At 42.5% G+C, this 72089-nt stretch overlaps 2 protein-coding genes and 1 long non-coding RNA gene across 10 annotated transcripts in view; 1 reads left to right on the top strand and 2 right to left on the bottom strand.

The window, feature by feature from the left end:
* Positions 1–27158: 27158 nt before the first annotated feature.
* On the top strand, positions 27159–42479 carry Stard4 (StAR related lipid transfer domain containing 4). 2 transcript variants are annotated; one of them, XM_040758049.1, is made up of 6 exons: positions 27159–27257; positions 31147–31261; positions 32085–32134; positions 35755–35881; positions 36678–36792; positions 38122–42479. In XM_040758049.1, exons 2-6 carry the CDS (start codon positions 31157–31159, stop codon positions 38349–38351), a joined length of 627 nt encoding a protein of 208 aa, XP_040613983.1. In that variant the 5' UTR covers positions 27159–27257; positions 31147–31156; the 3' UTR covers positions 38352–42479. The 2 variants fall into 2 exon arrangements, with proteins under 2 accessions (XP_040613983.1, XP_040613982.1); XM_040758048.1 differs by lacking the exon at positions 27159–27257 and adding an exon at positions 27979–28002.
* A 2529-nt stretch (positions 42480–45008) lies between these two features.
* On the bottom strand, positions 45009–50294 carry LOC106022504. Its single transcript, XR_005881739.1, has 2 exons — positions 49566–50294; positions 45009–49535 (listed from the first exon to the last, which is right to left on the bottom strand). It is a non-coding gene; the product is annotated as an uncharacterized LOC106022504 (long non-coding RNA).
* A 3952-nt stretch (positions 50295–54246) lies between these two features.
* Camk4 (calcium/calmodulin dependent protein kinase IV) overlaps positions 54247–72089 on the bottom strand; it is a 215649-nt gene continuing 197806 nt past the window's right edge. For all 7 annotated transcript variants that reach the window (XM_040758044.1, XM_040758045.1, XM_040758046.1 and 4 more), the window contains 4 exons: positions 64205–64280; positions 59282–59408; positions 57225–57377; positions 54247–55971 (listed from right to left, as the gene is read on the bottom strand). In XM_040758044.1, coding sequence (XP_040613978.1) covers positions 55549–55971; positions 57225–57377; positions 59282–59408; positions 64205–64280 — 779 coding nt within the window. In that variant the 3' untranslated portion in view covers positions 54247–55548. The remainder of the gene's footprint in view (positions 55972–57224; positions 57378–59281; positions 59409–64204; positions 64281–72089) is intronic.

Here is a 72089-nt window from a genome sequence, read left to right as displayed (position 1 = left end):
CTGTGGACCGCACGTAGACGATTACGGCAAAGCTTTCCGAGTAACAAAGCCCAGTAATGTATACACTGACCACTGCAGAAGAAAAAGGAGTGTTGAGCTTGTCAGTATGTCGTCTTCTTCCTTTTCTCTATGCAAAGGGTATTTAGGAGGCAGTGTATAAAAAAAAGCCACTACAAACAGTAAGGCCTCTCTTGAGCAAGACTCTAGTCAGAGACTTAGACTTACATGTACTGAGAGAAAATTATATATTTCTCCCTTGAAAGTCCATCTTCTAGTGTGTTTCTCTCATGCAAAAGATTTAAATCTGTAATACATCATATATTAATGTAAACAAATGAGGTAATCATATTTAGAAAGCACTGTAATTCAGAGAAATGAGACAGCAGAGTAATAGAGGGATGTATAAGAGAGGGTTTTTCCAAAACAGTGGTTCATGTTTCGGGGAATATAATCTGCTTCAGAAATGATTCTTATGTTCTAGACAGAGTCTAATGGATTTGGGTGCATCTTACCACAGATGCATGCTGGTGTTATTTCCTTGCATCTGGTGATCTGGACATAAATGACTCTCTGAGAATTGCCTACCTATACTTTTTGGAAGCAGATTAACTCTTTAAAGTGCTGATAAAAAAACACAACTCTCGCATCAAAGGGGACAAGGTATGTTTATTCTGCAGCCAATTGTAAGTGAGTACGGCCAGAAACACAGATAAAGTTATATTAAATTTCAAGTTCTGTATTTTAACAGTTCTATGAGATTTTTAGGGTAATAGAACAAAGTAATAAACGAAAACATTAAGTAGTCTGATTTTTAAAAGTGGGGGTAGGGAACCTCATCTATACATCTGAGATACTACCGGATAGCATTCTCCTCACTATTTTGGTTGGTAGAAACCAAGGGTTTGGGTCTTTTGTTTATAAGTTAGTAGAATCCGAAGGATTTTTATCTATCAGTCATAGAATGTTGAGTCTGACATAGAGATGGGCAAAGAATGGTTATTTATGGGGCTAAAGGTAAGTTAGAGTTACATATGAGACTTGCAACTTCCAACCTATGTAATCATTGACATTTTAACCAGTTAGTTAGCTTTGCAGGTTAAGCTGATGGAAGCAATTCTTAGCTAATGGTCCCTCTTCCAAAATATGTCAAATTGACATCAAGATGAGCCACCACATTAAGGGTAGTGCTTGCCGACACAAACTCATCCGAGGTTTTGTGTCTGTAATCCCAGAGTCTCTGCTTTAGGATAGTCCTTGGGTAAGTCCCATGTTCCAGAACAAGTACATAATTCTCTCCAGTCTACCTCTTCTTTAGATCTGTGTATAGAACGCTCCCGTGACCAGTCAGCCAGTCTTAGTGACTTTTCTGCTTCTGTTATAAGATACCATGATGACTAAAGCAATCTAGGAAGGAAGGATTTATTTGTTTCACAGTTTGAAGTTATAACCCATCGCTGTGGAAAGTTTTAGCAGTAGGAGCTTCAGGTCCCTTGTAACTGCACCCACAGCCAGGAAGCTGGTGGCAACCAATGTGTGCAGTCAGCTCACTTTTTCCTTTCTACACAGTCCAGGATCCCAGTCTAGAGAATGATGCCACCAGCACTGGACAGGTCTACCCACCTTACCTAATCTAATCAGGATAATCCCCCACAGTATGCTCAGAGGCCCGTCTTCTGCAACCCATCCCTCTGCTGTGTGCACACGCACACTCATTCCTTTAAGAAAATATTCAGTTAAAAAGCCTGGAAGAGAGGGAGTTGGGATTGACATGTGAAGCAGGCTTGAAATAAAAAAAAACTGGAAGAATCTTTACAAATGGTTGTGGATACTGCAGTTTTCTCTTAGAACATTATGATGTTTTGTACATCGTGCATTTTGTGGTGAACCTAAAGGCTGTGTCATATATAAAACATCTTATTCATTTCATGGTTTTGAATTGATTCTTCATTGTTTTTGAAAAAAAACAGTCGTATATTTAGGGGTCTGTTGTTGCCTGTCCCATTCCATGCAGAGGCATCAGCAAAGATGATGGAGACAAAATTCCCTTTTGTACAAATTGGAGCTATGTCTGCGGTGGGGGTGAGGGAGAGGTTGACTACAACCACCTCAGTGAGAGAGTATCAATTTCAGTGTGCCTGAGCTACAGCCACCTCAGTGAGAGAGAGTCAGTTACAGTGAGCCTGAGCTATAACCACCTCAGTGAGAGAGAGTCAGTTACAGTGAGCCTGAGCTATAGCCACCTCAGTGAGAGAGCATCAATTTCAGTGAGCCTGAGCTACAGCCACCTCAGTGAGAGAGCATTAATTACAGTAAGCCTGAGCTACAGCCACCTCAGTGAGAGAGAGTCAGTTACAGTGAGCCTGAGCTACAGCCACCTCAGTGAGAGAGAGTCAGTTACAGTGAGCCTGAGCTACAGCCACCTCAGTGAGAGAGCATCAATTTCAGTGAGCCTGAGCTACAGCCACCTCAGTGAGAGAGCATTAATTACAGTAAGCCTGAGCTACAGCCACCTCAGTGAGAGAGCATCAATTTCAGTGAGCCTGAGCTACAGCCACCTCAGTGAGAGAGCATTAATTACAGTAAGCCTGAGCTACAGCCACCTCAGTGAGAGAGCATCAATTTCAGTGAGCCTGAGCTACAGCCACCTCAGTGAGAGAGCATTAATTACAGTAAGCCTGAGCTACAGCCACCTCAGTGAGAGAGAGTCAGTTACAGTGAGCCTGAGCTACAGCCACCTCAGTGAGAGAGCGTCAATTACAGTGAGCCTGAGCTACAGACCCAAATGCTTTGGAGCTGTAGATACAAAGAATGTGCTGTATTTGCAAATTAGAGCCCTGAATCACCTGGCAGTTGGATTATCCCTAAAATGCATGCAGGCTACTTGAGTTACTGCAAACACACCCCTCTGAATCCAACCTCTCTGCCTCCCTCTTAGGGCTGCTCTAGCCCACAGAGAATCAATGGACAGCGTTGCCCATCAGTCCCAGAACAGTGAGCGAGAGGCTGGCATTACAAAAGCCTTCCTCTTTTTCAAGGAAGCAGGGTGGTGGAGAGATCGGTTCAGTCACATTTAGAATGTATGAACCGGCCAGGCAGGCCTCTTAGAGGGCACAGCCTTGACCGGCTTCTTGCTTGGGTGAGCAGTCAGGCTCCGGAGGCCTCCCCCCCCACACACACACCACACCCTCCACCTCCTCCGGCAAGCTCATTTTCCTCCTGCTTCCCTATCTGATGAGGGGAAGAAAAGAAATCATGACATAATGGTGCAATGTCAAACATTTAATTAATCAAAGTTTTTTGTAGCGGATTTTTAAAAAAAACCATAGACAGTGTTTTATTCCCATCTAGTGGTCAAAATTGGACTTTGCAACTGAAATTTTAATATTTTTTTCTCAAATGTTAAATTTTCTGTGTGCTAGATATTGAAAAATCCAGACTGACTAAAAAGATAACTACGAGGAAGCTAAATTTAGGGGCCATTTCAGAATGCTTCCTGAGATACATTAAATTGAGTTTTCCAAACAGACTGGAACATGTTTGTGAGCTTATGAGGGCAATCATTATAATAGTTATCATTTGTTATATACTGGGTATCAGACCATATTCTGAATGGTCTTATTACTGTACACTTCATCTCTATAGAGATTTTTTGAGGCAAGTTCTGTCATGCCTAATTTTTGAAGATAACGGATAATACTTTGCTCCAAGGTCAGTGAACTATTAACTAGCAGACCCAGCAGCATGGTTTCAGAACCAGAGCCTCCGGTATGTTCTTCATGGGGTAACCATGTCCATCATGTACACTCTTGAGTCTGAAAGCTAAAAGGCTCCACACTGATCCAGAGGTCACTAGTACTTTATTTGGTTGAGCTTCAAACATGTGGAAAAGATAGACTTCAGGAATGGGAGTTGATAGAGATGTGTCTTAGAGGGATTTCAGAGCCAGCAGGAATCTAAAAGCCAGTGAGGAGTGGGCAAGCCTGGGGAGAATCATAGCCCCCAGATGTAGGGTCACAAGACTGAAATGAAGACTAGAGAGTGTGGGTGGGGGTGTGGAGCCTGAGAGCGAAAGATAAAGAGGAGGGCTTGCATGGAATGGGGGGGGGGCGGTGAGACGGCCCTGCCCTGAGCATCTGATACTGCATTAGAGGGTTGGAACTCCAGTCAGTGGTTACAGAGACCTCCTAATGATTCACGATCTAACACTGATTGCTTTCACAGTTTATCAAAAGTAAGACGTGTCCAATGTGGAAACATTTAAACCAAGAAGAGAAGAGCATGAAGCTAAAAGGCCATCTGAAACTGTGTTCTTGTCATTATTTGGAATATAGCTTCCCACAAACAATTCCACCCCAAATAGATTTATACTTTCTAAAATAAATGTATTGTATCACAATGTCTTGTTCATATCTTTTATTACAGTACATGTCTATTGTAAGTAAAGCATAAACACCACAAAGCTATACTAAGGTATAAGCTCCTATAAGAAAGAATCATTTTATTTTTGCATGTATACATATATTTATAAATACATATGCACATGCATGCATATGATCATCCTTTTGAAACTTGTAGTGAGTTCATTAAAAATCTCACAAGAATAATTCATAAACTCTTTTGGATGCTGCAGTCTTCTTTTTAATATATTATGAACAAATACATTTTTGTACAAAAGATTACTGGCTACATCATATACAAAATCATTGTTCAATTAATCACATATTATTAAAATGTTTTCTCACTTCTACTGAAAATCAATTAGCCATTTACTTAGGGCTGTTTTGTTGAATGTTCCATTCTTTCTCGGCCTATTTGCCTATCTTAATTACAATGTGACAATTTTGAGCAATGTAGCTCTGTGAACAGATAATAGTCAAATGATAGTAAATAGTCAAATAGTAAAATTAGAGAACTGTTCTTTTTCAGAAATACCATGACTATAATGTCCTTTGAATCACCACACAAACTTTAGAATAGCTGCCAGTATCTAAATATCAAGTGGTTGCATTTTATCTATGGATAAAATTGAGGAAGAATCAATATCTTATCCGTTTCTATCCATAAATGTCATTATCTGTATTTGGGATTTTTCCTTCCCCCGTGTTTTACAGTTTATAATTTGAACATTTTTATAATACCGATCCTAAAGCAGCACATATTTTATACTGTCATAACTGAGATTGTTGCGCTAATTTCAATTGTGTTAATTTCTTTATCACTTTCTAGACCTAGCAGATATTTGTAGATACCACAGGTTTATTATTTTTTCTAACAAAGACAATCATTTCATCTGTGAAAGTGGCTTCATTAATTTGTCTTCAGTTTAGGTGCCCTCTCTTTTCTTGACTGATTGCATTGGCTGACACCCCAGCACACTGTTGAAGACAGTTTGCTGCCTGGTCTCCCTACTATGTGGACTCTCCCTCTGGAATTGTTACTCACAATAATCTCTGTCTTCTGTAACTTGCCTAGGCCACGGTATTTTATCCCTGTAACAGAAACGTCACTGATGCAGACTTTTTAAGGTGGTAACTAGAGGAATTTTTTTCTATTTATTTTGCTGAAAATACCATCATTTTTAAAAAAAGATATTCAGGCAATCACACTGTTTCACCTGAAGAAACAGGAAAAAAAGCCAAACTCCTTAGAAGATAGAAAGTACCAGGGTGGCATATTTAATCCCAGTGCTTAGGAGGCAGAGCAGGCAGATCTCTGTGAATCTGAGGCCAGCCTGGTCCACAGAGCGAGTTCCAGTTCAGTCAGGGATACACAGAAAAACCCTGTCTTGAAACAAACCAAAACACAAAGTACTGAGCTTACTTAAAAGAAATAACTTGAGGACTGCTGCGCTGTTTAAAAAGCTGACTTTGGGGTATGAACTCCATCATCACCAACTAAGCTTTCAGACGGCTTTGCTAGTGAGTTTTGTCAAGCATTTAAAAGAGAAATAAGGAAGCAAACTCTTCCAGGGAAATGCATGCTTTTCAACTCATTTTAGAGGCTAGTATTTTCATAATGCTAAAACCAGAAAAAATACAGTAAGAAAATTCCTAACAGATACTGCTCATGAGCATAGGCACTACTTTTATCAAATCAAATATTACAATATGTCCAAAGGATAATAAATTAGGACCAAGTGGGATTTGTTGCAGAACTCTCAAGGCTAGTTTAATGTCTAGAAGTCAACCAATATCATCACTGTGGCAACAGAATAAAAATAAAAACCAATATGATCATCTCAATAGATGAAGAATAAGCATAAGGTAATATCCAACCTCCAATACCAGTAGATAACACCCAGCAAAGGAAGGATAAAATGTGCCTGTCAATCAGATAATGAGCACCTATGGAAATTGTAACACTGTATCATGCTTAATGATGAAACATTAATGAAATCAGAAAGCATGCAGAGACAGTGTGTTTGTATATACACACACACACATACACACACACACACACACACGAGCGAATGTATATTCAATATGCCTAGTTTCCTTTGTGGTTTTGCTTTTGTGATTACACCCAGACATGTTTATTTGCTAAATGTTAGGGGGTTTGGGGGATTTCTGGATAATTTTTATTTTAACTAATTTCTAACTGTGGTCAGAGATTTTGTGTGTCTTCCTCTACTTTATATTGATTGTAAACATGAATTCAACCTCATATTTCTTACTAGGTTGCATCTAAATTCTGTGCTACCACACAAGCAGTTCTTGCATGGAGAGACCATACTTTTGGAGTCTTTGCTCTGTCTCTTTGCTATTTTAGTGAAATTCCTGAAGCAAGTTTTGAATGAAAGAGTATTTACTTGTAATTTGTACACTAACACCTGGGTTGCTTTTTATTTATGTTCAATCATGTATAAATCCTTTCGTACGTTCTACAAATGTCTATTTTACTGAGATACAAGACTATTTATAGCAATCTTATACTCCCAGCCATCTCAGCTTTCTCTGATTTGGAACACATTTCCATAGTGCTTGAATATATCCCATGTGGATGTTTAGTTTATGTAACAGAACTGACCTCATGAACACAGTGAATTAGGAAAATTAGTCAACCATCAGTGTATAAAATTTGTCTGAGAAATGCTGAGAGGCAGTGGGGAAAATCCATTAAAGACCATTATGATTATAATATAATAATGCATCCATTCAGAGGTGGTAGAATGTCAGACAAACAGAGATGCCAGGGAAGACATGAGAAACACCAAAACAAAAGACTAGCACTCACCTACTAATTTAGCTGGGGTTTAAAATCGATAGTTCTAACACAGCAGCATTTTGGATAAAATCATGGCTTCATTTTTATCTTTAAAATATCCTTTCTCAATATTTATACTTACTTATGGCCTCGAAAACAATACAGAGAAACCCTGTCTAGCAAAACCAAATATATATATATACATATATATATATATATATATGTATATATATATATTTACTTATCAAGCAAGTGGTGGCTCTGGTTACTGGGGAAGAGGAATTTTAGTAGATTGTAGATGGAAATTGGAGGGAATATTCCTAAGTTAATGGTATCTAAAGAAGAACAGGAAAACTAAGACCCGTTACCTTTTGAGAAATTCAAAATGTTTTGTGTTTTTTATTACAAGCCCGTCCTAAGAAGACGTGGAAAACCTGAGCGCTTTCCCGATCATTTTAGCTTCTCTCCACTGTTCTCTGCAGTGCTTGTTCTTGTTACAGTATTTAAAAGTAAATCTCTTTCAGTGGCTTCCTGCAGTGACAGCCAAAGAGAACTCACGGAGTCTTCCCCTCAGCACCTTGTCTCTGCCGTGTCTCCCCAGCGCCTGGGACCAGGCCAGAGTTTGCTGCTGAGTTCAGGAAACCGCTAGGCCCTCTCGTCACAACTCCCTTCACACATCTCCCCTGTGTACTTTTCTCTCATGTAACTCTCACCTGACGTTTTTCCAGGGCTCAGAACTACGAGTCCGGAGTTTTGGTTCACACCTGCAGCCGCAATGTCTACATGTCTGAGGCAAGAGCTAAAAGATTGACCTGAATTTGAGGTCAGTCTGGGCTACAGCAAAAACTTGCACACAACAACAACAACAAACAAAACCGCATGATATGCTCAATATTATGTGCATTTTTATCATTTACCTCCTGTTTCAGCAGCTTATTTTGCTTTTCTCAAAATTCTGAGAGCAAACTGTATCCTGTTAAGAGATTCTCTGCCAAGTGTTTGTATGAAAGTCTTCATCCTGGCCGTGAGGTAAGTAAAAGAGGTCAATGAAACAAGTGATTCCAACTTCTTATAGCAATCAAAAAATTTCCATATCATACCTGAGTAAATACAAAGTGCATTGTGTGTCTTCTTACAGACTTCAAGAACCTTCTAATAGGTCAGTTATGAAGTCAACTCATAAATCAGCTCCACAGGAAGCGTCTTAGTCCGCTATCAGTGTTGCTATAGGAGAATACTCGAGGCTGGGTAAGTTATAAACAATTTAAAACGATTTGGAAATTGGTAAGCCCAAGATCAATGCTCGGGGAGTTTAGCTCCCTAATGGTCCTTTGTGGCTGCCTTTTGTGCAGAAACGCTGTGTCTTCTTCACGCAGCAGAGTGGGCAGACTGTGAAAGATCAGTTCCCTTTACTGAGCCCCTTCTCCTTTCATCGGGCATCCAAGTCCACACGTGAAAGGAGGAGCCATGATGGCCGCCTTCCTCTTACGGCTTCACCTCCACCGCCATCACAGTGGTAAAACCCAGAGATTGACGGGAACACATCCAAACCAGAGCCCCAGAGCCGGGGCGATGAAGCAGTGACTTAAATGCATGTGCTTACCGCTTGCCTTACTGACTGACTGCCACCCAATCTTCACGATCTACAGCTGTTTAAAACACTCTTGTGTCACACATGTGTAGTATTGGCAACACGCTCCGTCCAAATCCTGCCTGGGTAGTGTTATGTAGATTGAGCAACTTGTATTTAGAAATATATGTGAATGTACCAATATTAATGAAAAGAGATGTTGTAATTTGAAAGCGCGACAAGGCCATGTGGGAGGGTTTGAAGGGAGAAAGGGAGGGGAAATGACACAATTACAGTATAATCTCTAAAACAAAATTTAAACCACAAAGCCTCTCAATCTGTTCTTCTAAAAGACAAAAACATAATAAAAATTGCTGTCTGGACATTGGAGTACTGGAGTTCTCTCTGTTGCCACATTCCAAAGCCCGTGAATTCCTGCCACCACTGGATTCACTGTCCTGGAAGTTATGGCTTTGCAATACAACTTCAAATGTAGGCTGGTGACACCTCCAACAGTTCTTTTATTATTCAAACTTGTTTTAGCTACTGTGTGTGTGTGTGTGTGTGTGTGTGTGTGTGTGTGTGTGTGATTCCACAAGATGTTTAAAGCTTTTCATTTTTCAATTTCTATGAAGAATTGTGTTGGAGTTTTGGTCAGGATTGCATTGAATCTAGATTGTTTTTTGTAGGATGGCTATTTTCACAATATTAATCTTACTGATCCATCCATGATTATGGGAAATCTTTCCATGTTCTGATATCTGCTTGGATTTCTTCCTTCAATGTCTTAAAGTTTTTATTATACAAGTCTTTCACTTGCTTGCTTAGAGTTATCCCAAGATAGATTTTGGAGACTGTTGTGAAAGTTACTGCTTTCCTGATTTCTTTCTCACTATGTTTAGCATTTGCATACAAGGAGACTACTGATTTTTGTGTGTTAGCTTTGTATCCTGATAACTCTAAGAGTTTCCTGCTGGAATCTATATGGACTTTTATGTAGAAATCATGCACAAATAGAGATATTTTGATTCTTCTTTGTCTGTTTGTATTCCCTTGATCTCCTCCAGATGTCATATTGCTGTAGCTAAGACTTCATGTACTATACTGAAGAGGTGTGGCATCTTAGGGTTTCTATTGTTTTGAGGAGACACCATGACATGGTAACTCTTATTAAGGAAAACATTTGATTGGGTAGCTTACAATTCAGAGGTTCAGCCTATTATCATCATGGTGGGACATGGCCGCATGCAGGCAGACATGGTGATGAAGTAGCTAAGAATTCTACATCTTGCACAAGCAACAGGAAGTGAACTAAGGCATTGGGTATGGCTTGAGCATATGAGACCTAAAAGCTTGTATCCACAGTGTCACATTTCCTCTAACAAGGCCACACCTCCTAATATTGCCACTCCCTTATGGGGCCATTTTCTTTCAAATTGCCACAGAGAGAGTGGACGTCTTTGTCTTGTTCCTGATTTCAGTGGAAATGATTTGAGTTTCTCTCCTTTTAGGTTGATATTGGCTATGCGCTTGCTGTAAATTGCCTTTACGACATTAACATAGGTCCTTCCTCTCTCTAGGACCTTTATTATGAAGGAATGTTGGATTTTTGTCAATGGTCTCATACGTCTAATGAAAATATGTAGTTTTTGCTTTTTATTCTGCTTATGTGACAGATTACATTTATTAACTTACATATGTTGAATCATCCCTGCATCTCTAGGATGAAGCCAACTTGAGCGTGTGAATAATCTTTTTTTTTTTTTTTTTTTTTTTACGAGACAGGGTTTCTCTGTATTGTTTTGGAGGCTGTCGGTCCAGCCCAGCCTCGAACTCACAGAGATCCGCCTGCCTCTGCCTCCCGAGTGCTGGGATTAAAGGCGTGCGCTACCACCGCCTGGCTGTGAATAATCTTTTTAATGTGTCCTTGAATTTGGTTTGCAAGCATTTTATTGAGAATTTTTGTATCTGTGTTTCATAAGGGATATTAGTCTATAATTTTTTATTTGTTGAGTCTTTATGTGGCTTGGGTAACAGAATAATTGTGACATTATAAAATAATTAGGAAATTTTGTTTCAGTTTCTATTTTGAAAAAAAAATTAAAGAGTAATTGTGTTAATTTTTATTTGAAGGGCTGGGAGAAATCTGTGCTGAATCCATGTGGTCCTGAGCTTTTTGTTGTTGTTGGGAGGTTTTTAACTTCTGCTTCTGTATTAACAGGGGTTCCCTAGAGGAACAGAACTTACAGAATGAATCTGTATATATAGAAAGGAGATTTATTATAGCGCTTTAAAGGCTGTGGTTCAGCTAGTTCAACAATGTCTGTCTACCAATGGAAAGTTCAAGAATCCAGTTGTTGTTGAGTCCACCAGGGTTGATGTCTCAGCTGTCATCAGTATATGTCTGAGTCCCGGAGAAGCAGGCTCCAATGCCAGTGAGGGAATGGACTCGCCAGGGAGAGCGAGGGCAAGCAGGCAAAGAGAAAAAGCTTCCCTCTTCCATGTCTTTTATATAGGCTGCTACCAGAAAGTCAGAAAGTGACCTACAATAAAGGTGAATGTTCCCACCTCAAATGACTTAATTAGGAAAAAAACCCTCACATGTGTATGCAGCCCCTTAGGTTTTAATAAATTCCAGACGTAGTCAGGTTGACAACCAAGGATAGCCATACAGTTTCTATTTCACTGGAAGTAATAAGTCCATTTCAATTGTTTATTTCAACTCGATTTAATTTTGCTATGTCATACATATCAAGAAATTCACTCACTCTTTCAGGTTTCCAGTTTGGTGGAGCACATATTTTTAAAGTACATCCTTATGAGTCTTTGGATTTCTTCAACATGACTGTGATCTGCTCTGTTTCATTTCTTATTTTAGTAATTCAGATGTTTCTTTGGTTAATTTTGCTAAATGTTTGTCAATCTTCTTTTCACTGATTCTATTTTGGTTTTGGTTGGCCGGGTCTATTTCATGGCTTTCAGCTGTTTGTTTTTTCCCATTTACTCTTTTAAGGTATTATTTCTTCTTGTTTTTCTAACGATTTCGAGTGTATCATTAATACGTGATATCCCCAAGGTTCTTTGCTTGTGTGCATATGGTAAATGAAAAAAAAAAAAAAAAACACACAGATCACAGGTCCCTTTCTGCTCTTTTTTTTTTTTTTTTTTGGTTTTACGAGACAGGGTTTCTTTGTATTGTTTTGGAGGCTGTCGGTCCAGCCCGGCCTCGAACTCACAGAGATCCGCTTGCCTCTGCCTCCCAAGTGCTGGGATTAAAGGCGTGCGCCACCACCGCCCGGCCCTTTCTGCTCTCTTAAGAAAAGAACTTTCGCTTGGCCCCTTCCCTTCTTTGCTCATAAAGTGTCCTCCTTTCCTTGCACTCTGGTTTTTGAGTTCACTCTTTCTTATGTGGGGTTCACTTTAATATCTGTTTTATTCTGACCAATCCCAAACAAACCACACCGTGAAATGCATTTAACTTCAAACCTGCATTCATAATGATGGCGAGTTACTGCCTTCTCCACTCAGTTGGGTAAGAAGTGATCTTTGTGCTTTTATTTCAGCAGCAATTGTTGGCAGGTTTCGCCGCCAGGGCTCTGATGCACTGGAGATCTCTTGAACGCCTTTGAGCATATATGGCCTCCTATGCTCAGTTGGAAATTCCAGTTAACCTTTGCCTAGGTTTTGCTGTTGATGGCCTGACCTGACATGGCATCGGCTTATACTGAGAGAGAAAATAGTTCAGCAAATAATGGGTATAGAGTTTGTACAACACACGCCAGCCGTTATTAACCCATTATGTTCCACATCCTACTAGCAAGAGGGAGACTATGTCACTACATATTTCGAGCACGCCAAACATGCCTTAGATGTTAGCTACACTGGAGACACTGACATATAAAGTATGATGGTTGCAACCTGATTTATATAACTTATAATAGTTGTAATGTCATTTATTTTCGTCAAAACATGTGAACAGGTGAACAGATACATTTTGAATTTTTCTACTTATTTACTTTCTTTTGCTGTTGTTTTTACTATGATTTCCTAACGTCAATAATTTCTGCATAGCATAGGATATTTTACTGTCTAATGAATGTACATTTTCTCAAAGCATATTTACTCTGTAAATCAACTGGGAAACCCATATGAAACAATAGCTACACAGCATAAATAATAAACAACAAAAGTGTAACGGAAGAATAGGCCACAGGCATCTCAGTAATGAGCTGCAGATTCTTAGCAGCTGTCTCTTCCTCTGGCCTTCAAACTTCTCACACAAACCTTACTTCTTCTATTCTGGTCGTTGTCAAACAGAAATCAGACTTGTCTCTAATTAGCCATGTGGTGTCACCCTGTGGGGTGTGAGGAATGGCTGGCTTCATGGGAGTCACATGTCTTGACTCTCACCCCACTGATGGTGACTTTTAAAGGGTTGATTTCTAGAGCGTCTCCTGCTGAGACACATGGGAAACTTGGAGAACTTGCCCTGACCCTAGTCATGTTTCTCCCCACTTTTCTCCTTTTCTCCCTTATTCCACACCTCTCTTCCCCCCTCTCTTCCCCCCCTCCCCCTCCATCCCTCCCTCCCCTCTCCACAGGATCTCATTATGTAGCCCCAGCGGGCCTGGCCTGGAACTCACAGAGACCCGCCTGCCTCTGCCTCCCCTAAAGGCGAGCGCCGCCACATCCGCCTCTACCGTTTCCAATGTGCTTAGTCTCGGCCGCAAACGGTGGCAGCTCATCTGCAGCCACTGCCTCCGATACTTACAAACACCCTGCAAAGATGTGTTCTTACTCAGACGTCACAGGGTGTGCTAATGTTCAGTTACGATTCGTAAACTGTCCAGAGCCTCGGCCTGAGAGAATGAATTAAAATCTGGCACAGTACATGTCATGCAGGAAGGACTCAGAATATTTTTCTATATGAAGGTTTTTCAACTATTTTCTTCAGTGCCAATCTCTGACATTTTTATTTATAAAAGCAAGTAACCATACCACATGCTATCATTTCATATACTTCACCATAGAAAAGGCTGTTTCATGGGATGAGTGAAAACTTACCTTTCTATAGAATTCAGGGCTTCACTCTAAGGAATTCAGATAACAGAAAGAAGCTTGTTAAAAGTATCTAGGAGGAAGTAGCTATCCCTCCGGCAGCATCAGGTAAACAGACCGGTTTCCCGGCCTGAGTTCCAGTGCCTGCAGATCGCCTGGGAACTGCACAGAGCTCCCAATCCCGGCGGGAGCCAAGCACCCCAGACTCCAGATCTTCTCTCCCACCAACGAGACCAGGTAACCAGAGGAGCCAGGGAGACCAGGGGAGTAGCTGTTCCGGATCAGGTACAACAGGACCCAGCATAGGAACCAGGGGACCAGGTAGGATGCTAAGCACCCCAGATTCCTGTTCTTCTTCTCCACACATGGACCAGCATTTGGACAAGGAATAGAAGAACCAGCAGATTATTGGACTTGCTAGCACCCACCAAAAGGGAACTCTAGTCCCCAGACCAGTAAGGGGCTCTTTCTGCACCCACTAGAAGAAGAGATGGGAAAGAGACAATACAAAAACACAGTCAGCAACAGAAAAACAAATATGACACCGCCAGATTCTAGAGACTCCACACCAGCAAGACCCCAACATTCCAATGCGAACGAAGCAGAAGAGAACGACCTTAAAAGCACTTTCATGAAAATGATAGAGGCCCTAAAAGAGGATATTGGAAAATCCCTCAAAGAAATGGAAGAAAAAACAAACCAAAAAATGCAAGAAATGGAAGAAAAAACAAACCAAAAAATGCAAGAACTGGATGAAAAAACAAACCAAAAAAGGCAGGAAATGGAAGAAGAAATGAAGCAAAAAATGCAAGAAATAGAAGAAAAAACAAAGCAAAAAATGCAAGAATTGGAAGAAGAAACATACCAAAAAAGGCAGGAAATGGAAGAAGAAACAAAGCACAAAATGTGAGACATGGAACAAAAAGCAAACCAAAAAATGCAAGAAATGGAAGAAAGAACAAACCAAAAAATTCATAAAAGGCAACAAACGGACGAACAGATAAACAGAAAATTGCAAGAAGCAATGTAAACACTGCAAGGGTTGAAAACTGAAATAGAGACATTTAAAAAAACACAATCTGAAGAAAGGCAGAAAATAGAAAAGCTGGACAAACAGTCAGGCACTACCAATACAAGCATTACCAACAGAATAGAACAGATGGAAGAGAGAATCTCAAGTGTTGAAGATACACTAGGAGAAATGGATTTATCAACCAAAGAAAACCTTAAATCCAACAATTCCTTAACACAAAACATCCAGGAAATATGGGACACCATGAAAAGACCAAACCTAAGAATAATAGGTATAGAAGAAGGAGAAGAAATCCACCTCAAAGGGTCAGAAGGCATATTCAACAAAATCATAGAAGAAAACTTTCCCAACCTTAAGAAAGACATGCCAATGAAGGTACAAGAAGCCTACAGAACACCAAATAGAGTGGACCACAAAAAAAATCCCCTCGCCACATAATAATCAAGACCCCAAACATACAGAATAAAGAAAGAATATTCAGAGCAGCTAAGGAAAAAGGTCAAGTAACATATAAAGGCAGACCTATCAGAATCACACCTGATTTCTCCATGGAAACTCTGAAAGCCAGAAGGTCCTGGATAGATATTCTACCTACACTAAGAGACCATGGATGCCAGCCCAGACTACTATACCCGGCAAAGCTCTCAATCACTATAGACGGAGAAAACAAGATATTCCATGACAAAACTAGATTCAAGTAATATGTGTCCACTAACCCAGCCCTACAGAAAATTTTGGAAGGAAAACTCCAACCCAAGGAAGCTAAATACAACCAGAAAAACATAAGCATTAGAGAATCCCTCTCTACCAACAGCCAAAAGAACAAAGGGGTGAAATTCCACACATAATTCCACCACCAACAACCATCGCAAATCGAAGAAAGATGAGCAATCAATGGTCATTAATATCCCTCAATATTGACGGCCTTAACTCACCCATAAAAAGACACAGACTAGCAGAATGGATTCGAAGACAAAACCCTTCCTTCTGCTGCATACAAGAAACACACCTCACCCTCAAAGACAGACATTACCTGAGAGTTAAAGGTTGGGAAAAAATTTTTCAATCAAATGGACCCAAGAAACAAGCAGAGGTAGCAATCCTAATATCTAACAAACTAGACTTTAAAATAAAATCAATCAAAAGAGATGAAGGAGGTCATTATATACTCATCACAGGTGAAACCCACAAAGATGAAGTGTCTATCCTGAACATCTATGTCCCCAATACAAAAGCATCCACATTCATTAAAGAAACATTATTAGAACTTAAATCTCATCTAAAGCCCCACACAGTTATAGTGGGAGATTTCAACACACCACTCTCACCACTAGACAGAAATACCAGACAGAAACTCAACAAAGAAGCAAAGGGTCTAATAGAAGTAATGACCCCACTGGGATTAACAGATATCTACAGAACATTTCATCCACATAAAAAAGAATATACCTTCTTCTCACCACCACATGGAACCTTCTCAAAAATCGACCACATACTTGGCAACATATCAAACCTCAGCAGCTACAAAAAAACTGGAATAACTCCATGCATCTTATCAGACCACCATGCCTTAAAATTAGAATTCAACAACAACACAAATTGCAGAAAACCTACAAACTCATGGAAATTGAATAATGCTCAACTGCACCATCCCTGGGTCAAAGAGGAAATAAAAAAAGAAATTAAAGACTTCCTCGAATTCAATGAAAATGAAGACACAACATACCCAAACCTATGGGACACTTTGAAAGCAGTGCTACGGGGGAAGTTCATAGCACTAAGTGCTCACATGAAGAAACTGGAGAACAGTTATACCAGAGAATTAACATCACAGCTAAAAGCTCTAGAACACAAAGAAGCAAACTCTCCCAGGAGGAGTAGACGCCAGGAAGTAATCAAATTGAGGGCTGAAATCAATAAAGTAGAAACCAGGAAAACAATACAAAGAATCAATGCAACGAAGAGTTGGTTCTTTGAGAAAATCAACAAGATAGACAAACCTTTGTCCAAACTTACCAAACAGCAGAGAGTGAACACGCAAATTAACAAAATCAGAAATGAAAAGGGGGACATAACAACAGACTCTGAGGAAATCCAGAGAATCATTAGGTCATACTTTGAAAACCTGTACTCCACAAAATTCGAAAATTTAAAGGAAATGGATGACTTCCTGGACAGCTATCATTTGCCAAAACTAAATCAAGAACAGATAAGCAATTTAAATAGACCTATAACCCCTATGGAAATAGAAGCAGTCATCAAAAGTCTCCCAACCAAAAAAAGTCCAGGTCCAGATGGCCTCAGTGCAGAATTCTACCAGAAATTCAAAGAACAGCTTATACCAATTCTTCTCAAAGTATTCCACACAATAGAAGCAGAAGGGTCTTTGCCAAACTCTTTCTATGAGGCTTCAATAACCTTGATCCCCAAGCCACACAAAGATACAACTAAGAAAGAGAACTTCAGACCAATATCCCTCATGAACATTGATGCAAAAATACTCAATAAAATACTGGCAAATCGGATCCAAGAACACATCAAAACAATCATTCACCACGATCAAGTAGGTTTCATCCCAGGGATGCAGGGATGGTTCAACATACGAAAATCCATCAACGTAATCCACCATATAAACAAGCTGAAAAACAAAAATCACATGATCATCTCACTAGATGCTGAAAAAGCCTTTGACAAAATCCAACACCCCTTCATGATAAAGGTCTTGGAAAGATCTGGGATAACAGGGACATACTTAAACATAATAAAAGCTATATACAGTAAACCAACAGCCAACATCAAACTAAATGGACAGAAACTCAACGCAATTCCTCTAAAATCAGGAACAAAACAAGGCTGTCCACTCCCTCCATACCTTTTCAACATGGTACTTGAAGTTCTAGCCATTGCCATACGACAACAAAGGGGGATCAAGGGGATACAAATTGGGAAGGAAGAGGTCAAACTTGCACTGTTTGCAGACGATATGATAGTTTACATCAATGACCCAAAGAACTCTACCAGGGAACTATTACAGCTGTTTAACACCTTCAGCAAAGTGGCAGGCTACAAGATCAACTCTAGAAAATCAGTAGCCCTATTATATACAGATGATAAAAGGGCTGAAAGAGAAATCAGAGAAACATCATCCTTTACAATTGCCACAAACAACATAAAATACCTTGGGGTAACGCTAACCAAACAAGTGAAAGACCTGTATCGTAAGAACTTTGAATCTTTAAAGAAATTAAAGAAGCCCTCAGAAAATGGAAAGATCTCCCATGCTCTTGGATAGGTAGGATCAATGTAGTAAAAATGGCAATCCTGCCAAAAGCAATCTACAGATTCAATGCAATCCCCATTAAAATCCCAGCACAATTCTTCACAGACCTTGAACGAACAATAATCAATTTTGTATGGAAAAACAAAAGACCCAGGATAGCCAAAACAACCCTGTTCAACAAGGCAACGTCCGGAGGCATCACCATCCCTGACCTCAAGCTCTATTATAGAGCTATAGTCCTGAAAACAGCTTGGTATTGGCACAAAAATAGACAGGTAGACCAATGGAATCGAATTGAAAATCCGGGTATTAACCCACACACGTACGAACATCTGATCTTTGACAAAGAAGCTAAAAATATACAATGGAATAAAGAAAGCATCTTCAAGAAATGGTGCTGGCATAATTGGAGACTGGCATGTAGAAGAATGCGGATCGATCCATGTTTATCGCCATGCACAAAACTTAAGTCCAAATGGATCAAAGACCTCAACATAAATCCAGCCACACTGAACCTCTTAGAAGAGAAAGTGGGTGGTACCCTTGAACGAATTGGTACAGGAGACAGCTTCCTGAACATAACACCAGTAACACAGACAGTGAGATCAACAATTAATAAATGGGACCTACTGAAACTGAGAAGCTTCTGTAAGGCAAAGGACACAGTCAGCAAGACAAAAAGGCAGCCCACAGAATGGGAAAAATATTCACTAATCCCACATCTGACAGAGGGTTGATCTCCAAAATTTACAAAGAACTCAAGAAGCAAGTCTCCAAAACAGCAAAGGACCCAATTAAAAAGTGGGCTGCAGAACTAAATAGAGAGTTTTCAATAGAGGAGTCTAAAATGGCTGAGAGGCACTTGAGAAAGTGCTCAACATCCTTAGCCATCCGGGAAATGCAAATCAAAACAACTCTGAGATACCATCTCACTCCTGTCAGAATGGCTAAAATCAAAAACACCAATGACAATTTATGCCGGAGAGGATGTGGTGAAAGGGGGACACTCCTCCATTGCTGGTGGGAGTGCCAACTGGTTCAGCCACTTTGGAAATCAGTGTGGAGATTCCTCAGAAAAATGGGAATAAACCTACCACAAGACCCAGCAACTCCACTGTTAGGCATATATCCAAAAGATGCCCATTCATACAACAAAGATGTCTGTTCCACTATGTTCATAGCAGCTTTATTTGTAATAGCCAGAACTTGGAAGCAACCTAGATGTCCCTCACCCGAAGAGTGGATAGAGAAAATGTGGTACATCTACACAATGGAGTACTATTCCGCAGAAAAAAATAATGGAATCATGAGATTCACAGGCAAATGGATGACACTAGAAGAAACCATCCTGAGTGAGGTAACCCAGTCACAAAAAGAGAAACATGGCATGTACTCTCTCATATATGGATTTTAGACATAGATCTGGGGAGTGCCAGCCTACAATCCTATGGCCAGAGAGTCTGAGAAACAGAAACTTCATTTAGTGGCTGGTTAAGTACTGAGCTGAACTCAAGAAAGCCAGTAACTCAAGAAAGCCAGTAACAGAGAGGGAGGACTGATGATCAAAGGGATTAAGACTGGGCTGGTTTAACCCCAGAAACAGCTGACCAGACAAAGGTTAACTCTTGAATCCCAGGCATCAGCCTGGGAATCCAGCATGGGACTGATCAATACCCCCTGAATTTGGGTGTCAGTGAGGAGGCCTAGGGAACCTATTGAGCCTTGGGCAGCAGATCAGTACCCATCCCAAGTATACACACGGACTTTGGACTCCCATAGAACAATGTGAGGCGCACTCTCACCCTGAACTCTTAGGGAAGGGTCTAGGCCCTGCCCTATATGAAATGACAGACTATGGACACCCCCATGGAGGGCCTCACCCTCCCTGGGGGAATGAGCGGATAACGGGGGGGGGTTTGGGGGGCGGGTACGGGAGGAGGGGAGGGAATGGGAGAGGGACCTGGAACTGACTTGTGAAGCAACCTCGTTTCTTATCTAAATTTAAACTGGAAAAAAAGAAAGTTATTTGAATGCATGTTAAACATTAATGTAATTTTTGAAAGGTTATATCTGATTTTTTTTACCAAAATAAATCTGGAGAATAAAAAAAAACACAAAAAAAAGTATCTAGGATGGGGCTGGGGGAAAGACTCAGTGGTTATGAGCACTTATTGACTTTACGGAAGCCTGGGATTGGCTGGCAGCACCCACATTAGTTAGGTCGTAACTCCTAGAACAGCAGTTCCAGCGGATCCAGCACCCTTTGGCCTTCATGAACCCTGCACATACATAGTATACAAAGACGATTGCAGCACACACATATAGACCTTGGTGAAAAATAAATGGACTATGCAAAAGAGGGATCTGGGGAGATTTCATAGAAACTAAATGCATAAAATAGGACAGCTTGGCTTTGTGAAAACTGAACCCAACATGACTTTGGATATTTGAAGTACTTGTAATAAACAGCAAAAGCAGTGATCATTTTATGTTTGACTATACTGAAATATCCGCTCCAAACAGCTGTGTAAGGATGATGGAACTACTCGTGCCTGTTTAAACACAGGTGTCACATTTCAGGCCCTTCTTCCAGAATTAGCTGCTGTTAGGATGTCTATTCCCAAGACTCGGCCGTCGCCTGTCTCAGACCACTGCTGGGAACACCAAGGAAGACCGTGTTACAGGAGCGGGAGTCTCTGATCACGGGAAGTCTTTTATCCTATGTGAGAGAAAATGAGCTCCAAACATTTCTGAAGCAAAACAGAGATGCAGTCAGTTCCATACATAAAGGTTCAGGGTGACACATGGCTTTGGAATTGAATAACTCTAAAAACTCAGGTATTGGCAGAAGGCCATGGTCTCGTTCTGTGGACCTTGCTTTTCGTCCTTGTTGAAACTCAGACAAGTGACCGTGCCCAGGGTTACTGTACACCACAGGCCAGCAACTCTATCATGACAATCTCTTTACTTTCTTAACACTTCCCCTAGGGAGTGAAGCACACTGAATAGAATTGGGTCATCCGGCCACTGGTAATTTATCCCTTTGCCAGAGTAACTGGTAGACTGGTTAGCTGGACCATGCCCTGCTTAGAGTTACAGGAACAGTTAGGCCACCCTAGCCAAAAACTACAGGTGGATAAGAATGCATCCCTGTGCTTCTCTCCCGTGCATCATCGCCCTCTAGTGGCTGGCTGCTCAAAATGCAACAGCCCCGCTAAGAACAAGGCCAAGAGGAATTGTGTGGGTTAACAAGAGTAGGAAAAAGTGAGCTCTCATAACACCTATAGGAGAATAGAAGATATATGGCTTGTCACCTTTCTTTGTGCCTCTCCAAAGCATAGAGCTGACTCTGAAACAGTACCTAAAGTCAAACCCAGTCACCGCTTTGTTGTCTGTATCAAGTTTTTTCCCGATTCTTGCTTCAATATTTCAACTCACTCTCCCAGGAAGCTATTAATATCCACCTACTGCTGTTTTTCCACAAAAGGAAATAAATTATTTCCCTATTGGCTTATGTAAGGTGATAGGCAGCTAAGTAGAAATCTAGGATCACTCTGTTGGTTTTGTTACTACTGACTGAGTTACAGCAGAGCCAGAAGTAGGCTATCTATTCATGTACTATTCATCCTCATGACAGACGTCCTACTTTGCAAGGTCAAAGCAAAAGAAGCACCCCTAACCCACCTTTCTTTTACTCAGTACTGAAATTCTTTTTCGATTCCCAATAACTTAAAATGGAGATAAAGTTGTCCCAAGCTCATCTTGACCTCCAGCCGACATATCTTTTTAATTAGGCCATCAACAAACACTCTTCCTTTTTCCAATTTCTTTTTTTAGTTCTTCTTTTGTCTTCTAACTAACACCTAAGTTTACAGATGACCCTTCAGGCTGAAATTAATGTAATAATGTAGGTTCCTTCTCTGAACTTCAGATAGGATTATACACTTGGAATTCTCAGAACTCCAGAAAGCCCAGACTCACTCAATACTGCACACACCTTCACCCATGTTTACTTTGTATATGCTTATTAGATCTTGGTTTAAAAATAAAAAACAAAAACTTTTTTTAATTAAAGCGAAGCAAAAAGAAAAGGGAAATTTTAGAAATCTTTCATAAGCATCAGGTAAATAGTTGTTGAGAGACAATCCTCCAAGACATTTTGTCTGGACTGTTTTTGAAACAGAAAACAGCCTTGGAGCCAGAGAGGAAAGAAAATCTAAATACACTAGAGAAGCAAGAGGAGCCGCTCTTGCCTCAGGAGCTTGGGAGCCAAGAGATTTCCTAAGGAGAAAAGGAGGATTACAGAAATTGAAGAGTCACGGTGAGACACTAAGGGGGAGTCTCCCGAAGGCCCTGGGGTTCTGTCGTTCTTGACACTCTCCAGGTTTGGACGGATCTCTGAGGCTTGGTCTCTGTGTCTTCCAGCCTTGCAAAGTTACTTTTTTTTATGCTTCCTCGGTTACTTTGAATTTCTGTTTCAAAACTGTCAAAGTCATTGACTATCAGTAATTTACTTCTGTTTGCCTGCATGTATACAACATTTTTAACGAAACACACATGATGGGAAAGTGTTCACGTCAGTCCTGGGGGTGACTTGATGAACTTTCTACTCCAGTGAATTTCTTACAGCAAGTAAGGTAATGAGTCATCCTCATGGGACACCAGCAGACCTAGGCCCAGGCTAACATTTTCCTGTTAGCTCAGTAAAGATTAAAGAAGAAACACAGAAGGAGACAGAGAGTGAAAGGTAGAGGTGGGGGCGGATGGACAGACAGACAGACAGACACAGAGAGAGGTGACAGGTGTCAATCCACAGATGGGCAGAATTCAGACTCCTAGCTCTTTCAGAGAAACTCGTGGTTTAGCTGAGATGATGGTTTTTCAAGAAAATACTACCTAAGTAAATTTCACTCTGGAACTTAGCAGCAGTTCTTAGGCTCTCACAGAAACTCCTTCAAGGTTCTCTGAACTTGACTATTGTGCCTCTCCTTGCTGCTTTGTGGGCAGAGCCTCACATCTGCAGTCTCGCTGGCATTCCTGAGAGTCTGTGGGTATTCTCCTGTGGTCCCCAAGGAGGAACTGTCAAAGAATCCAGCTTGTATTCAGTAGCTATGCCAGATATTTTACCTATGGCGTCTCTTACTCCTGGGTCCTCGGTCTGTGACCTACTTCTCTTACTAAAAATGGATTCATAAGTTTAGTCTCAAAGGAATCTCTGCTGAAAAATAATTTTAAATCAATTATTTTGTATCACTTGGATTCCCAATTGTATATTTAAAAACCTTAGCAAACCTTTGCCTATGGCATAGTTACTTGTATCAGATATGATCTCTTGAACTGGGTATATTAAAAAAACCGGTTCAGACATTGAGAAACGTTTAGCAGGAGGCTTTTATCTCCAAAGAGGTCAAAATATCAGTATAAACAAGTGCATATCTTAACCAGAAAGGTTTGAAAGTGTGTTAATCATTGAAGCTCTATAAAATAGTTGAAAGGAAGAAATAAGTTTACATTACTGTATTTGATAGTAGGAGAATCTGCTTAGATTCAGCGAAAATACAGCTCCAGCCCTCAGTGACCTAGGGACAAAATGCAGTTTACACTGGTCACAGACCCAGAAGAAAGGCAGAGTTTCATTTGGTATTATGCTTGCTTATGTATTCTATGTATTATGTAATTATATAAATAATAATTGTGTATTATATATTCTCCTGTACAGATGTTTAAGTTTTTTTCTCCATAATATTGATTTCTCATTGCCTTTTTAGCTTAACATAATATCCCATTGACCTAATTTTTCTTTCGTTTCCTTGCTTTTAAATTTTATTATTATCATTATTCCTCAGTATAAAATGCTTACTTCCCTCCCAAATTCATGACCACCTCTTCTTTAAACATTGTTCTTACACATACATATAAATTAATCAACATATGAAATAAAATGGCTCAGTGTTGCCTGTATGAATGCTTCTAAGCACTTGGTACTGGATAACCAATGAGAGGGCTTGCTCCTGTGGAAGACTCCTCCCTCTCTCAGCAGTACTAACTGTCAAGGAGTAAGCCCCAGTGAGACGTCCCCCATCTGCATTGGGATGTCAACTGCTGTTGGGATTGCTCAGGTCTTGTTTAGGCCGCCATGTTGTTGAGACTTTGTGGGTGTAGCTTCCCGTCGTAGATAGAAGGCACAATCTCACAGTGGACTTCTGGTTCTGTGGCTCTTACAGTCTTTCTACACTCTCTTCCAAGAAGTTCCCTGAGCCTTGCTGCTAGAGTTGTGTTGGCGGTGTCATCAGCTGAGTTTGGACAGTCAATTGCTCACTGCATTTTGACTTGTATAGCTTTCTGTATTGATTTACTGGGAAGGAAGGAAAGGAGGGAGGGAGGGAGGGAGGGAGGGAGGGAGGGAGGGAGGGAGGGAGAGAGGGAGGGAGGGAGGGAGAAAGCTTCTTTGGTGAGGGATGGACTCTACACTTATCTGTGGGTATAAAGGTTAGGTATCTACAATGCAGTTAGGAATTATACTGGTTCCAGAAACCAAAGGAAGCAGGTCTTCTAAGATCCATGGTCTCAATAGGTATACATGGTTGATTAGGCTTGCAGTACCAGGCATGATTTCCCTTCTGTTAAGCAGGCCTGAGTATAATTACATTCATGTTGGTTATTGTTATAATGTGGGCACCACTATTGTACCTTTAGGTATATCTTGGCATGTTGATCTTGGTTGTAGTTCATACGTATCATAGCTGGGTAGGACCATAGATTTTAGGGAACTGCTTTTTTTTTTAATTTCAGGGAGCTGGGGATATTTATGTGCCATTTTATTCTATTTCTAGATTTATTGCTTACAGTTGTGAAACTGTTGGTATATTGTTTGAGAATTATGTTCTGCCTTTCTTTAGGTATGTTCAGACATTAAATCAGATGAGTGGGCTTGTCAGGAAGATGGTTTTGTACCTTTAGGATAACTTTCCACAGAGCTGATCAAATCTCTTCTACATGTCGTCTCTTTTATATTTTAACACTAGATGGAAACCTTATTTTCTCATTTTTCCAAGCTATTTGTAAGGCATTTCCGTTTCCCTGTGTGCTGTACTTCCTCCATATGGGTAAGGACACAAGTCTGTTATCACATTTATATTTGGATTAAGTGGTTTAACATATGAAAAACACTTAACGTTGCCCATGGAGCATGGAAAACCCTTAAATAACAGGGTCAAGTAATATATTTTCTTTTTTCTGAACCTGAGGTCTTGCTTTAGTGAGATTCCACAACGATAGACACAATGGTTTCCGATTACTTAACTTCATTCTAACTGAGAAACCACAGGACAAAAGACGAAGAACAAAGAAAAAAAGAGACCAAAGTCTCCTGGACAGAGACGAGAAATCAGACGTGTGCACGTGTGATGTTATGACTTTATGCTGTTCTCCTTCAAAGAAGAGTCAAGTCCGCTTTAACACATTTCCCATGCATCTCTGGGAGAATACGCAGGCAGAGTTGCTGAGTGGTGTCTCCTGCCTTAAATTCTAAGAATGACAGACATTTCCTATTTTCCCCAAATTGTTGTTCTTGACTGTCAAATGGCGTAAATACCCAGGGTTGGGTCTTTCGCGTCTTGTCCAGCTGTGGTACAAATTCCACCTCCGCTACTCAGTAACTAAGCGCTTCAGGACCTATGATCTGTGATCATTACTGTGCACCTATCTTGGGGCTGGAGAGGTGGCTCAGGGGTTAAGAATTTATTCATTGCTTTTGCAGAATACAGGGATCGGAGTCCCACGTAGCAGCTCAGAGTGGTCGGTCCTTAACTCCGGTCCGAGGGTATCTGACAACCTCTTCTGGCCACCTGGCCTCCATGGGCAATAAATACGTGCACCACCCGCGTAGTGCGCGGACACACACGCAGGGAAATCAACCACGCACATAGAAAAACAACAACAGCAAAGCCCTGCAAACTTCAAAAATAATTTTTAAAAAAGCCCACTTAGGGAATTGTTCGATGGCTTCAATGAGCCGGTGTAGACGCATGAGCACTAAGCAAGTGGTCTTTAGCAAGGCTCGTTTAAAACGTGAGGATGGCATTTATTTATTCTCACTGCAGGTCCGCCAAAAACTAAAATAAATAAATAAATAAATAAATAAATAAATAAATAAATAAATAAATAAATAAATAAATAACAGCCGCAGCAGGCCTTCCTGCCCTGAGTTCTCAAGCTAGGTCACCTTGCAAACAGCCTGACCTTCAGAGTCCAGACCTGGCGAGAGAATCACATCAGACGGGTTAAGTTCATGGCTACACACAACGCTCGAACGCCTCTCTCGTGAGGGCGGATGGAAACCGGACCGTGGGGTTCGGTGAACGCGGCTGCCCAACACCTCTCCTCCACTTCCAAGGGTGTTCTCTGAGCCCTCGGGAGAGAAAACACCGATGGGGGCTAAAGGCCACCTAGCACGGCGGTGGCAGCAGCCCCAGGCTAGACAGCCACGGCCGGGGCGCCGGGGCTCTGCTCACCGGGGTAGGCGTCCTGCCTGGCCTGGGCCGCCCCTCTCCCTGCCCCGGGGTCCTCACCACGCGGGCTGTGGGCCCCGTCTCCCTCCCCATCGCTCCTCCCCTCCCCGCAGCCGCGCGGCACAAACCTTCCACAATCACTCGGCCATCCCCGCCACCCTGGGCTCCGGCCCAAGCCCACGGGCAAACCCGCACCCACTCTCTCCCCCGCCCCCGGGGGGAACCCAGGCCGGCTCGGGCCAGCCCAGACCCACGCGGCATCGGTCCATCCTCGGCGGCCAATCGGGACCCCGGGCGCCGAGGCGCCAGCCAATCCCAAGCGAGCACACGTTGCTCTGGCTACCACTTCCCGGAGGTTCCCCCGCCCCGAGGGTCCGCGGGGAGGGGCGGGGCTGCGGGCGCGGCCCCACCCCCACCGCCGCTTTGCTCCACCTCCCCACCCCTGCTGCCTTCTGATTGGCTGGGGCCGGGAGGCGCCCCGCGCCCATTGGCTGCTGCGGGCAGCGCCTGGGCGGGCTGGGACAGAGCTTGGCGAAGCGCGGGGTTGCAGCGGCGGCGGCGGCGGCGGTGTCCTGCGCTTGGTGGCCGCCTTGGCATCCCCAGGTAACGGCCTGGAGGGAGGCCGGGCGGGCGGGCGGGTGCGGGTGAGACCGGAGCTGGAAGCACAGCCGCGAGCGAGCCGAGCAGGCCTCAGTGTCCTCACCCGGGCAGCGGCGACCTCAGAGCTGTGGGGAAGGTCCCCAGGGCGGGCGTGGTCCTCGGGAGGGGTGCCAGGGCCACGTCCTGTCGTGGAGCTTCCACGGGGGCACAGGGTCCCCCAGGAGACTCTCTTCCCCGCTGCTCAGTAGCTTGCCAGTCCCCGTAGTTAGTAACTCAGGGAAGTTTGCTGCTGCGGGTCGCCTCCGTGTCTGCCTAGGGGAGGGCGTTGGGGGTCTGCGGGCTCGGGAGGTGGGGAGACGGCCTCAAGTGCGTGCTCTCCAGTACGTAAAGTCTGCGGGGTCTGCGGGGCCAGCCTTTTCAGGTCGACCCGTGAACTCGGGTCAAAGGGCTTGGCTTGGAACTTCTGCTCCCTCACCTGTTTGCCTTTGGAATCCGGAACGAATAATTTGACTTTTTCCCCCACGGCAGCAGCTTTCCCTTTCTGCAGAGTAGCGGAAAGGCCGGGTGAGGCTCTTCAGGCTGTCGTGGTAATCCCACGGACGGGACCGTGTAAAACTGTCAGAAAGGACCAGCCCACATCACAGGGCGTTAACTACTTTAAAAAGTGCCCCACAACGAGGGCCAAAGAGCGTTAACGAGTTGAACCCTGGATTAGGCTCAAAGCTGAGACTACTGGAGTCTCTGGAATGTAAGCCTTGCCCGTTGTGGGGAGGGTCAAGACTGTCAGGCGAGCATTTGAAAGGGGGCCATTTATGCACACCGCAGAAGTGCGCTCTCGTGCCAGCATCAAAAAGTGCGTAGCTACCGTACTTAACTGGAGTTAGAGAAGTTAAACTGGTGGTTCAAGATAGATTGGAGATGGAGCATTTGTTGACATTTTTTTTATGTTGGAACGTATAATTTGATAGCGCCTTAGTTTGCTGTCTTGTTGAAGAAAGTGTGTGGCTTCCAGATTGACATGATGCACGTAAAAACTGTATTAGTTGAATAATGGAAGATTAAAAGTTCAGATGCTTGAAAGTCTTTAGTAAGTGTAGAAGAACAAATAGCTGTGGGGATGTTTAAAGCATTTTCTTTTCAAACTTTTGTGCATTGTGTGTGTGTGTGTGTGTACGTGCACACATGGCCAGGCTCATGCGATATGTGTGGATGTCAGAGGACAACTTTGGGGGTCATTTTTTTGGTCAAACTCAGGCACTTTTAATCACTGAGCTGTTTTGCGGGTCCTAGAATGTCTTGTGTTTAAAAGAGAGCCTATTGCTATTTCATTGAGGCATATAGTTGAGAACAACTGGAATTTTGTTAGTCAAGACTTTGTTGCTAATACATAGCACCAGGAAAATCTTCCCAAGCCCCCGTAGTTTCCCTCCAGAAATATGGACAGAGAAAACATAAGCATAAAGGTTAACTCGAAAAAGATATAAAGTGGACAATAATTAACTCTTGGCCTGATACTGACAGGATTTATGACCTTTTGTGTGAGGTTGATAGAGTTTGGTGCCTCTTATCTTTGATGCTTATTATGGTTGGAGAAATTTCTGATACAACGTCAAGGGATAAAAGATTTCGTTAGTAAGAGGAAATTCAAAGTGGTATTTAAAGCCGTTTCTGGGTTTGCCGTTGGCAGGAGGGCATTTTATCAGGGGAGAGCCATTCTAGAATATGTTTAAGAGAGGCGTTCAGACCCACACATCCAAACCCAGGCAATTCCATTATTTATTCTGGACTTCCGTGCAGGAACTAACTGCTGCGTGAAACACTTCAAGGATTAAAAGAGAACTTTTGATGTTATATTTACTTTAATCTCTGCCTCCTTCTTCAGCAACCTTAAAGAGACTATTAATCAGTTTCTAGAGTTTCATTAATTGCCACAGAGATTTAAGAGACAGAATAAGTCAAAAGCTGGGTTCTATCTATCTCCACTTTTTTTTTTTAACTGGATACTGGTGAATACTTAGTAGTAGACCCTGAGAAGCTGTTCATTCTTCATGATAATGGGGAGTCTCTGTGTTCAGAAGTTCACAGATGATTGGTGTTAATGGCAATACATATTTTATTCGTTGGGTTTCTACATCATGCTGGTCAGAAAGAGCACAGCCCTCAACAGCTCTACCTTATATTCCAAAAGATTCAACAGCTAAATGATAGCCTATAAATGAATAGTTGCAGTGTGGACTGTAAGAAAACACTTGGAGGGAGAGCTAACCCAAATTAAGCAATTACGGTCTGCTGCACATACCGTCTTATGTCGGTGAGTACCTGTGAATAATTGTTGAGGCAAGTGTGTTACAGTTCCAGACTCTCATCTTTATAGGTAGCTTGTACTGCTGACATTTCCATACCGGCTTTGTACAAAGCTAGTGTTTGAGTATGGTGATAGTGGCTTTCCATTTCATTTGATTTCTATCAGAGAATTCTGAAAAAATTAAAGTTCGTATCTTCCACCCACAGGAAGCTAGCAGGGCGCCTCTGAGTTTAAGGAATGTGACCTAATCACAATGTCCCAGTACTGGGTACATTTCTTTTTTATAAGCTGGCCAAGAATTTGCACTTGCTTATACCACACCCTTGAGTACGGTCACTGTACTGGTTGTTAAGCTGGCAGGTTCTTGAGTGGTAGACTTTTGGAATGAGCTCATCCACTTTCCATGGATAGGTGTAGTCTATACTTAGAAGTTTATATTACTTTTCTGGATCTCAAGTTTTAGGTTGAGTTTTTTCATGTATACGTTCTCATCTCTCTACTTAATTTTAGAATTTGAGGGTTCTATACTCTACATTGTGATATTTAAATATTGGCTACAGTTTTTATTTATTTCTGTATCCTTTAGTTTTTTGATTAATAGTTCTGGGCTCTGGCTGGAAGATAGAATTATTCATGAAGTTTTTCCTGGTTCTGTTTTCAGTGATTTGATGGTGTTATAATGGACAGCTTTCCTCTGTTAACCTTTTACAGGTTTGGAAAGAGCAAGGATGATGTGGGAATTATGCCAAGAATTAGTATCTTGGCATCAAAAAAGTAATAAAAGGATCTTGTATGTGGGGGGAAAATGTCAACAGTGATATTGAAAGCCACTCAGTGTTCTGGGTGAGAGGCATATTCAATGACAGAGACCTTTGCTCTGTTAGTTAGGTGAGGTGGTTAAATCAGCTTAAGACACTGCCAAGCACTATGAGGACTGCAACAAAGATAAAACAGTAACTTGCACAAGTCTTGGTAAGGACAGGAGTTTTAACAGCAGTTGGCATTGCAAGTAGTTAGACGTGCTCCAGTTTGGAACCTAGCAGTTCAGGCGGAGGAAAAACCAAGTCCAAAGATCAAAAGTCTTGACAGGCTTAGACTGAGGAATATAAAACCCTAGGAAATAGGACACTAGGCAATGAGGGATGGTGGTGTGAATAGGAATCTTTATTAACCATTAAGGGTGAATCCCAGCCCTTGGGAATCAATGTCACTTTAATAATAAACTAAGATGTGGCTGGACATATAGAGATTCTCCTTCGGAGCAAAGCTCTAAGTAGGCCTCTGAGTGTGGACTTTGGAACTTCCGGAAGAGCTGGAATACCTGAGAGCCACCTCCTCCCTCTTCTTCCATCTGCCTCTTTTTATTACTTTATAGGAGTGATTCTAATGACAAAGGTCTGCTTATTGTCCTTGGCTGTAGATTGTTGATCTCAGACTCTCAGGGAAAACTTATACCCAGCTCCTGCTCGCTCTCAGAGTACCTGGTCAGTTCACTGGGACTGGAGTGCAGGTACAGCTGTCCTCTATAGCTCCCCCAGGAGAGCTTATTCTGAATAACGATTTGATTTATCTTGGTTTCTATAACAGGAAGATCAAAATGGAAGGCCTGTCTGATATTGCCTCTTTTTCAACTAAACTTCAAAACACTCTGATCCACTATCATAGCATTGAAGAAGATAAGTGGCGAGTTGCCAAGAAAATGGTAAATATATGTAATTACTGTTTGGGTATTTAGTGTATGATCAGTGAATTGTCTGATGACTTTTAAAGTAGTAGGAAAAATATGGATGAGAAATGATGTGTTGAATGGACATGCAATGAATAATTCTACAGATGGAATGGTGGGGTGTCTTGACAAGGAAGGAACCCATTAGCACTTTACTTGTTGGACTTGAAAATTGGTTCATGGCAATGAGAGCAAAGAACAGTTTTCCCGGTCAACAAAGGAAGAGTTTAAGGAAGCATGGTCATTGAAAGTTTGTTCTCATGTCAGATGTGTCAAGAGTTTGTGAGGGGCCAGTTAGCATTTGACAGAAGCCAGCCTCTCCTCTAGGTCTGTAATTTTATATTTAAAGTCGGTTGGGAAGTGATGGAGGAAAAGATGTAGGAGCTAATTCAAGATAAAGTAATCACAATAAATGTGAAATTATTTAATTTTAAAAAGGCATGGGCAGTTTGAGGATGAAACATACAATGTTCCCAATAGAGTAGACTAAATGTGTCAGTACTAGTGTATAGCTAAGACTGGAATGAAGAAAAAACAATAGCCACTAATATAGTGCTGCCAATGAAATTTAAAGTCTTTGAATCTCTAAGCTACTGGAAAATCTTTAAGTTGTATAAGTATGGAGTGATACAGAAGAAATTCAAATACAGGTATCTTTGTGGCATAAGTAACTACTCGCTCTGAAAAATTGCTTAAGTTGTTTTTAATGCAAATTAAGTGCTCTAACCTTACAGAATTGATTTTGCGTATAAGATTCCACCTATGTGATTATCACCATATAATGTTTATATTTTTCTAGAAAGATGTAACAGTTTGGAGAAAACCCTCAGAAGAGTTTAGTGGGTATCTGTAAGTAAATTCTCAGTTTTATAACTCACACATTATATCACATGATCACAGTAGAATTTAGCTTTTATTTTTATGGGTTTTAAACTTTCTGAGAAACAAATTGATCATATAAATTCAAAGCCTTAAAATGGCCACATTGCATTGGCCATCAATAATAGCAGTAGGCAAATAAAAATCTGAATTTCATAGCATGGCATACATGACCCTTCTAACAGTGTACATTGCTAAGTGTTACAGGACTTTTTTAAATGCCTGGAGACAGGGTGGCCTTGAACTCACTGTGTAGGTCAGTCCTCATGCTCACGTGGTGCTTTGTGCTTCCGTTTCCTGAGTGTATAAATTCCTACACCCAGCTAGCATCCTATTGCAATACTCACATTGAAGATCCCATCAGTAAGATAATAGTGATTTAGATATTTGATGTTTCATCATGGCATTATTATGAATGTTAAGAACTAGGCATCTTGATAGTAAGTTATGAAAATATCTGTACTTGGTAGAATGTTGGTAGACTTTAATTGTGTTTTAAAAGATTATTTAATGATATAAAAATGCTCGTAATTTGTGACTAAGACAGAATTCATCTCTAAATAGTAGTATATGAATAACTATTCTTCTCCCTTTTATTCTGATAGTTGAACATGAAGTATGCCTATAGTCAAGAAAAGCATACTGGTTTTTTTAAAAAGTTAGAATAGACAGTTGCCATATGGGAGTGAAGTAAAATGTTCAAATCCTTAGGGCTCAGCCCTTTTTAAAAATGAAGCTGCTGGCCAGGTGTTGGTGGCACACGCCTTTCATCCCAGCACTCAGGAGGCAGAGGCAGGCGGATCTCTGTGAGTTCGAGGCCAGCCTGGTCTACAAGAGCTGTTTCAGGACAGGCTCCAAAGCAATACAGAGAAACCCTGTCTGGAAAAAAAAAAAGGCTGCTGGTCCCACTTAGTCTATTTCCAGAAAGATGAGTGGTACAGTATTGCTGACATGGATGGCGCAGTGAAGTTGGATCAGCATTGTAGGCCGTCTGTCTGGGAATTAGTCCTTTAGGTCAGCCCTTTCAGCTGGGATTGAAAGGCACAGAAAGTGCTAAGAGAGCTCTGTGCTACTGAGACTTAATAGATGTTTCTTGAGAAACGAAGGGCTAATTCATATTCCAGGTAAAAGAGTTGTCTCTGCTCCTTAAATGTGGATGAAAAATGTATCTAGGGAAGAAGCCGCACCTCCACAGCTGGCAGGTCCAGCTTGGGGGTGAGGGGACATGCTTCTGAAGGGGGCCTCACTCAGTACAAAGGAGCGCAGCATTGCCTGCCCTCTGCCAACCCCCATGCTTCCTCTCGGGGTCCTCCCAAGGTTTTGTGTTAGGGGAATAACATTGAGAAAGGCGGGAGTGATTCAGTGAGAACTTAAGAAAGGAGCTTCTTGGCGTCCCTCTGAGTTGCATACAAGTTTGTGACAGTATGCAGCTTTCTAGGGAAAGACCTGTCACCATTCTCAGATTGATGGCAATCTAAGGGGTGAATAAAATGCTGTCTTGTTAGTGTTCACTCGATAGCAGTGATGCTGAGTGTATCTGTTCCCCTTCCAGATTATCTTAGCATGTGCTTTGCCCAGCTTCTTTCTGTTGGGTTATCAGTTCATTAATTTTAAAGGAATTGTGTACGTATGTATGTATATATGTACATATATATATCATCTTTTCTAATAACTTTTATCCCATTTATATGTATTATATACATCTCTTCCATGACTAAAAAGTTCTTAAAACCAGTGTAGTCATGTATGGGCGTTACGGGTGTAGTTTTTGACATTACAAGGAGACAGAGCCTCACTGCGAACGCCCAGATCCTCTTTCCTCCCCTTCCATAGTGTTCCTTGAGCCTTAGGTATAGGAGTTGTTTTGTAGATGTATCCCTAAACATGAGCGCAACAAGGACAGCGACATGCCAAACTGGATCGGGAGAAGCCAGGAGGCGTCAGGTCTGCCCAAAGAACTACAGCAACGAAGGACTGCTGAGAGCGGGGACGCCGTCTGTAGTTCCCCAGATAGTCAGCCTGGAAACACACACACAATACTGTGCAGACTGAGCATGCTCCGTCTGTAGTTCTCCAGATAGTCAGCCTGGAAACACACACACAGTACCGTGCAGACTGAGCATGCTCCGTCTGTAGTTCTCCAGATAGTCAGCCCGGAAGCACACACACAGTACCGTGCAGACTGAGCATGCTCCGTCTGTAGTTCTCCAGTACCAATAGTCAGCCCGGAAACACACACACACACACACACACACACACACACACACACACACAGAGTACCGTGCAGACTGAGCATGTTGTATTTAGGAGACACACGCGCGCACGCGCGCGCACACACACACACACACGCACACGCACAACTATTAATGAATTTGAAAGGGCAGTGGGGTGTATATGGGAGAGTATGGAGGGGAAAGGGAAAAGGAAAAATGAGTCAGGCAACAACATACATGCACTAGTGTTTGAGAATTGAGAATACTAAGGAGAGGACAGTATTCATGGAAGTTTGGGACATCACTGTGTTTATGGTGATGTAGTATAGCTTTAACAACTTTAAGAACTAATTAGCTTGAGGACAAAGGACATATTTTGATAAAATAATTGGTAGAAATTTTTTTAATTAGACAAGTTGTTAGGATATCTTTCCTTTATAAAAACTTCGTTAAGTGAGAAATACATGGCCCCCCTCCCAAGAAGGGGAAAGGAGCAAGATCTCCTGAGTAAATTGGGAGCATGGTGGGAGGGAGGGAGGGAGGGAGGGAGGGAGGGAGGGAGGGAGGGAGGGAGGGAGAATGGGAAGGGGGAGGAGAACATGAGGGGATCAGGAAGGTTCAGTTGAGGGAAGGACAGAGAAGGAAAGAGACCTTGATAGAGGGAGCCATTGTGGGGTTAACGCGAAACCTGGCACTAGGGAAATCCCCAGAATCCACAAGGATGACACCAACCAAGAATCTAAGCAATAGTGGAGAGGCTATCTTAAGTTCCCTTCCCCTATAATGAGATTGATGACTACCTCAAATGCCATCCTAGAGCCTTCATCCAGTAGGTGATGGAAGCAGAAGCAGAATCTGGTTGTAGAGAGGGAGGAGTGATGAGCAAAGGGGTCAAGACCATGCTGGGGAAACCCACAGAGACAGCTGACCTGAGCAAGTGGGAGCTCACTGACTCCAGACTGACAGCTGGGGAGCCTGCATAAGACAGAACCAGGCCCCCTGAACTTGGGTGTCAGTTGGGCGTGGGCAGTCTATGCTGCTGCTGGCAGTGGAGCCAGTATTTATCCCTAGTGCGTGAACTGCCTTTTTGGAGGCCATTCCCTATGGAAGGATACCTTGCTCAGCTTAGATACAGCGGGAAGTGCCTCAGTCCTGCCCCATGGAGACAGACTTAGATGATTCCCCATGGGAGGCCTCACCCTCTCTGAGGAGTGGGATGGGGAGACGGTGGGGGGATGGGAGGACAGGAGGGAGAGGGAACTGGGACCAGAATGTAAAATAAGATTGTTTTAAATTTAAAAAGTTTTTCTCTTATTTTCAATGTTAATTCTGCACTGAAATTTTTCATTTTCCTTTGTTTCTTTTATTGTTCTCCAGCTACAAAGCCCAAGGTGTTATGGATGATGTTGTCAATAGTGTAATAGACCACATACGCCCAGGACCGTGGCGCTTGGATTGGGACCGGTTAATGACATCACTGGATATTTTGGAGCACTTTGAAGAGGTATCTGTTTAGGAAAATTACTACAGAGGCTGTGTGTGTGTGTGTGTGTGTGTGTGTGTGTGTGTGTGTGTGTGAGAGAGAGAGAGAGAGAGAGAGACAGAGAGAGAGAGACAGACAGACAGAGACAGGGACAGAGAGACAGACAGACAGAGACACCACACGTCATTGGTGAGTATCCACATTTGTTCCACATTTGTATATGATACATTTATTGCATTAATATCCTTGCTAATAGTAGTCATGGCAAAGACCCTGCAGGAGATTCTTGTGCTGCCTTTCAAAAGCTCGTTTCTCCTTTTATTTTATTTATGTCTTTATTAAGGGTCTAAAATCTCAAAGACAGAAAAACACCATCCCTGTATTTAGGTTTCTAGATTAAATGTAGATTTTCCAGCTATATTCAATTAAAATCAAAGGCCAGAGCTAAAAAAAAAAAAAACATTGCCTTAAGTACCAGACAATTATCTAGTCAAAGGGCCTTCTTGTTAGCTGTTTTTACTTGGCTACATTAATTGAATTAGCCTTCTCTAATTACAGATTTAGATACCGATTATATCTCTGTATTTTCATATATCATCATGTTTTTATAGTATCATTGACATTTAGAAAAGAGATTATCCATTTTGAAACCACTGTAGGATTACTATTCTTATATCAAAACATTTTGAACGAGTGTCAGTTCTTACTAGAGATTGCTCTTGGTAGATGACTCTACGTGTCTGAGATGACACCAATCATATGCCGATGACTCTACGTGTCTGAGATGACACCAATCATCTGCCTGTTTTCTTTCTAGAATTGCTGTGTGATGCGTTACACCACTGCTGGTCAACTGTTGAATATTATTTCCCCAAGAGAGTTTGTTGATTTCTCCTATACTGTGGGCTATCAAGAAGGACTTTTATCCTGTGGTAATAACCTAAAATTCTTGTTCTTTCTTTAAGTCTACTCCAGATATTTAAGTTTTTACCCGAGTCCTTTCATATAAGGTATATTTTTAATCTTCAGTTATTGCTATTTTTTTAAATGCTAAACTCTAGGGAATGGATGGCAAACTAAATAGCATAAATTTATGACAACATATATTAATTGAGAATATATGTTATTGCATATTACCACATTTTTTTCATTTTGTTATTAATTGAATTTGTTCTTTGGCAGTTTCACCCATGGACATAATGCATGCTGACTACTCTTCCTCTCCCTGTTACGACCTTGTCTACCCAGATTTTTCTTATGTGTCCCTTTCTCACACTTATGTCTCCTCATTTTGTTTGGAGCCTGGTGGGCTCAGCAGTCTGCACACAGCTGAAATGGCCCTTTCCCAGCATCTGTCAGGGTTCAGCAGGGATAGGCAGCATCCCATGAGCCTCTTCCTTCAGGGGCTGACAGGGCCGTGAAGATGACTGGAGTTGTGAGTTCAAGACTGCAGCAGTTGTATTGAGCTTAGAGGATGGCATTTTGCAGCCCTTCACTATTTGTTCTGCCTGTAGCAAGCCCCTCCCCCTACTAGAATGTTCCGTGGGTCTTTCTAGTATAAATGTCTTGTTTAAGGATGAGTCCTCAACCATTTCTGATAACTTGTTATTCACAGCTACAAAATGTCCTCTACTTCATGCATAACATAAATAGATAACGTGACTGATTCTGAGAAAGGGATCCAATAATTGACATTTCAGTCTAAGCGTCTCAAAACAGTTTCTTGGTATACATGTATGCACATGTGTATGGTAGACTTGAGATATATATACTGTTTTTTTAATTAAAAATGCTGCCACTGGAAGCCTCCTATTTTTAAAATGTGTAGGTAAATTAATACTTTGATATATGTAGTATAAACTTGACTTGTAAGTTGCTATCTACTTGTTTATTTTACTAGTGAATACTAAAGTTGGGAATAGTCATGCCTACAAGGAATAGTTATGGCACCATACATTTTGTTCCTGTCACTTTGAGGCCTGGCTGCTGCAACTAAGATTCCTAGTTTCCAAGGAGTTACCAAGATGATATTACATCATCTATTCTGAAGGGATTCAATTTTCCCCATTATCTGTCAACCCTGCACCAGAATTCTCTTTGGTAGTTACCATTCTCATTTTGCTGTGGTCCCTCCTGGGGGTTGGTTTTCATTAGTATGGCTAAGAATTTAAGCAAGGAAACTGATAATATTTTTAAAATTGTAGTTTTAGACAAATACCAGTTATTACTATTAATGATATTATTTTAAAACTGTCTTGTAGGAGTAAGTCTTGACTGGAGTGAAACGAGACCAGAATTTGTTCGTGGCTATAACCATCCCTGTGGCTGGTTTTGTGTTCCACTTAAAGACAATCCAAGCCAGAGTCTCTTAACAGGCTACATTCAGACAGATCTGCGTGGCATGATCCCTCAGTCTGCAGTAGATACAGCAATGGCAAGCACTTTAACCAACTTCTATGGTGATTTGCGAAAAGCCTTACGAAAGGCTTAATGTGTTCAGCTCCTAGTGCTGAGGTTTGCTGAGCCTCTTCTTGCCCTCAGCTGCATGACCTGCAAGCGTCAGCAGCCCCGTCTGCTGCACAGCCTGGAGAAACGCTGGAGGTGTTTTGGGTTCCATAGTACAATCTCATTTTATATTAAAAGTAAGTAGCTGTGTAAATAGGGCATTTAAATTTTCCTAAGCTTTTGTTTGCACCCTGTTTTGTTGTGGAATTGTGTCTAGGAATGGGGAGGGTGAAACTCCAAGATTGAGACTCGGACCCTTTAGTGTGGTCTATTCACAAAGTGAAGTAGCAGCTTGGGAGGAAGTCTTTGACTGCTTGGAAATTACAAGGTGTGTAAGCACAATACTACTCACATTATTTTGGAGCTTTTTGAACATTTTGTAAAAATTTTATGGTTCTTAATGTAAATGTTGTGCTTTATTCTTGTTATGTTATGTGAGTTTGCCAATAGCTTGAACAAAAGGAAAAATTCCTCCATAGTCTGTAAAGATCAAGTCCATTGTTTGTTGACTTGTACTATTTTATGTATTAGAAAGACCACAAGCAACAAGAGAGTAGTCATTCTTGTAACCATAGGCACAGTTCAATACAGTTTAAATTGGTATCTAGGTAATGTTCTACAAAGCCTATAAAAACATACCTGTGTCTTTATGCGCCATTTATTCTGGGAGTGACTAAAAACAGCCAGATATACATTGATGACATCACACTGAGCAGTAGCTGGCATAGGAAACAGCTGATGGTACCCCATCACCATCAGAAGGTCATTGCTAAAAAGTAAAGTTCATTGACTGCTCTACACATACTCCATTTAAAAAAAAATCACTGAACTTGCAACATTGGTCTGGAGCTATAACAAATGAGTCCTTAGATTCAGTGGGATTTTTGGATGTCCTGGTATGACTAGAATGAACTATTCATGGGGCTGTCTTAAGGGAACATTCCTTTATGACTGTGACTTTCCAGATCATTCTTTGACTTTTGAACATCTACCTGGTTTACTTCTAGAGTAGAAATCTGTGGTGATTTCATTTCCACACGTAGCTTTGTATCTGTGTTTCTGTGAGCCGTCTCGTTGTTTAGTGTCCGTTCCTTCTGTGTTGCTATTTCTACTCCTCTGCTGGGCATGTGTTTCGCTTCCCTTTTCCTGGTTGGTTGTTTTGTTGTTTGGTTGATGGGTTTGCTTTTTCCTTTTGACTAATATGGAGTAAAGTGAACTCTGGAAAAAAATCTCAGGCAGGCAAGTCGCAAAAAGGCCCACCAAAGTGTATGATGGCTCAGGTGCATGGGGAACGGCTCAGGTGCATGGGGAACGGCTCAGGTGCATGGGGAACGGCTCAGGTGCATGGTTTGGGTCTGTTTTGCAGTAGTTTGTTTCTCTAAGTGTAAATTCAAGTCTTCTCATTCTTTTTGACAGTCAGAAGTGAAGTTGGTTTTACTCTTTTTAAAAAATTTTTCTTGCCGGGTGTTGGTGGCACACGCCTTCAATCCTAGCACTGGGGAGGCAAAGGCAGGTGGATCTCTGAGTTCGAGGCCAGTCTGGTCTACAGAGGGAGTTCCAGGACAGCCTCCATAACAATACAGAGAAACCCTGTCTCGAAAACCAAAAAAAAAAATCTTTCTTGTATCTGATGGTGAAAATATTTATGGAGCAAAAGGTGGCAGCATCAGCGTTCTGGGTTTTTGATTGAAGTAATGCTTTCAAGACCAACCAGAAGCAGTTCCCCCAGAGGCCTGTCTGTGTTCTAAGTTCATCACCTCTAAGATCCTTGTCTGAACTGATTGTAACTTTTCAACTGTTGGATTTCTTTGCAACTTTTCTCTTCTGCAATAGGGAAAGAAAAGGCAGTTGATAATGTCCAGGGAAAGCTGTTAATTGTTAGTTGCTAACTCTGTCTCCTGTAACTTCATCTGTTTTACTGGTGTAGAGTAGGAGGTCGCATATACCCATCTCTCATACATATATCATCTCTCACATGTCATCTCTCTCTCACATGTCATCTCTCACATGTCATCTCTCATATATCCCATCAGCACAGTCCAGTTTTGGAGCATTTCTGCCACCACAAGATTCCTTTTTGTCTGTGTCTGCTGTGTATACTCATTTAACCAGAGTATCCCAGTTGCCAGTACAGGAAGGGGATGAGAAAGGTGACATTAGAACTTGTTTGGTTTTGTTTTTAAGAGTAGAGAGGGGTGTGTGTGTGTGTGTGTGAATTTAAACTCAGGAACATTTATATGTTTAATGTGTTTATCTCAAGTATTGTAATATAAAAATGCTGTAAAAGGAAGATGACACTAGCATATAGTTAGGTCTGCTTCTGTAGCTGTGCTATCACAGAAAAATAATGCAAGCCATATATGTAACTTAAAATATCCTAGCAGAGGCTGGAGAGGTGTCAGTAGTTAAAGAGTACCCGCTGCTCTTGCAGAAGACCTGATTCGGTTTCCAGCACCCACATGGAGGCTCACAACTGTCCAAACTCCAGTTCTGGGGGATCTGGTGCCATCCGGCCTCTGCAGGCACGAGGCATGCACACAGTGCATAAACATACATGCAGAGAAGACACTCATATGCAGAAAAAATTCACAGCTGAAATTAATTTTAGCAGTGTTTTCTAAGTCACTGTGTCTAATATATTTCAATATGTAACTGATGTTAAAAATAAGCTGTTGAGATACCTTATGGGTTCTGTTAATTCTTTGAAGTAGTATGTTTATTTACTGCTGTAGACTAGCCATACTTGAAGCATTCATTAGTCACATGAGGCCTGTAGCTATTGTAATGAACAATTCTACAGTATGTGTATCATTTGTCTTGGCATAAGATGAAGTGGGCAATTCATGAATTGCTTTCTTAAACAGAAGTATTCATAGCCTAGTACTTCCAGGGCTTCCTGAATAAGACATAAGTAGTTTAGAAATATAAATAAATTATTTATTCCCAGTAAATTAAAAATTATTGCCTCAAAATTATTTTTGTTAAAAGTAACTTTTGATAAGATATTGAAGGACATGAAAAAGTATCACCTACCACATTACTGTAGTTGTTTCCTGTAGCTTATAGCTTGTTAAGGAAATGTGTGTGTTGGAAATTCTTGCCATAATATTACCTTCATGTAAGTGAAATTTTGGTAGAAAATACCAATATTTGTTGAAAATTCTTCATTATTCTTCAATGATTAAAGCAATACTCAACAAAAGATAATGGATTGCAGTGTTCTCAGTTCTTCCCATAAACCACTGGAGTATTACATGTAAACGTTGGGGTCTCTTTCCTGGTCCGTGCTCACAGTGGGCGTGCTTGAAGTTGGGGGTTCCCAGGTGTAAAACTGTTCCCCTTAGCAGATTGTTTTCCCCTTCATCTTCCTTTCTTTTCTACGTGAAGATCGCTTGACTAATACTGGATTAAATGAACAACCTGTGGTAGAAAATGCACCCAAGGTTCTGGAGAAGAGGAGAAAACACTGTATGCAGTCTCTGCCCCTCGTTGTCTCTGGAACCGTTAGGTCTAAGAGTTCCCTTTGGTGTCGATCACAGCTTTCTTACGTTTACAAGAGCAAAGTAGCGTCTTCAGGATCAGATGCTAATTTTTTTAATTAAATGGATGTTGTGACTTTCTGAACCCAACAGAGAAGGTAACAGAACCAGGGAAGCTAATGGAGATCTGGATTTAATGAAGACTTCTTTAAAACATCCATGGTCACTTTTCCAGCCTCTTTCGCCTTCCTCTGTTTCTTTTATTGTGAAACCGGGGACTAAACTACGCTTCAGCTCCTGCGTGCTCTCACTGGGCTTCTGGAAGTATGGGTGGTGAGGTCTGAGCCTAGAAGAACATGAGCTTCACTCTAAAGCACTGGACTGGACTTACATTCCCCATCCTTGTGTTCCCAGAGGTTTTAGACATACTGCAATGTATTAAAACTCATCTTTTAACAGTCCAACAAATGATGCATTATTTTCCGACCATTTTTAGGAAGTTTATCATCTTGTGAATCTGTGTGTGCATGTGTGTTTGTGTGTGTGTGTGTGTGATTAGAATAAAGAACTATGATATAAAGTGTATATTTTTAAATTACAGTGGAGTATATCTCAATAAAGATTTCTTGACTCTTGTTACTGGCCACTGATCTTGTTTGTGTAACTTACTTTAACCTCAAGTACTGACCAAACGCTTATGTATCTGAATTTAAAGAATGTTATTTAACTATTTGGACTGTTCAAAAACAAAAATGTAAACCTGGAAAGTAAAATTAACACACACTAGTCTGCCAATGTTTCATAATATTCGCGAGAATACTGCTAAATATTTATCTGAAATCTCCACCCTTATATTGCTATAATAACAAACCCGAGGAAATTGCTGATTAAAGAGAAGAGGTTTATTTTGGCAAACAGGTCTGAAAGTTCTAGTCTAGCATCCAGTAGTCTAGCCTTGGGCCTCTGGTAATGGCAGCATACTAGAGGGGTAGCATGTGATGGAAAAAAACAAAACCAAGACCCTGCTTACCTCCTGATCCAAAAAATAGAGAGAGGGAAAAGACCAGAGAGTCCCATGTTCCCCAGTGACCTGTGTGCCTCCCATTAGATAGCACCCCAGGACCAGTTTTAAGTGCAAGGGCCTTTGTGGAAGCATGCGGCATCTAAATGGTTGCAGCTCTTATGTGGCTTGTACAAATGGGTACCTGCCTTTATTACAGTAACAAGGCCAGATGGGCACATTCAAATAATTGTTCCACGTTGGCTAAGTGGAGTGGACACTTGAATTTTGCAGCTGGAAGTAGTTACTAGGATATCTATAATCTAGGTTATATGAAAAGCCCCTAAGGGTGGCGTAGTATGTAATAGAAAAGGGAGGGTTTCACATACAGGGACTTTCTCCACCCAAATATCTGGTTTATGTTACCTATTCCAACTAACGACCTTAGCAGGTCATTCGTGGTTTATCTAATGTGTCCTGTCATGTATGGGCAGTAAGAAGGCAGCCTAGACCAGATGTCAAACCTCCAGGCACTTTTGTTATTGGACTGGCCATTTCCTCCAGAAATGCTTGAAAAACGTTTTTTTCATGATCCACCCAGTTTATGATATGTTGTTATTGCAGTTGGAATGGATCTAGACATCTGGATATAAGTAATCATATTTTCAGCTGAAGAATTGAAGAACAATGTTTTTGCTGTTGTCTTGATCTTCCTTTTAAGAAATAACAGACTATTCCTAGGAATTGATTACAGATGCATTCAGGTTGGGAAGGCAAAGCCCATGGCGCTGTCTGTCTGTCTTCCCCATCCCCCAGTGAAAGCTGCAAAGTGCCTGGGAGCAAGAGTAAGGATATCCAACCTCTTGGAGAGTGTGCCTGTGGTGACTTTAGATAACCAGCCACAGGTTGAGCTTTGCAAGGTATATGTGAGGTTTCTCTGGATGCCCCAGAGGTAAAGGATGGCCCCCTAACACAGTAATGAAAACATTCTCTTGCTGGGCTAAAACATTTTGGAGCCCCTTCTAATGACAGAGGCTCGATGGCTATCATTTCCGTAGGTCGAGAGGTGAGGGAACTTTCCCTCAGGTTAGTTAGCGGCTGATATTACATGGCATCTGCCAGTACTATTCTATTTGCATTATTGTCTTGCTGTTGCTCTGAGCAAAAATGTCCACATTTATACATGGGCTTTTATCACCAAGAGATGACACAGAACTATTAAAAAGAATGCACTACAAATGTATCCCAGGAGAGCATGGATCTATGCTCATGTGTTACCAGCTGTGTGGATGTGTGAACTCTTGAGATCTAAATTAATATCGAGGAAGCAGGTGTACCAAAATGTTTTTTCATTAATATTTTCTCCTAGAGCATTATAATCCTATTTATGTTTTGCTTTGGTGAAATCTCTTAAGTATAGGGCAACAGACTTTATTAAAGGAAATCTAGAGGTTGCAAAACCACAGTGAAGTATAAAAATAATGTATGAATATCAAGTCGTCTTGTAACACATTGGTTTACTGAGGGAGTTCTTGTTTTACTCTAGTATTTCCCTACATTCCCTCAACTGAGAAGTCTTTGTTTAGGATGTTGGAGGAATCTTGGATGGAATTGTGGTGAACATAAAAAAACATGCATAATGATTGATACAGCAAGTTCTGAAAATTTGTAAGTAAAAATCAACACTAGAGAAAAAGACAATGGCTTTTGGAAAGTGTTATAGTAATTTTCTGCCTTTCTGTATTTTCATATCTTTATAAGGAAAAGTCAGTTTTAATATGTGTTGATGCAGTAATGTCCAGAAGATATTTTAGTGGTGAGAATTGGGCTGAACAGTGGCAGCAGCAATGCTGTCCCCTTCTTGGTCACTGTGAACTTCTCAGGTAGTTAACTTCCAAGGTGTGTTAACTCGCTTTAAGTAAAATGGACTTACTGGATGAAGTAATTACTAATGTGCCTTTCTAGCCTTATGAATTTCACAGTCTTAACTCTTTAGACAGTGAATATCCCAGTATGCAAGTATTAAAAGTACTATATAAGCAAAGTACAATTTTACCCAAAAGAATGGTGATTCGGCTGTGCATTTCAGTCCTAAGGAAAATGAATGTCCCTGGTATGCCTTGATTGGTGGTAGCTGTTCAAATCACAGAATGCAAAGTTTGGGTGGGCTCTTAGATGATTTATTATCACATTGCACATGCAGATTCCTTTACAGATTGGCCAGCTGCAGGGCACCGGCTAGCTTCTTTTGGCATGCTCTGACAATCTGGGTGAACTTAGAGTTACATCGGTCCTCACTAAAGTCAGGCTCTACAGTTAGCCTAGCAGCATTGACTTTGCTCATGTCGCATAGTCTTTCTTCAAGTTCTTGGCCAACACCCCTACTGTCACCAAATGGACATATTTAATCATTGACTTGGGTTGTCCAACCTGCATCCAAGAAAAATCCAGTGAGCCATCAAATATCTTAGACTTTTGGCAGTTGAGAGAGAGCCAATGGCTGTCCTGGTCTCCTCATAGGAAGTGTGAACTCTGGTCAGTCACGCACATTGAAGAATACAGTACCTCAACCATTAGCAAATGGACATGGTTTTGTTGATTGCAAGCATTTTATGTATTTACATTTGTAGCCAAACCAGGCTTAACATGCTTACCTAAAAATATTATAATCGTGTCTTTGTATTAAGGAATCAATAGCACCATTTTGACACATTAATGTTCACAGCTTCTTTTAGTACTTTTTATTAGAAAGTGTAAAAGCCAACCATAATCTTAGCTGTGTAAATTAACGTATTTATACTTTCTTCTCCATTTCATCATACACACTCACATTTTGGGTTAATGACTTGTGATCTAGACTACAGGAAACCTGTTTTATTGCATATGATGCTATTCTGTACTCATCCATGCTGCCATTGAGGTTGCTTATGTACCTTTAGTCCAAAAAACTCTCAACAACCCAGCAATGCAAATTTCACATCTGAGAAGTCTCAAAAAGACATCCCAGATGATGCCGTCTACGCCTGGAAACCCCTCACGGCAAGTCTCCCTTTCTCAGTGTCCACTAACATGTTTTCTCTGTCCTAATAGTATCTTTACTTCTTAGCACCTGGATGATAGTCTTTGTCTCCGTCTCTCATCCTGGAGTAATGCAGCCATCCACTATCCACAGACATTACCAGAAATAGACAAAGATACTCAAGTCAGAGAAGTCACACTGTAATTCTAATTAGTAATCCATATTTTAAAAATCCAAATGTCTTAAAGATGAATGGAAAGTAGTGCCTCCGAGATATAGTAGATTCTTTAGATTTTTTATATTGTATAATTATAACCTTACATACACTGAACAAAAGAGAGTGAGGAATGTAAGAACCTGGCAGGACCAGCTTGAGGTTTGAAGATTAGCTGTGTGCATCCAAACACATGTGTTCACAATGCTGGGTGACTTCATGCTGCTTAGGTGTGTACTAGGAGACTAGCCAGGTAGCAGGGGCAGGAGAAGAGCTTCCCCTTCAGCTGTCCAGAGCAGAGAGCAGCAAGGAGCTTGGTTTAGATATAAGACTACTGCCCGCTCCACGATACCATGTGTATCTCAGCCTTGTGTTTCTCTACCCCGGCGCTGCCGCTCCTTGATCAGGCAAGTCCCCTTCCTCCCTAATTGCAGATTGTCTAACCGTTCAAGATCCGCATTGCACATTCTTGGCACAAGAGACCATTTTCCTCTCTCCCACCGTGAAGTGCTTACTGTCTGCATGTATTCAGTACAGGCTGTATGTGTGATTACTTGTCTTTTCTCTCCAAAAGAGACATCTTAGCTACCCAAAGAGTATCACTGGGCTAAATTCATTTTCCATTCATATTTTGCAAGCAATGGCTTGTCAGAAAAGATTTACTGTGGGAAAAGGGTTCCTGGAACGGGCTGTTTCTTGGAAGCTTTTGCTACTAGTGAATCATGTCCTTCAAGTTTGCTTTCCACGAAGGCCAAATATCCTCTAAGCCATGCTGTTTAATTTCTAGAAAGAAAAGTAGCTATTGTAAGGTTTTAAGTCTATTCAAACTTGGAGCCATCTGGAAGACAGGCAGATAAGAATGTTCAATCCGAATGTGTGTCACCTTCTCCCTCTCATTCCAGCAATTTGTCTCCAGCCCATGCTAAGCACCAGGGCTCAGAGGGTGACTCATGTCTTTTGTTCCCACATTCTGTAATGTCCCAGTGGCTGTATCTTCTTACTGATGGCTCCATCAGTTTAAAGAGACTCTTCCATCCCATCATACAGAAACTGCAGATCTTCCTAATGACAGGCTGATAATTGCTTCCTCCTTACAGTCTCATCTGTGACCTTTGCAGTTACAAATGTTGAAAGTCAGGCTGAAACAAGCCACAAATGCTTAGATTCCCCTGAATAACTGAGTTACTTGGTTCCCTTAAGGCAGATGCTTTGGGATGGGTAATTTTTCTGGGTAGAAATGGACTAGAGGGCTCTTCTTGGTCTCCTAGATTTGCTAGGAAAGTAAAGTATGAACTAGAGGTGCTTTTCACATGGAACCCACCACACTCAGAGAAGCATGGACATAGGAAAGTCGTTTTTAAAAGTGAAGTTGCCCGTGTAAGTGTTCGCCCAAACTGTTGATGAGCAAGTGATTGTCATAGAATAATACACTATCTCCTAAATGTTAATGAAAATCCAATAGAAACTACTTCATCGTATCATGAGAAATTCAAAACCTGAGGGTGCACATTCTGTAGCTTGCTAAGCAACAGGGCTCCAGTTTGACTTAAATATGAGTGAACATTATTTGGTTTTTTTGTTAGTTTGTTTAATTCACATGTGTTTTTTTTAAGTTTCTAAAATATGTCCAAACAACTGGAAATCTTAACTTCTACTTTTAACTCATCACACTAATTTTCTTTTTCGGGAAATGGTATAATTTTTCATTTTTTGTTCACATGGAAATTTTAATTTTACCTCTTGCACAACTGTTGTGAGACCATTTGCAATATGAAACAAAGCTCACCTAACCTCTAAATAGCAAATAAGAGAAATAGCCCTAACTAAGGCAAAAATCCTACAGCTTTGGAACATGGATCCCTAAAGGTCATCACAAAGTGTGAGGGGCAATGAAAATGAGCATTTTTTTTCTTATAAAGGACCATATAGACATTTTAGGTGATGTAAATTGTATGGTCTCTATTGAAAATATCCAGTGCAGCTCCAGTAGCCTGCAAAGAGATAAAAAACAAACAACCCCATGAATGAATCTGACCATCACAATGTCGGTTTGAGTTGTGTCTAAATTAAGATTTGCTTTCTAATCTGTAGTTTGCCTGAGTCCTGAAATATTTTCCTTGGAGGTTTAAATTTGGTTCCCTGAAGAGCCGTGTGGAAGTAGTTTAGCTTTACATGCTTTAGTTAGCTCCAGGCATCAAGCTGACACATCCCGAGTAATACGAAGGGGTCTCAATTAGAGATGGCCTTGATCAGACGGACCTTTGGGCATTTCCTCGGTTACTATGGGAGGGCCCCGCTCACCATGGACAGCACTGTCTGTAGGTCGGGGTGGCCGGCTGTCTAACAGCTGAGCAGATGGGCGCAGCAAGCCGGTGAAGTGTCCTCCATGCTCTCTGCTCCACATTCTGCCCCCAGGTTCCTACCATGGCTTTCCTCGATGACGGACTGTAACCTCCCAGATGAAATAAACTCATCGTGCTGCTTTTGATCATCTCATAGTTGGTGTTTATCACGTTAAATAGACTATAGGTATACATGTGTATGTGTTGTGTATTGAAATGCATACATGTATCTCGCATGACCAGAGATAAAAATGACTGGAGTCCAAACTGGTAAGAATATTAACTTAGAACATCAGCCCGATAGCCCATTTTGTTTGTAACTTGCATTCACTGGATTTGTCTGTGTTCAAGTCACCGTTCCCACTCACCAAACTCATGAGATACTTAAAAATTTTAAGGGGAACAGCAGTATCTGTTGGACATAGAATGACAGATGACTTTCGTGTCATTTCGACCAAAGAATTTAAAATTTAGGAGGCATTAGAACACCCTCTTGGTTTATAGATGATCATAAAAATATTACTAAAGCTAAGAATGTAATGACCAGAAAAGTAATCAGTCATGAATATGATATTTAGTAACCTATACAAATTATATATTAGTTACACTGATAAACATTTAGTTGCACATGCATACAAAACAGGTCAAGTTAAAAGGAGGCACCTATGAGATAATTTTCAAATTAGGGTCATACTTGTGTCCCTTACAAAATATATTATTATTCATGTTTCAAAGATATGATGAAGAAACACATCGAGAAGGTTTTTTTTTTATCATCCATAACCATCAGAATTTGGAAACAGCTTCAGGAAATTGTTTTCAAAAAAGAGAAGCCTAATGTATTTGAGTATCTTGAAATAATATTTTAGATGGAAAATAAAGATTATTCAGTCTAACTGAAGATTAAATATTTTCATTTTCAACAGTGACTCAAAGCAAAGATCAGATTGGCTATAAATATTCTGTATCTGTAGGCCAGTCTTCAGACTATACTGAAAACAATTATGGACAATGTGATTTTGTATTAGAATTGCTCATTAGTACTTTAAACTATGGAGCAACGAAAGCCTGTTTCTCTAGGTCACCTGGAATGTTCCTGCCAGAACTTTAGAGAACCTCCCATTTCCAATGTGAAGCTGAGAGAACCTCCCATTTCCAATGTGAAGCTGAGAGAACCTCCCATTTCCAATGTGAAGCTGAGAGAACCTCCCATTTCCAATGTGAAGCTGAGAGAACCTCCCATTTCCAATGTGAAGCTGAGAGAGCCTCCCATTTCCAATGTGAAGCTGAGAGAACCTCCCATTTCCAATGTGAAGCTGAGAGAGCCTCCCATTTCCAATGTGAAGCTGATGTCAGGACAGATACAACAAGACAGGCCTTCTGACAAGTGGGGGTGATAAGGCAATGCAAAGACATATGATTGACAGGACCCCATCTTCCTATCACTGGTCAAGAGCAGTACCGTATTAAAGAGACCGCTCTCAGTCCTTCGGTGGGTGGGGGACTTTCTGAGTCTAACTGGGTCGGATGCTGGGCATCTTCTTTGAAGCTGATTCCTGCAAAAGTGAGGCTGCTTTCATGGCAAGGTTTTGACCTCGCCCTAAGTGGAATCCTAGGCCAGGTGCTCGGGAACAGATGGAGTCAAGCCTTTCCGAATGCATCCACCATCCATCCATGAAAACTCACAGCCGACCGTAACTTGCTTGTTACTCCTTTCCAAGGTAAGTGTAACATGATTGGACTGGGTCTGCACTGACCTCAGGTGATAGTCACAGAGTAATAATGACAGAAGTGAGTCCTCACGCAGAAAGATTGACCCTGCTTGTCATTGCAGTGCTGGGTGTCCGTGTTCCCACCCCACTTCCTCTCCCCCCCACCCTCCTCCCTCTGCCCTCTGTCCCTCCTCTATCTCACCTTCACTGTGAAGGAACAGTTTTATAAGAAAGTAAAGTGACAACATTTTTAAGTAGAAAATTTTGTACATTTCCATCATGAGGCTATGAACACCAAAGTGTAAAAAAAAAATTATACTTTCATGTTAAAAGCAAACAAACCAGTGCAGACACAATCTAATCTTTGGCAGGGTTCAACCAGTAAGTGCCGAAATGTCAGCAGTGACCCTGATCAGTCACGGATCAGTGATAAACATTAAGGAAGTTGGAATATGACCTAATGGACAGTGATTACGAAGATATCACAGATCTCATTACATAAATACATGTCTGGAAACTCTGTGCTGTCTCAAAGCTAGACAACCAGACTGGGCACTCTGCAATGATAAGTAGATTACAGGATGGCATTATAATTATGCAGTTGGCGATGCTGTGTATGAGCCGAGTGCTAATTCACTTTAATGACCTCTTTTAAAATTATTTTATTTGGCTTTCTACGAACAATCCTTTTCTGGAATTTCTTTTCTTTATCCAATCTGAAATGCACCCAACTACTCCTGTACAGTAGACGCTGAATCATGAAACAAAATGGTTCTCGGAGATTTAACCTTGAGGGAGCCCAGGGTAAGCAACCTTGCATATGATACTGGAAATAGCCAAGAGAAAAATGCTGAAATTCTACACTACAAAACGTCAAAACCATATGCAATTGAGGTCCTCTTAAAAGAGGAGCCGCTTCTTTCTTTGTAAATCTGCCACTAAAAATGACTATAGGATATTGATAAGTATTCTAAAATCAGTATGTAAAAAATCCCAAAAGTTTTTAAAAAGTCTGTGTAGTGGCAGCGTTAATCGGGCCCTTCTACAAAAACCCCACAAGTATCAGATGTGATCATATTCCCATTTTATGGGTATCTGTCATGTCACCACCACCAAAACATGCCCACCATGACAGTGTATTTTCAGGAGGCTTCTATAAAGATTGTTTCTAACATGAGAAGGAGTCTAACTTAGCCCAATGTGTAGAGACTGGATTCTGTGAACAGTCAGCTCAGTGGGGACTCATGGCCTGTAGTAGTTTTTGCTAAGTGAGAGTACTGTTGGCTCTATGGCAGTACTCAGGAAAGTCTAGGATGAAGTCAGGTTTCCAGAGTCAAGTGGGGTTAAGATAGACTCCGGTAAGGACACACACACGCACGCACGCACACACGCACGCACGCACACACACACGCGCACACACACACACGCACACGCACACACGCACACACACACGCACACACACACGCACACGCACACACACACGCACGCACACACACGCACGCACACACACGCACACGCACACACACACACGCACACACACGCACGCACGCACGCACACACACACACGCACACGCACACACACACACAAATTGGCGATGCCTAAGGAAGTGTTGCTTTGATGGAATGTTGCAGAACTTTTCCAAGCATGTTCAGGAGTAGCCAGTACGTATATATCTGCATCTGTAACACTGGCATCTTAGCTGCTTACCAGCATATCAATGTGGAAAATTCAAGTCTCACTCTGCTATAAAGAAAAGTGTTCTAGGCCAGACCAGCTGCCCTACCATAGGAGCCCCTGGCTACAGTGCAGCCCCTGACCACCTGATGTAAACATGCTTAGACTGCTAATTGGAGAAACCGTATAAAAGTGACTCAAACTATCACACGAATTTAAATTTTGATGTAATAACTTGTGTAGACAGGACCAAAATGTACTGTCATAATTTTATAGTTTCCTTTTTTAGAATTTAGCTGGTGGAAAATGTAAAGTTGCGTGTAGGGCTGTGGGCGTGGCAGCACGTGCTATAACCCCAGATCTTGGGACACTGAGTCAGGAGAACCAGTGTGAGTTTGAAGTCAGTCTGGGTTACACAGTGAGTTCAAGGCTAGCCTGGGATACATAATAATACCTTGCCTCATAATTTTTATATGTGTATCTTATATTTATATTAAACTTATTAATATGAACAGATAATAATTTTACAATTACTCTGTTCTAATCTCTTATAAGCTGGTGTGGCAAAAGAGCTTGAGAAACCCATTGAAATCATAACTGGACTTTCTGATTTGAGGGAAATAACTGGAGACTGATCTCTGTGGTAAAAGCTAATTTTGCTATATGACTAAATTCTTGAAGTAAAAACCAGTAATGAATGTAGCTGTCCTCTCTCTCTCTCTGTCTCTGTGTGTGTGTGTGTGTGTGTGTCTGTCTGTCTCTCTGTCTCTCTCTCTGTCTCTCTGTCTCTCTCTCTCTGTGTGTCTGTCTCTCTGTCTCTCTCTCTGTCTCTCTGTCTCTCTGTGTGTGTGTGTGTGTCTGTCTCTCTGTCTCTGTCTCTCTCTCTGTCTCTGTGTGTGTGTGTGTCTGTCTCTCTCTCTCTCTGTCTCTCTCTCTGTCTGTCTCTCTGTCTCTCTCTGTCTCTCTCTCTGTCTGTCTCTCTGTCTCTCTCTCGCTCTCTCTGTCTGTCTCTCTGTCTCTCTCTCTCGCTCTCTCGCTCTCTCTCTCTGTCTCTCTGTCTCTGTCTCTGTCTCTGTCTCTGTCTCTCTCTCTCTCTCTCTCTCTGTGTGTGTGTGTGTGTGTGTGTGTGTGTGTGTGTGTGTGTGTCTTTTTGAGACGGTTTCTCTGTGTTGCAGCCCTGGCTATCCTGGAACTCACTGGGTAGACCAGGCTGACTCAGACTCAGATTTCCATGGGCCTCTGCCTCCCAAGCGCTGGGATTAAAGGTGTGCACCACCACCTCCCACCTTGTAACTGTCATCTTCTAGATGTGAGTTTTAATTATTATTCTTTCTTTGCTGGAATTTTAAAAACTGTTTTGCTTTGTGACATTATCAATTAAGAGTAATATTAGAAAGTGTTCTTTCAAATTAAGACTGTATTCCTTTAGTTTAAATAATCTTCAAGATGTTTAATTTTAACAACCAATGGGAGTGTTGACTGTTCTTTAAAAATGGTAAAATAAGTATTCTTTTAGATGGTATTTTTGTTAAATCTTTGAATAATTTGTCCGAAATATTTGACTTATTTCCCAGTGAATGGACTTAAGTTTTTGTAAGCATTAGGATAATCTTTATCATACAAGTTACAACTGAAAACTGCCAATGATATTTAGCTAATGAAGTATATAGGTTGTAAAAGAGAGGGAATTATCCTAATACTCTTGAGTATCACCAAGAAGTGCTAAGGTAAAATAATTTAAATGACTGAACTCTAAAATACACGAGGGCTTGGCATTTATAATGCTCTTCCTAAAGGTCACAGGGTCATCCAAGGCATGTGGCTCACGTTGGAATGAAATAAGTCCTGGGCTGGAGTTGATTGATATACTATGTTGATATTCTAATTGCACCTTCCACCAAGACCCTTAGTCTATCTTTGCTCTTTCCATATATGGGACACTTACCATACATGCTAAATTTGACAAGGAAGATTACACCAGGGAATTGCTCTTCTTAAATGGAAATATTGAAAGCATTCTTTAAAGTTAAAAACAGCCCCTTTATAACACTCAAAATGAGAGTTCTGAGGGGGAGTGACTGAAGAGGAGGGAAGTCAAGTAAGAGGATAAATACTCAACTAAAGTCAACTGGGAAGAACCTCCCGAGCCTAGGTGATGCCCCCCAGGTTGACTACCTGTCAAGGACCCAAATCGCAGACTACAGGAAGCACCACCTTTCTCCTTCCCTGAGGCTGTTGGAGGTTTGTGCTTGATGTACTGAAATGGTGATACCCCTGACAGCCTGGAGAAACCCCAGATCTAATTTAATTTCTCACTGGAACTGTTTGTATATTAAGTTGTTCTTGTTCTACGAAAAAAATCTGTGCTTTTCATTTTTATTGACCTTATTTTGGATTTTGAAAGTAATAGTTTTTATAAATTAAGAAAATCCACCCAAAGTGTGAAACGGTTGTTTTAATAAGTGTTAATTTTTTCACTCAAGAAATCTGATATGGGATTTAGTGTAATTTCTATGAACCAAAGAAAACGTTTTTATTCTGAGGGGAAAAAACATGCTAATTAAGGTCTAATGCTTAACCCTCCCTGAAGTCTGGTTTAAGATGTGTTTTCACTTTTTTGGTTTTGTTTTTGCTTATTTTTAAGACAAATAAAAGCTGACACTGTGCTAAATTCCTTGATATGGAAAGTTTCATCACCATAAAATATGCATCTTCCATTCTAAGTGTGAGGAAAAGACACTAGTTTTCACAATGAATTTTAAACTTATGAACAATATGTCTACATAATTGGAGAGGAGAATGCTTCTGCAAACATTTTCTTACTCTAGTAACATCAATAGTAAATTATCTAACAATGGAATGTATTGTTCTTTCTACATTCAGACATTTTGGCACCAATTTGCACAACTGACTTTTCCAGAACGTGAAACTTGTAATTTCCACTGAAAAAAACATCCTTAAATGCAAAATATTATATGAGCTTACAAAAGCAAATCTATGTGAGAAATAAAAAGGAATTAATCTTGGTATGTCCAAGTCCCAATTAGGTATCATTTTACTTAAATTTCTTATTCTTACCTAGGTTGCATACATCTGATGGGGCCTTTTAATGAAGAAGCAAGTGAGGGAAAGAAACGGCACAGTTTAATCAATAATTTCCTAAAAACTGTAAACTGGCAGAATTTTATGATGACTATTTTGAGTAATCTCATATAGCATATGTACAAATAAAAAGGAGACATTCTCTACACACACTTAAGGGGGCTGTGTACTCATGGCCTAAGAATGCTTCAACGTCTCGACACTGCAGGAGATTTTGGACACTCTCCAGGTATCTTTTGTAACCATCCCATCTACCAGCTGAACCCACTGAAAGGGCTTGGAGCATCATGGGAATGTGTCTTGGTTTGAGGTGAGTTCAAAGGAATGAGCATCTCTGAAGACTTCTAAGCATTCCAAGAAAAATGTTTTTCATTTCACTCTAAGCATGTGCCACCAAAGGCTGAGAGGGTTTGTTTTCAAGTGTCGTGTTGTTGGCTGGGAATTTCAAATTGAATTCATCGGTATCAGGGATCCACTGCATGCTGTAGAAACACCATTATTTCGTAAAGCAGACACATGCACTGAGATTAGGATTACCAACTGGTATATATGGGTTTTTTTTTTGCACCTCCACACAGAATCACTATAGTGCATACCATGCTCCCCGACCAGCTGATCTATGAACCTAAGGAGAGCCAACTCAGTACTCTGGCAAAATGGCATCCTGCTTTGGAACCCCAAGTCCCACCTCAGGGGCTCCTTCCTCTGCTTTGGGGTCCATTTCTTCCTCCATAGACTTCAGCTTCTCCCCTGAGCTCCTCGTCATGGCCAGGTCATCTGTCTTCAAGCCATCCTCCAGGGCCTGAGGCACCGTCCCGGGGGCCTCCTCTTCGACACCTGCACCTCCCTCCCTCTCCTTGGACTGCAGCTTCCTCGTCTCGGCGGCCGTGTCCTCCGCTGCGGCTTGATCCTCTTGCATGGTCTCTCCCAGAAGAGCTGTGTTGTCCTTGACATCTTGGGTTGGAGATGGGTCTGGACTGGCCTTGTGACTCTCCTGGAGGCTGCTATGGCTGCTGCTGGCACTCCCCAGCCGAGAAGAGGCCACCACAGCCTTTACTGCTGCCTGATTAGAGACAGAAAATATACAATAGTGCTCCTGTGGGAAAGGCCAAATTATAGTGTAATCCCTGCTTTGTTTTACAGGTTGGTGTTCAGTCTTTCAAAGTGAAGTAAATTATTTCAAGATTGGTTGTCGGCTAAAAGGGTATCTGGAGAAAGAACAGTAAAGCCTTTATACAAATGAGAATTATTGGGTCATCTGGAGAATTGAAAAGATGAGTGAGGTATGCCTGTGACTGACTTGCAGTTTTATATTCTCCAAAGGATGCTTCATGGAATACTAGGGCCGTGATTCTGGCTGGTATCATGGAAAAAAGAGTGCAGTGCTCAAACCAGCTTCAGAAATAGTGAAGCCAGAGCTACTTAATAAATGTCATTTCAAAATGAGACCATGGAGCTCCTCCTATTGGTCTATGAAAGATGACACAATGGGATGCTAATTTTGGCCTCTAGAGAGTCTCTGAGATCTGATATATGTATATATATATATACATATATATGTGTGTGTGTGTGTGTGTGTGTGTGTGTGTGTGTGTGTGTGTATTCCTAAACATCATAAAGAAGCACCCAACCACTATTCTATTAATGGTCTAATGCATTTTGAGGAGTAGTTTTCTGTATTTTTTCTTGTAATTATCTATAGGATGGCATAGTTTTAAAAGTTGTTGCCAATTATTACAGGTTCAGAAACTTTCTGAATGAATACAAGTTTCTTAAATGGTGCCTTATTATACAAGAACCAGCAATAATGTATCTGGTGGAGGCCAGTGAAATGATCCGGTAGGATAAGGAAGAACACCGTTGCCTCCAAGCTTTGGGATTTAATGGTGGAAGTTGTCCCTCAAGCTGTCCTCTGATCTGCACATGCTATGACACACCTTCAAGCTTGTACACACACAGAGAAAGTAAATAAGATACACCCATGCACACACAGGCACGTGCACACACACACATGTGCGCGCACTTCGTAATTTAAACATATAGCACAAGAATTCATGTTCTGCTTTTTATTCCAGCTCTGAACCATTCCTTCAGTGATTTCCTTCTTTTAATAATGAATTCGTGAGAAGGCACATGCACATGTCCCAAAACAAGCAAAAACAACAACAAAAAACAAACCCTAAGTGATTTTATATCAGTGTCTTAGGAGTTGAAATGCAACAATTTTCTCTGGTGTCACAAAAAAATGAATAATCTAGTACTAAAGAAATAAGAGACATCTCCAAACAAAACAAACAATAAAACCACATGCCTTACCTTAAGCTTGCGCCGAGCGTTGAACTCTTGGAGCTTCTTCTGGGCAGTATCCATGTGTACAAAGTTGGCCGCTTTACCTGTGACCCATGGGTGCTGGAGGGCTTGAAATGTAGTCAGCCGTTTCTTGGGATCCAAAACAATCAGCTTTCTGACCTGCAACCATAAAGAAATACGGACTCAGAGAAACTGGAGTTGCCTTCAGACTGTGAATGTCCAGGTATTACTCTACCTATTAGCAATAGCACTAAGTACGTGTTTTTTGAACGTGCTTACACTGTCAAGAGAAGGACATGTCTCAGGAAAGCAGCAGCTGAGGGGCGTCCTGGAAGACTGGGCCACTTACCACCTGTAGGCCCAAACTCCCAGATTACTTTCCACAGAAGTCAAAGAATAGGGTCCTGGTTTGTCTACTAACCAGATGCCTTTTGAAGGCACAACCAGCACTGGAATAATTCTAGGCCACACTATGAAGTCACTTAGAATTCAGAACTCAAACTTGATCTCTCTAGAATAGTCATTCAGGCATCATCGTTCCTTCGGAGGATTAAGTGGCCAATAACAGGGATAGTGTTCAAGCCCTTACTGAATACTATTCTATGACTCTCGAGACTGATAGTTCATTTTCTGTTAACTCACTGAAAGCACTTGAAGGATTAAGTTCTCAGCTGGAATACAAGACGCTTTAGGACGAAAAGAAGGAAGGCTTATGACATGTATGCTATGACAAAAGTCAATTAATGGTAATTCATTCTGGAAGCTTCACCCTTGTTTGTGAAAATGGGAAGACAATGAGTTGCCATGAAGATCAACAAATGAAATAATTTCCAGCCTTGGGCTCAGAAGCAGTGGCCTGGTATGAGGGAGAGGCCACTACCTGGACTCAGGGAGGCTCACGTCCTGGTTATGTCTCCAAACCACTCTACAGTCACAGACACACATGGACCGCGAACTATTAGCTCCGACCAATCAGTGAAGAACAGAAAGATGTTCAAAGGCCTTAGCTACTAAGGTCAAATGGTTGGCAATCAGTAGAGCTTGGATTCAAACTCAGATCTACATCGTGTGAAGCTCATCCTGTGTGCTCAACAGGAGGACTCCAGAGTCCCGAGAGAACTGGGTCATGTAAAATAAGACCAGGAAGCAACACAGATAGAAAAGGGAGGAGTACCTAGAGGGCTGGCTGAGTCCTTCAAAAGGGGCTCTAGAAACTTTGTGAGTTCTGATAGTACCTTTCTGCTAGTAGTCTTTGTAAACTTGGGCTCACTTAGCAAGTTCTTAACTAGAAAGTGCCTAAAATCCCCTTTAACCATTAATGATTCAAAAATCAACTCCATCACTTTGACACATTTCTTTTTTTCTCTCCAGAGGAATTATGGTTACAATTGTATACAAGCAGTTTCAATTGTACAAAAGCATCCTTCTACTAGAAGAGGCAGGGCTCTCTCTTGAAGGGATTTCTTGAATATTAATGAGCTTCAGGGTTAGCTTGAATGCGAAACAGGGCAAAGCAAACCATAAACCATTCTATTAATAGAGAAGATCTTGTTTATAATTCCAGTAGTGTATAATAGGGCTCACTACTGTTGAGTATTTTAATAAGTTTAAAAACTTTTGAAAATTCAGTTACACTTATTTTAAGTACATCTACATTTAGGTGAATAAGCCACATTAAAGTAGAATTCTGTGTGAATGGTGTTTAGACTCCATAGCATAGCTATGTGTTATTTGAAAGGCTTTCTATAAGCCACCATGTGGTTGCTGGGAATTGAACTCAGGACCTCTGGAAGAGCAACCCAGTGCTCTTAACCTCTGAGCCATCTCTCTAGCCCGCTGTCTATTTACCAGGTAGCAAAGAGTCTGTAACTAATACTTTTATGATGGTTCAGCTAAGGAGGACTGAAGAGGTATCTATTTTCATTCTTCACAAGGAATATGCACCGGAATTAGAATAATTTAAAGTTATGAAGAAACGAATGATGTCAAAGCACCTATTTTAAAATGTCTTTTACTATTTAATTAAAAATTGTTCATCTCATTTTTGTTTGGGTCACACTTACCAAGTCCTTGGCATTTAAAGATACTTCATCCCACCAGGGGGAGATGAAGTAATATTCGCAATTCAGAATTCTCCTGAACATGAACTGGTCACCTCTTTCATCATAGAATGGTTCAAATCCACAAAGTCTGGAGGGGAAAAAGGACAGACTCAGACACTTAAAAGATGAGATAGATCTCATCATATTTCCACAAAAGTTCAAGATCTTACTTTCTATATTCCCTACAAGTAACTCCACCTATACAAGTGTGTGATTATTATAATTTATGGCAGATAACATAAAAACACAGCCTCGCCTGTAGGAAGTAAGAATAGTGAAAGCAAATTTGTTTTCAAAGCTACAACAGGCACAAAAATACAATCAAGATGACTGATGTTATAGGCATTATGGTAATTATTTTTCCAGCAGATTTTTCTTGAAAAATTAAACTATTAGATAGATTGGTAGGGCTCCAATTTAGCATAAAATGGAAGAGTTAAGAATTCAGGTTTAAAAGTAAGACAGAAATAGTAATCCACAAAAATTAGTAGAAGTCTGATATTTGCATATATTATTCTAGTTTGGATTTCAAACCAAAGCAAAATGAAAATAGAGCTATTAATTCAAAATAAACTTATATATACATACATACATACATACAAACACACATACATACATACATACATACGATGTCTGACCATATTCACCTACACTTTCTACTATAGGGTCAACAGAAAAAGAAACTGTGAAAATGGGAAAGCACCTTGGATACCTTAAAAGAGAGGGCAGGGAAACTGGAGTCTGCTCTGAGGTTTCTCACCCTGCACGGGTGACACACAAGCGGGCCGTTCTGGATGACAGGTGGGAATGGCAGCTCAAACTAATCAGTGGTCTTTCCAGGTCGCCTCATGGGCTGCGGATGGGGAAGGACTCAGTTTTCTTTAAGGGGCTGGGCACTGGAGCTGGTCATGTTCCAGTGAGTACGTGGGCCACGCAAATTAGACTTGGTGGTCTTCCTTCCTTCCTTCCTTTCCCTTCCTTCCTTCCTTCCTTCCTTCTCCTCCTTCCTTCCTTCTCCTTCCTTCCTTCTTATTCTTTCCTTCCTTCCTTCCTTCCTTCCTTCCCCTTCCTTCCTTCTCCTCCTTCCTTTCTTCTCCTTCCTTCCTTCCTTCCTTCCTTCCTTCCTTCCTTCCTTCCTTCCTTCCTTCCTTCCTTCCTTCCTTCCTTCCTTCCTTCCTTCCTTCCTCACCTTGACCCTCCTAGCCTCCCTAACACTGGGAAAATGTTGCCTGCTACTGGAGAAAGCAGTCAGCTTATTCGGGAGGGTCCTTAGGTTTCCCATTCTGAAATCCAAAGTCAATAATAATTTAAAAGTGACAGTCCTCATATGACCTCCTCACAGTCACGCCATGGTTCTTCTTTGGTGACAGAGGCAATCAGTTGCTATCATGTCAGACTGAAAGGTCGAAATGGAGGAGCTGCAACCCAGAGTGGCCCCGTGTGCGCACACGCGGTGCCCAATGCTCCCTCGGGGGTACTGTAATGGGAGTTCAGGAAGTCACTTGGGATTGCACAGGGCCTGACTTGTGAATGCTTTACACAGGGTGCCTCCAAGTCTTTGGGATTAACTGCAGCGCTGAAGCCTGAAGGAGACGGTCTGAGTGTCTAAGTGTACAGGGCCACCTGTCTGGTCACTGTGGTCATCAGATGGCAAACGCTACAGCTCTCGAAGGTGCAAAGCAATCCGTCGCAGGCCTTTGTTTCCAAACTAAAGTCATCTTTGGAAACAGGGAGGCACGGCACCAAACAGGTGGTGTTGAGCAGAAAACTTAAGAGTTAAGCGTATTAAAGCAGCAGTTGTCACAAGAGGACGGGCGAAGGGGGCAGAGGTGTCCGTGTCAGTAGGAACTAGGGGCTGGAGAGATGGCTCAGCTGGTTCAGTGAGGAAAAGTCCCGGACAGTCTGCTTGCCAACCGGTTCAGCCAACTTGGCGAGCTATCGGTTAGCGACAGAGACCCTGCCTCAAGAATGAAGGACAGTCCCAGAGAAATGATGCCTCAGGCTGTCCTCTAGCCTGGCGAGCATACAAGTGCATGCGTATACACACGTGTGCACCCTCACACACAAACATGCGAGCACACAAAATAAAATAGCAATGCTCTGTGGATGAGTTTATGAAAAGATAAAAGCCCAGGGTTTGTGTACATGGATAGAAGCGGGCCTCGTGTGGACGACGAGGCCGAGCTTAGATGTCTACGTGGCCTCAAGTCACCAGCCCTCCACCAAGTGGGCATGAAGGCTAAATAAAGGGGACACGTGGGTCCAATGGTAGAGCCCACGGATACGCCAACGGTCCTTGCCGGGTGGGCTTCACCTGCGTATGAAGTGCGGGTAAGTGAAATGACCACAGGCTCGGGGCCGACAGAAGGGGGCAACTGAGGCTGGGGGCCGACAGAAGGGGGCAACTGAGGCTCGGGGCCGACAGAGGCGGGCAACTGAGGCTCGGGGCCGACAGAAGGGGGCAACTGAGGCTCGGGGCCGACAGAAGGGGGCAACTGAGGCACGGAGCCGACAGAGGCGGGCAACTGAGGCTCGGGGCCGACAGAAGGGGGCAACTGAGGCTCGGGGCCGACAGAGGGGGGCAACTGAGGCTCGGGGCCGACAGAGGCGGGCAACTGAGGCTCGGGGCCGACAGAGGCGGGCAACTGAGGCTCGGGGCCGACAGAGGGGGGCAACTGAGGCTCGGGGCCGACAGAGGGGGGCAACTGAGGCTCGGGGCCGACAGAGGCGGGCAACTGAGGCTCGGGGCCGACAGAGGGGGGCAACTGAGGCTCGGGGCCGACAGAAGGGGGCAACTGAGGCTCGGGGCCGACAGAGGCGGGCAACTGAGGCTCGGGGCCGACAGAAGGGGGCAACTGAGGCTCGGGGCCGACAGAGGCGGGCAACTGAGGCTCGGGGCCGACAGAGGCGGGCAACTGAGGCTCGGGGCCGACAGAGGGGGGCAACTGAGGCTCGGGGCCGACAGAAGGGGGCAACTGAGGCTCGGGGCCGACAGAGGCGGGCAACTGAAAGTCAGGAGTCATGAGTGGCGCTGTCGTTTCCGTCCATGGCCTACTACCGTCGGCCTACGTGTGCGAAAATATGAGAAATACAAACACGAGTTTGCCTGATTTGGTGACGGACTAGCGAGGCGGAAGTTGTTTTCAGGGACACGATCTCATTTCCTGCTTCCTTCCCCATGACGGTGGCCTTTCCGTGGGGTTTACTTATCGCGTATTGCGGTTGTTCCGAGTGGATGTGAAACTTAATGCTCTGTTTCCGTGTCCCTCAAGTTCTCTCACAGGCGTCAACCCTTCAGGGTACATTTCGACCCAAAGTTCTAACCAGGGACACACACATTTTAAGAGACGGAAAGGAGGGGTGCTGCTCGCTGGCTTGCTCCCCCGGGCTTGCTCTGCCTGCTTCCTGAGAGAACCCAGGACCACAGCTCAGGGATGATAGCACTACCTCACCATGGGCTGGGCCTCCCCCATAATCACTGACTAAGAAAATGTCCTCACAGCTGGGTCTTATGGAAGCATTTTCTCAGTTGAGCCCCCCCCCCCTTTCAGATAACTCTATCTTCTGTCAAGCTGACATAAAACTAGCCAGGAGGGTGTAGTTTGGGTTTTTCACTTCCTATCATGGAGTATCTCTTCTTTGGTTTCTCAAGGCAGGGTTTCACTACGTATCTCTGGCTGTCTTGGAGCTCACTCTGTAGACCAGGCCGGCCTCAAAGTCACAGAGATCCGCACACCTCTGCCTCCTGAGTCCTGGGATTAAAGGCGTGCGCCGGTACACCTGGCATCACGAAGTGTTCTTGCACAAAGCTCAGGAACAGGGATTCTCTCTCTGCCATGTGGGGACCCAGTACAATGGACCCTTTCTGAAACCCCAGAAGTGGCGCCTCCTCGGAGCCCAACCCTGCAGCCACCCTGACCTCAGGTGTCCAGCCTCCGAGGCTGTAAGAAGGTAAATGTTTCTATTTAAAAGCCACTCTGCCACGCATTGGGTGAGGGTAGCTCACCTATGATAATCGGCTCTTCGGAACCCTGGGAAATTTCTCTGCACAGTTGCATATTATGGGTTTCCCAAAACTAACAGCATTCCCTTCAAAAACGGCCTCTGAGTGTGCCTGCATCGGCCGCTGAGTGTGCCTGCATCAGCCTCTGAGTGTGCCTGCATCGGCCGCTGAGTGTGCCTGCTGTGCATTGACTCTTGGGTGCACTGATGTTTGCTTTGGGCTTTCTACAAACACCTTCGATGGTTTCCCGCACTATTACCTCCAGATCCATCACCGCTTCGTAGATTTCCTGGTTATTTCTCATTAGACAGTATCTCCGTGATGGAGTCGGAGAGAGCAGAGAATGAATTACCACCTCCTTTTATTCAGGGTTAAGCCCAAGGCCCTTGGGGTCTTAACATACAGGAAAATAAACCAATAGGTAAACATGCTTGAAATATTCTGATGAGAAGCATGCTGGTCTGGGATTTAAGAGACAAATAACAGACCTCCTAAAAGGGCCAACAGTCTGTTTGGCAAGATGCCAATGAATAAAAGGGGAGAGTGTGACAGGTGGACTTAAATTTCACATTTATTGTGATCATTTAAACATTTCCCCAAATGTGGGTAATACTGTATAGGAAAAGCCCTGAACAGCTTTTACCCCTCGGGGAATGATATGGTGAGAAGCAATACTGGCGGTGGAACTACGCTATTGGCACAGGTAGTGTGAAGAGGAATGTCGCATCATTTGAGACTACGTTATCAGTTATCAGCGTGGTTACTGCAGAAAGGGACATCACACAAAGGCAAAGGGGAACCTTGGCTGTCATGAGAATTATTAGTTCACAGAAAATGCTATGCAGAGTCTGTTTGTATAAAGGTCGCTTTCCGTCACTTACAAGATATAGGTGATTATTCCTACAGACCACATGTCCACCTCGGGTCCGTAGGCACAGCCTCGGAGGATCTCAGGGGCTGCAGAGAGAAGGAAAACAAGGTTCAGTTTGGGGCATGCCCTCAACACTCACATCTTAATTGCAACCAACGGGGAGAAAGATATTCCCAACCTGAACTTCAGAACTCTCACCACCCATCTTCCCTCCTGTAACCACAGCAGAGTGAACAAACTCTCACCTCTGTCTCTGCAGGCGACGCTGCTGTCTTTGTCATGGGTGCAGGAGAGTGACCTCATTCTGTATTGCAATGCCATGATATGGCTCAAATAAAATGGGTAGGGGTATGTCTTTGGTATGAAAACCCCTCTTACTCAAAGGGCACTTTACACATAGACAAGGAAGAAATGAGCTTTCAGTGGTTAAGGGGAAAACAGGCAACACTGGGCTTCTTGGAAATTGAGAACGACTTGAAGCAGTGGGTATGCAGGGAATGCATGTCTGGGGGCAGGGCAAGGGCCAGAGCAGACTATGGGAAGGATATGCAAAACTCTAGCACTAGGAGGTTGCCATAGGAGCAGGAAAGTGCTGCCACACGTCTTAGCCTTGACTGCTGTATGTCAGTCCCCAAGGAAACACTGTCACCGGTGTTCTTGAAGTCATGACCTGAGAAAGGAGGGTCTTCTCTATGCATAGTAAGATGTATTCTATTAGCTTGACCTACTGTTTGGATAGGAAGGCCTTCTCAGCCTTGGCACGGCCCTGGAGAGAAGACTATAATGATCCTTTACATTTTCATTACCAGAGGGATGTGGAAAATAGAAGCTGACTGGGTCTAGTGGTTTGCACTGAGTTCTGGGGTGTGTTGTTTACCTAACTTCACAGAGGAAGACCAAGAGAAGCAATGCACCACTATCTGCAGAGATGTGGGGTCTATTAGCCCACAGAGTACTCTTCAGTGCTGCAGATACCGCTGGGGCCCCTAAAGGATGCATGCTGAGGGTCTCTGCAGTATGTCAGCTGGACCCGAGCACCACACTCCTCTGGATGGAGCCTCTAGAATCAGTGTTGGATCTGCTGTCTTCACTGGAAGGACATCCATCTAAACCAGCAGTTCTCAACCTGTTGATCATGAACCCTTTGGGCGAGGGGAGGCGGTGGGGGGCATTGAATGATCCTTTCACAGGGTTCACCAAAGACCATTGGAAAACACAGATATTAATATTATATAATGGTAGCAAAATTAGTTATGTATCAGCAACAAAAATAATTTTATGGTTGGGGTCACAGCAACATGAGGAACTGTATTAAAGGGGCCACAGCATCAAAAAGGTTGAGAACCACTGGTCTAGACTATTAACATGAGCCCTGGGAGGAACCTGTTTTCAATGGCTCTGGGTTTACTGTAAAGACTGTTGTGGGTTTTCCAATGGTGGCTTTCAGAGGCACCCTGCACTCAAATCCTCCTTCTGTGTAGAATTGTGCTATGCAAAATAGAGAAAAATCGATAGCCAAGCCCACCAAACTGTGAAAGGGGATATGTGCCAATAGAATAAGCACCCAAATCAGCAAGATCACCCTTCGAGGAGCTGTATCCGGATCCCAAAAGGTTTACTTATCTACAGTTGAATACAAGTATTCCTAGGAGGGGGGAAAATGTCCTTTTAAGATTTGATAAAACTAGGAGGAATGCCTCCCCGGTGTGTTTCACTTTCCCTGTAGAATAACTTTCATTTCCTGGGGGAGTTTGCACCTCTCAGAAGGAGTCCCAATAGAGGACAGAGACACCACCCCGCCCCCCACCCTGCAGGTGCTGTGTTTAATCCCAGGCAACTCCTGCAGGGCCACTGTCACCGCCTCCCAGGGCTGGTCCAAAGTGGAACAGGGAGAATAGCAGGAAGTTCGGTTTGCACGGTGAGTGGTGTGAGCCCTTGCCCACGCAGGCCCTGAGAACCCGGTGAGAACCCCATATTGATGCTGGCAGACGCTTTTACACTCCCTGAGAACTTGGTGCTTTTGTTAGCTTGTTCCTTTAAGCCTTCAAATCTAAGTGAACCGGGCTAGCTCTGATTGCCAAGTTCACTGGGAGTTTTAGCCTGAGATTTATTTAGTAAGTAGTTAGCTACTGATCCTGGAGGAAGAGGGGCAGAGCAGCGGGAGCCATGCTCCCCACAGGGCCTGAGCCATCTCTGTCCTGTCCTGACACCAGTGAAGTCAAAGCTGAGGCAAGGGTCGGGTGGTCTCCCCTGCTCTCTCTCATGGCACCCAGCCGAGAGCCTGCAGCTTGCGAGCACGTGGGAAGGAAGTCCCCTCTGCAACCCTCTGCACAGCAGCTGCAGTGTGCGAGCACGTGGGAAGGAAGTCCCCTCTGCAACCCTCTGCACAGCAGCTGCAGTGTTTGCCCCACACAGCAACATCTGCTTTCTCTTCAGACCACGGTACAAACCTCCCTCCAGACTATTTCTCCACAAGGCATTCGCCTGCACTGAGTCAACTTTGGGGGTTAACGGCTAACTGAGGCAAAGGGAGGGTAAGATGTTCTTGTCTTCTGTAATACATTTCTTGATAAAGGAAGGAACTTACAACATTTTTTATTTGGAGGAAGGGGCAGGTCTCTTTGTGTAACCTTGGCTGGCCTCGAACTCACTTTGTAAACCAGGCTGGCCTCGAACTCACAGAAATTCACCTGCCTCTGCCTCCGATGAGCTTGAGTACCAGAGTTAAATTCATGTGCTACCACCGTGCACCCTAGAATTTATAATGTCTTAACTCCAATATAAAACTGAGGTCAAATGAAGTCTAAATCAATTAGATGTTTTAAATAGTATAAAATCTAAATCAGCTAACCATCTTAAGCAGTATAAAGTATTTTCAAATACTAGTTGGCATGACCTTGGCTGTCTCTGGAATCAGCTGGCATCACTTAAAACCTATTTGAACCCTTTATGTAACAGAAAGCCTCCTCCAAAAGCTTTTCAACATCAATTTCGGGTTCTGGCACACCAGTCTCCAAGTCTCCCAGGTATCAGATGTCCTCACAACTGAATCTAGCAATTTGATGTCTCCTGAGAGTAAGAAACAACGGGGAAGCGGTCAGCTAATTTCTATCGGGTAAGGATATCACACCTGTAATCCAGCACTAGGAAGTGGGAGGCAGATGGACCAGAAACTCAGGGTCACCTTCTACACATCATCAGAGTTTGGAGCCAGTGGGGACTATAGGAGACTGGATCTGAAAACAAAACAAAAGCCAGCAGGAGGACATCCTCCTGCCTTCTAAGGCCCCTGAATACTCAGCAGGACTTCACATTTTCTCTCACCCAATCCCCAAAGCAAACAATAAAATCTAGTGAGACAAAGTCCTTCCAGGGCATAAACGTTTGATGAGCTTATGTGGCCAGGCACATAGTGGCACACTCAGCTAGTGTGCGGAAGGCCAGGAGCGCCACACACTGAAAGAGGAGACAGATTCCAGATGACGGACAGTCAATCATCATTTCTGATGACAATCATAATTGCGTCTTCCTGGCTGTCTTCTAAGTGACCTGAAGCCGCCTGCCGCTTTCTAAAATTGGCTTCTCATTCAAATTATCACCCACAAAACTGCTGTTACAGAGCCCCTAGCACACAGGCCAGCCCACTATCAGGACAGCTGAGCCTGAGCAAACCTTCTGAGGATTCTCTGAATGTCAGGCACATGCTTTAAAAAAATCAATTTGGGTGGTATATAAAAGCTACGACACTGTATGGTTTTTGTTCACTACCTTCTAGGTCACAGTGGTAATTTTTTCAGTTAGGTGATAGCATCATTAAAGCATCTAGAGATTGAAGATCCACCACTTAGAAATTGTGACGGATTCAAACAAAAGCACTGCAGCCAGGTCTGGAGATGACATGTAGCTTCTTACTGTGGCCACAGGCGCTAGGCTGCCCCCCTTTTCCAGGGGCCCTCGGAGAAAGCTACTGGCACAATTTTGGTTCTCAACTCCTGCCAAAAGACCCCATCATCCTTTCCTACCGACCGGGGGCTAAGACTTTTCAAGCTACTATCAACTATTTTGACTAAAGCAGATATGAAGTAAACTAAGAAGAGCGGAAACAAAGCATGTATGCATGCACTCATTCAGCAAGTCATCAGACATGCATGCACTCATTCAGCAAGTCATCAGACATGCATGCACTCATTCAGCAAGTCATCAGACATGCATGCACTCATTCAGCAAGTCATCAGACATGCATGCACTCATTCAGCAAGTCATCAGACATGCATGCACTCATTCAGCAAGTCATCAGACATGCATGCACTCATTCAGCAAGTCATCAGATGCAGGCACTCATTCAGCAAGTCATCAGACATGCATGCACTCATTCAGAAAGCCATCGGATATTTACTAAGCACTTGCAACATGGTAGACACATGGGAAATCATAAGGAGCTGAAGGCAGCAAGTCCCAACCACAGTATAAATTATGGCTGGTCAAAAAGGTAAAGTTAATTAAAAATAAGCCATAGGAAGAGATGCAAGGTGGCTGCTGGCTGTCCCTGGAAGAGGACGTCTTCCATAGGGGTTACCAGGGTCACACCGGTCATGGAGGACACAAAGTTCAAACTGACGTGTGCTAACCTAGGGAAGTGGGGAGAAGGTGACTGGCCAGAGATGGCAAAGACATCTTCACGTGTAATAAGCAGCTGTGCAATCAATGGTCCACACAGGAAGGAGCAAGGCCTGCCTGACGACTTCTGTGGGGCTGAGGCAGGGTTACGATCTCCAGGGAGGCGGGTCAGCACCAGCAATTTTCTTTGTTATCAAATCTCTCCTCTATGTTTGCTTTAGCAAGTCAAAGCACATGGCGGTAAGGAGCACAATTCTGTGCACCTTAAAGCTTGAGCCTGACTTGGCCCCATTCCAAAGCTCAGGGGAAAACGCCGCCGAAGTCTTCACTGGAAAGCCTTGCCTTGAATTGAAAGGAACTTCTGGGAGCCACCAAAGTCCGGCATATTTTCCCTTTTTCCCACATGTGTGTAGGGACGCGTGTGGGGCAAGTGCACACCTATCCATGTGAATATGTGCAACTCAGAGGACAGTCTTGGGTGTCACTCCTCAAGAGCTGTCCGCCATATTCTTTTGAGACAGGGCGTCTCCATGGCCTATGGTTTGCAAAGTTTGCTGCTCTGTCTCCGCTGCCCCGTCCCTGGGTTCACAAGCACACTCCCGCCACACCTGGCTTTTCACAGGGGCTCAAACTTGGCTCCTCCTGTCTGAACCGCAACAACTGAGCTCTTTCTCATGCTCTGGCGCTGCCTTTAAGGCAGGCTAGGGATCCTCTGCACTTTAGTTCTGGGGGAAAGAGCGGGAGGGAGGAGGGAATACATAATCAGAAATCTCAAAATAAATAAATAAATAAATAAATAAATAAATAAATAAATAAAACCCTCCTTCTCCCTCACTCTCTCTGGAAACCAGAGAAGGATGTACTCAGGGCAGCTGCCTAGCGCCTACAGCTGGACAGACTCCAAATCGGGTCTTTTTTTTTTTTTTTTTAAGCATCCATGCCTTGTGCTGTTCTTTGTTGAGCTGATTCCTATATTTGGCAAGAAAAGCAGACCACCTGTGTAAAGCGGTGTGGTTTTTAGACTAGAACAGCACAGTGAAGGCTGTCCTGACTGAGGTGCACCTCAGACGTGAACTCATCCAAGTTGAGGCTAAGGCCACGGAGGCTCCTCTGGTTAGCAGGGACGCTGTCAGGTAGCAATTCTCGTGTGCCATGCTCTGTGAAGAGGGGAGGGGGTGAAGGGCTGAGATGGCATCTCAGGCTTTGTCACTCCTTTTCTGTTTCTTTCTCATAAAGAGCAAGCCAGCTTTCAACACAAGTGCCGTACCGCGTGTCCCAAACCACTATTCCTGTCCTCCCCCGTGCGCTCCCCATTCCCTGACACTGAGAACGCAAGCCCAGCTTCCACCTCACGATTTTCAGGTAAGCTGTTCCCAAAGCCTCCCTTGATACACGAATTGCGTGCTTTCTTAGCTGGCTGAAGAAAGGCGGGTTTTGTTGCCTCATTTTTTTTTTTATTTTTTAATAATATGCTGAAGAGAGAAATCAAAGATTTGAGAACACCTAGTGCTTTTAACATCGGCAACAACAAACAGCAACAACCACTCCCACAACTTAGCGACTCAGGAGAGTCACTTTTCTAAGGTTCTACTGAGCTCTTCAATTGTGAGGGAAATCGCAATTTCTGCAACTCTGAATCACACTCCTCCGGCTCTCTTCGAAGCTAGCTAAGGTGCACGAATGACTGCTCACGCTTTTGAAAAGCTGCCTTTCCACTTTCATGGGATAAGATAAAGTCCAAACCACAAACCCAGCACATGCCAACAAGGGTACAATAATCTTTCTTTGTCTATAGAAACGCAAACAAAATAACAGGCGCATAGAACTTAGACTTTCACATACGTTAAGTATGACCCAAACTACGCTTATCTCTAAGGGTGCATACACTTTCTCACTAGTGATTTTCAGTGACTCTGCTGATCTCTGGGGGTGCATACACTTTCTCACTAGTGATTTTCAGTGACTCTGCTGATCTCTAGGGGTGCATACACTTTCTCACTAGTGATTTTCAGTGACTCTGCTGATCTCTGGGGGTGCATACACTTTCTCACTAGTGATTTTCAGTGACTCTGCTGATCTCTGGGGGTGCATACACTTTCTCACTAGTGATTTTCAGTGACTCTGCTGATCTCTGGGGGTGCATACACTTTCTCACTAGTGATTTTCAGTGACTCTGCTGATCTCTGAGGGTGCATACACTTTCTCACTAGTGATTTTCAGTGACTCTGCTGATCTCTAGGGGTGCATACACTTTCTCACTAGTGATTTTCAGTGACTCTGCTGATCTCTAGGGGTGCATACACTTTCTCACTAGTGATTTTCAGTGACTCTGCTGATCTCTGGGGGTGCATACACTTTCTCACTAGTGATTTTCAGTGACTCTGCTGATCTCTGGGGGTGCATACACTTTCTCACTAGTGATTTTCAGTGACTCTGCTGATCTCTAGGGGTGCATACACTTTCTCACTAGTGATTTTCAGTGACTCTGCTGATCTCTGGGGGTGCATACACTTTCTCACTAGTGATTTTCAGTGACTCTGCTGATCTCTGGGGGTGCATACACTTTCTCACTAGTGATTTTCAGTGACTCTGCTTATCTCTAGGGGTGCATACACTCTCTCACTAGTGATTTTCAGTGACTCTGCTTATCTCTAGGGGTGCATACACTTTCTCACTAGTGATTTTCAGGGACTCTTTTTGAAAGCTTTTTATTCTGGGCATACACTTTCCGTACTAACACCCTGAAATGGAACACGTCTGTGGGTGTTCAGGGCCCAAGCGGCGCAGTTTAAGCGGGTCCCACCCACTTACCTTCAATCATCCTTCCCTTGACCTCGTTTGATCTCATAATTCCTCCCTCACACGCGTAATAATAGAGCCAAATCCACCAAGACCTGTGAAGTCCCTGGTACAGTTCGTTCTGTCAGTCACGCCTTCAAGTTACATAGGAGTGGAAATAAAAAACGACTACTGTGGAGATCAGCCGGTAAGACCACTCTGACCTTAGAAGCCTGTCTCTAAACCCACAGAGCATGGGGTGTGTGGGGCCTTCTCCCCAGACTGAACAGTACCAGTCACATCTAGAGCCCAAACGTACCCGGTTAACACATGTCTAAGCACACGATTCCCAGGCCCTCAATGTACTGTACATAAGCAATAGGTAGACGGCTTCTGGGATTGCAGCGTATGGTATATTTCTTGGGTGACACCTAAATTAGCAGGGCTCATCCTTCCCTCTCCTTGCTGATGGTCGTGGATCCCAAGAGGTGAGTCTGTCA

The sequence above is a fragment of the Mesocricetus auratus genome, unplaced genomic scaffold (assembly GCF_017639785.1).
Source record: "Mesocricetus auratus isolate SY011 unplaced genomic scaffold, BCM_Maur_2.0 Super-Scaffold_100015, whole genome shotgun sequence".
Classification (NCBI taxonomy): domain Eukaryota; kingdom Metazoa; phylum Chordata; class Mammalia; order Rodentia; family Cricetidae; genus Mesocricetus; species Mesocricetus auratus.
Note: the sequence above shows the minus strand (reverse complement) of the source record. Positions and strands in the feature narration are given on the sequence as shown.

What these genes read in the sequence shown, in the direction of transcription:
- Stard4 (XM_040758048.1), top strand. An exon ending in GAAGAGTTTAGTGGGTATCT is followed by an intron (nt 32,135 to 35,754) that starts GTAAGTAAATTC and finishes ATTGTTCTCCAG; the next exon opens with CTACAAAGCCCAAGGTGTTA. An exon ending in AGAAGGACTTTTATCCTGTG is followed by an intron (nt 36,793 to 38,121) that starts GTAATAACCTAA and finishes ACTGTCTTGTAG; the next exon opens with GAGTAAGTCTTGACTGGAGT.